General features: G+C 35.4%; 4 protein-coding genes across 4 annotated transcripts; 3 read left to right on the top strand and 1 right to left on the bottom strand.

Annotated features, from left to right (window-relative positions):
* Nucleotides 1-31,737: 31,737 nt before the first annotated feature.
* Nucleotides 31,738-32,145, bottom strand: LOC135150619 (uncharacterized). Its single transcript, XM_064087223.1, has one exon. The coding sequence runs from the start codon at nt 32,143-32,145 to the stop codon at nt 31,738-31,740; it is 408 nt and encodes a 135-aa protein (XP_063943293.1).
* A 2,359-nt stretch (nt 32,146-34,504) lies between these two features.
* Nucleotides 34,505-36,996, top strand: LOC108192792 (glycerophosphodiester phosphodiesterase GDPD1, chloroplastic). The gene is made up of 6 exons (XM_017359311.2): nt 34,505-34,808; nt 35,408-35,467; nt 35,576-35,857; nt 36,044-36,139; nt 36,219-36,415; nt 36,514-36,996. Exons 1-6 carry the CDS (start codon nt 34,602-34,604, stop codon nt 36,731-36,733), a joined length of 1,062 nt encoding a protein of 353 aa, XP_017214800.1. The 5' UTR covers nt 34,505-34,601; the 3' UTR covers nt 36,734-36,996.
* A 7,477-nt stretch (nt 36,997-44,473) lies between these two features.
* Nucleotides 44,474-48,004, top strand: LOC108198712 (uncharacterized). The gene is made up of 11 exons (XM_017366493.2): nt 44,474-44,967; nt 45,078-45,152; nt 45,256-45,314; nt 45,399-45,525; nt 45,620-45,716; nt 45,796-45,862; nt 45,991-46,089; nt 46,649-46,735; nt 46,835-46,989; nt 47,341-47,442; nt 47,554-48,004. The coding sequence occupies exons 1-11, from the start codon at nt 44,763-44,765 to the stop codon at nt 47,720-47,722; spliced, it is 1,242 nt and encodes a 413-aa protein (XP_017221982.1). The 5' UTR covers nt 44,474-44,762; the 3' UTR covers nt 47,723-48,004.
* Nucleotides 48,005-50,862: 2,858 nt separating this feature from the next.
* On the top strand, nt 50,863-53,509 carry LOC108210544 (pentatricopeptide repeat-containing protein At3g51320). Its single transcript, XM_064091628.1, has 3 exons — nt 50,863-52,913; nt 53,098-53,171; nt 53,256-53,509. The coding sequence occupies exon 1, from the start codon at nt 50,985-50,987 to the stop codon at nt 52,713-52,715; it is 1,731 nt and encodes a 576-aa protein (XP_063947698.1). The 5' UTR covers nt 50,863-50,984; the 3' UTR covers nt 52,716-52,913; nt 53,098-53,171; nt 53,256-53,509.
* The last annotated feature ends 18,580 nt before the right edge of the window (nt 53,510-72,089 follow it).

Here is a 72,089-nt window from a genome sequence, read left to right as displayed (position 1 = left end):
CAGTCCCTGCAGACTCATCAGATAAATCTGAATCGTTGTCCACAAGTTGCCAACCACTAAGTGGATTATCCAATTAAGGATCCAGAGTTGTTTGCTCTGGGAGGTTAGACAAAGGCTTAATTATGGCAAAGGCCTAAGTCCTCCTCAATGTCTGTGAAGACACTTGATTCAAGAGAATCATCAACCATAAGTTCACACCATGAAATGGAATGAACCGTAGTTGCTTCCGTCAATTCTTTCAACATGTGAGTTTTCGATACTAAATATTATAATATGTACCTCACAAGTGTTTCACTCTTCTCAATTTCCTATGTGTTTGCACTCACTCATTCTCACATATTTCTCATTCTGATATCTCACTGGTTCTTCTCAGATTCTCACCAACTGTTTAACTCTCAGTGTTTGGCTCACAGTGTTTCTCTCAGCACTCAAAGTATGGTCTTCTGTACCTGCATGAGAAAATCACCATAGCCCCTTCAAGAGAGGTCACTGGCGGTGCAATGGGGTTTCGTAAATCCCCGATCCTCAACTGACTCATCAATAAATTGACTCATAGTCAGAGAGCTGCCGATCTCCTATAAATAGGAAATCCATTCCAATTGGATCCAGATCTGTTCTTATCTGGGGAGGGAGACGAGAATCCTGAAGATTTGGCAATTGAGATCCTCGTTTCCTCCTTACACCTGTAAAGGCATCAACCATCTTATCTACCGTAAAATGATAAATGAAGAAGTTGCTTCTGGAACAAAACCTTTAACCTCACTGTGCACTCTCTTGTATTGTGTCCGTAAGATTTTTTTGTTTAGGCTCTTCATCAGAGTGATTACTGATGATGTGCTTGACTCAATACAAGATGCTCTGGCTGACGAGCGAATTTCAATGGACTCATCCTGTTGAGAGAATGATTTCAGAGACTGTTTTATTGCCTTTTCAGCTCTATATTCTTTTGAGAGAATATAGATGAGCAACAGTTACCTCAATTTTGAAAACACCTTTTCTCCTTGAGAGGTAGAGCTGTGGGTACACTATCCCTCACATCCTTATTTGCTGCAACCACTACAGTTTCTCCCTCATTGACCTCTAGTCTAATAAGTTCCTTATCACTCCGGGGGGAAAGTTGAGATGTGTTCTGAATTTGGTTTTATAGTCTGGGATAAAGATTGTTGGTTTTCAACCTTATGACTATTTAGGAAAGCCGAAAGGCTGATTAAGTTCCGAAGAACAGAAAGAGATATAAATGCATTTTTGAAAATCTATGATTTTGAATGAAAGCAATTGCATTTAATCTTTTGAGAAAAATGAATCAGCTGTGACTGTAAAATGATTTACATAAAGAATGACAAATCACAATCGATGAAAGAATTAAAGTTTTCCTTTAAAAACTAGTTTGAGTACGAGAGTCTCAATCTATGCATAAAAGGTTTAAATGAACTTGTCTTTGAAAAAGACACAGACTACTGTTTCTCACTACAATTTAAAAAGGAAACAAGAAAATTTATGCGCTACAGTGTATAAAGCACTCGCCACACTAATTAATGAAAAGGCCTCATACTAGCACATCGTCAAAACAGACGCTGCAAGTGACAAAGATCACCAAGTACACAAATACAAGATAATCAATGTCTCATCCTATGACGCTTCATGTATTGATGTAAAATATTCTAAGAAATATTTATGAAATAGAGTAGTGGATACCAATTGTTGAAATCAATTGATAAGAAAATTTCTTGACAGAAACTCACCACTCCAGAACATAAATACGAGACAGAGTAAAGATTTTGTTGTCTCCCTTGTACTCAGAATATTAAACACCTAAAATATATTAGCACTAGTGGTTTTAGGAAATATGCAACAATATTTCACCAGTGCCAATACATCACAATCAATTCACAAATAAAACATCAATAAAGCATCAAAGAAAGATACCAATTAACTATTTCAAAAATGAACTAATCATGCTTCTTTTATTCTATCAAAGTCAATCATGAAACAAATAAGCATATAATTGTCATGGATCACAATTTAACTAAGATAAAATAAAAATTACTTACGCAATATCATATAATTATCAGATCAGCATATAACAACTAAAATCATGACAATCATACAAAAATATTCGCAAGCGCGAGGGAAAGTTGAAGAAAAGTTCACGAGTCTTATATAGATAATCATTAAACACAAGTGAACTCACACAACTCCTCGCAGAAAAATATTAACAATTAATATTAGTGATCTACATATAAGCATGCAAAAAATCACTAACACTAAAAGTATCACAACTATATGCAGTTAGACATGAAATAAAATACCAAATAATAAATCATCAAATATCTAACACAAATAGTTATGATTCAAACATATACACTAATATAAATGGATTCAGCCTAGAGAGAATCTAAGTAACTCCACAAATACTAGTATATCATGACTAAATTCTAACCACATACCAATTACTGATACAAGTCACAAGTCTAGAAACAAATAAGTCATGCTTCAGATTTTATACCTATAAAAATGAATTCAACCTAGAAGATAATCCTAAGTATTTTCACAAATACAGATATATCACAACTAGATTATGATAAATTTCTCTACTAGATACCAATTGTTAAAAAGGTATAGATCAAGAAAAATAACATAATTAAGTCATGCTTCATGTCATCTCTAATCATTTAAATCATGAACAAATAAGTCACTTAATTGTCATGCACCATAATTTAAATAATTGAAATAACAAATACTCATGCTAAAAAATATAATCACCATCTAAGCATGCAAAGTAATAAACATGGCAATCACATAGAATAGCAAAAAGCACGAGGTACTGGATTTTAAATAAATTCACAAGTCCTATGTATAGACAATTTAATCTCATGAATTCATTCAAGAAATACGATAGACATGCTCATATAAGAAGTAATACCTTATATAAAATATAGTATGTGATCTACTTGCAGTTAAGTAAAGTGATAAGTTGAATACCTCTGAGACTTGACATTTCAGTTGATGTACCTTTCTTGTTCTGATCAAGTCCAGTGGTTGTTGGCATAAGTCTTGACATGTCTAGAATCTTCCAAAATGCGCATATTCAAAAGATCCTTGACTTCCTTTTATTGCCATCATTCTCTAGACTAGCTAGTAGACCATAAAGAATTGCAACTTTCCAACAAACTCATCATATCACTAATCTGCATTTACTTAGCAATTATCTTGCACAAGTGACATTAGTCCACATATAATATAATCATGGTATCACAGCACATATAATTATATTGTGTGTGCCTTGTATCATGAGAGGTAATAATTTGGATACCAAATATGACTCTAGCAAACAGATATTAAAATAATATGCTAGTCAGAAATCATACCATGTCTGTGACGATCATCAGGTGTTGGATAGCAACTCATAGAGAGCTGGTGAAGAAAGAGCATAAAAATTCCGTTGGATCTGCAACTGCAAAGTCCTTGAAATGTTGTATGAAGCTTCATCTTCTAGCTCACTGTGATATCCTGAACCCGAGTCTCGTCAATGGTGCTTTAGTTCAATCATTAAGGTCGTTGAGTTCCCTAAGATGTAGAGTTCTGAACTTGAAGATTCTATTTCTATCATCTTCATAACCTTCTCCTTTGAAGTAACTCTAAGCAACCAAATTTGGCTTGTCCCTCGTAACAGAGCCAAAATTATCCAGTTGGAATCTGAATACCCGACAAGTACTAGGTACTGAATTGTCTTTAGGTCAGGGTATCAGAATCCACACAATCTGCTTTCCAACTTGATTGAGATCATATTTCTGTGCAATCACTCAATCTGGATCCATTTAAGAGCTTCTGAATCTTCCTCAAGTTTCACTTCAGATTGAAACTCAAAGAAATAACATCCTTTCACAATAGCTCTCCCAGTCTTCACTTCACCGTTAGGAACATTTAAGAACTAGAACCCGGGAATGATATTGACTCCAAACCCTTTGTCTAAGCAGATACGTTCTTGATATGTCCTGTTTGTTAGGTCCAGATACGATTGTAGAAGGGGGGGTTGAATACAATCGTCACAAAATAATCGCGGCGGAATAATCTGATTGGAGTTTAACTTGTTAATCAGATTTAAATTAATTACTATAACAATTTTTTAAGTCGTTATATAATTAATATGGTTCGTTTTAAAGTCCACTAGTTCGTAGAATAAATTCGACAGGAAGTATTCTAACTTAGCGGATTAAAACAACCGAGTGATCAAAGCACAGAAAACTGTGGATTAAACAATAGCAAGTTTAGCACAACTTGAAAGCTTTACAATGCAATGAACATTGAACAAATGAAGTGGTGAAGCCATATTTATAGGCAAACCATTGAACTAATATGACAAAGCTAGGCATGACAACCCTTAGGAAGCTCTATGACAATTACACAAGTGCTATGACAAAAGGTATGACAATTACAAGCATTGTCATGGCACAAATGAGAAGGTATGACAATCTAAGGGAAGGTATGACAATCAGAATGACAATCAGTGGGAAGGTATGACAATTACAAGCATTGTCATGCTGATTTTGAATAGGTATGACATCCGTATGACAAACGGTATGACAATCAGTGGGAAGGTATGACAATCGAAACTTGGAGGCTAAGGCTTGAAGTGGTATGACAAACGGTATGACAAATCAAGGCATTGTCATACCTTGTGACTTCGGTATGACAATGATCAATTGTCATGCCTAAGTCATTCGGTATGACAAACCTTTGGTTTGTCATGCCTCCTGACTAAGGCAGAATGCAAGGTGCGGTATGACAATCAATTAGATTGTCATACCGTGCTCAAAAACCATATTACAATTGATTTTTCCTATATAATTAATTCAATAATTATCCACTTAATTATATTAATTATATAAATTCATAAATTAAATTAATTCGAGTGTGAATTAATTTAATAAATAAATTACATAACTTATATAATTATTTTGAGATGTGGATTAATTAAAAGAATAATTATATTGAGCACAGCTCCAGTAGCAGGTCTTCTGTCTTCCTTTAAAAGATCTGATTCTTTGTCTTGATTGAACGACCACCTATTGTTGATGCAGAATATTTAATCTGAGTAGCTGACACACAAATGTACTGTCTGGTTCATCTGTATCTAGCTGAATCAAATATTCTTTATCAATTAAACATTTGTGAAGTGGCTTGTTCATCGAGTCTTTGTCTTCGTAGTTCTTCTTCATAAGTAGAAATAGTTTGGAATCTTCTGAATAAATAAAGTATTAAAACTTTATACCTTCTGAACTTCTGGACGTGCTACAAAATATTATTTGTACACTGAGGCTTGAACATATTAATGAACTTCTTTCAGTGGTGTGCAGCAGCATCCTGAAATTCTTCAGACATATGATTTTAATAAATCACTTGACGTTCTTCGTACGGATTCCTTCAATAGTGCTTGCTAATTTACTTTCTTTCTTATCAGAGTTGAGTTGATACTCTTAAATACAAATAGGCTTAACATATGCCTTTCACTGTTCATCTTGTGTGGTATTGAGTTTGACTAGTGGATCTACCAAATGCTCCCCCTAAGCTGTTGCTGAGATTTTTTTAATAATCCTTATCCTTGCAAAGAGATTCTGCTTGGATCTGAATCATCATTATACCAATAATATCACCTTTAACAGCTTGGAGCAAAGTGTCGTTCAACGTCCCATCCAGACTTACAATCACCTTCTGTTGATCAATCATAATCACCCTGTAGACTGTAGACTCCATTGAGTAGCCGAGGAAAATATTCTTTAATTTTCAAATGCAAGACTTTCAAAGAGGCATTTTCCTCCAAACACATACCAAGAGTTAGTGTTTGCTTCTGATTGGCCACTGGAAAGAATGGTGTCTTTCTGGATCTATCAATGATCAGGGTTCATCTTGATCAACCTTCATTTGTGACATCTTGTCCTTCGAACACATATGAACAACACAAAAGAATCTAGAGCAGTCAATGATCATCGCAAAAAGATATCTAGCTTTGTTTGCAGACATGACATTAGCTGATCCGTAGAAATCCATACGTATCATCTGAAGCGGCTCAGTAATGTTAGTCATATCTTTGCTTCTGTGCGATGCTCCTTCGACTTCCCTATTGACATACCTCATGAGCTTCATCCATATTGAATTCCAGATGAGGTAGTCCTCTCACCAATTCTCTTCTTACGAATAGAAAGAGCTCCTTGTTTTGACATACAAGTGCGAGAGCTTCAAGTGCCTTAGCTAATACTCATCTGATGAGGCTTCACTATCAAAACAGCTCACTCCATCTTCAGTTGAAGTTCCATATTAGCTACGAGCAAAATTCACATCCTTCCTGATTTGAGATAAAACACTATTCCATGAACTGACATACTGTCATTTGTTAGAGAACAGTCTGATACTAGGAATTTGTGTGCTTTGACTCTTCCAAGAAAAATATGCTTCCATGATGACATTCCAGGAAAACAGGCATGTCCCGCAAGAGAATCTTTGTTGTCATCTTTCAAAGATTATTGACGGAACTGCTCACATGATCACATTTGCTAACAGGATACTTTTGGTGAATATATGATTTCAGCTACTCAGCAAACAGAGTGCACCAAAAATCATATGGAACATATGTAACCTGCAATCACAAATGGAAAGAGTTCTATGGTCCCCAATCATAACTGGGTCCGGATGGATTAGAGATTTTTCTTTAACAATGGTAACAACAGAATCAACCTTAACATGCTAATTCTTATTTAGACATTGCCCTAATGTGATTCTCAAACATGTTTTTCTAAAATCAATGCAAGTACACGGACATGCGTTCATGACAAGAAAATAAGCAGACATGATGTTGAATACACATGGCAAATAATCAAAGATAAGACAAGAGCAGGGTAGGCAGTTATGCAATTCAGAAGATTCAGTACTCTCTACTTAAACCAATTAACACAAGTGTAACAGGTAGCAAGTAGAATTACAGATATTCAATAATCTTCTAAGAGCATAAGGATTAATCCCAATCTGTTGTTATACGGCATTATCATATCTCTATTACCTAAGTTAGTTTTAGATCTAACATGAAGTTCTAAAAGTTCTACTAACACAAGGTAGACATTCCATCATAGAACAAATAAATTCCTTAACAAACAATTCAGATAAATAAGCAAATCTAATTGTACTAGGGAATCTGAAAGTAAATGTTTTAACAAAGTTATATATGCTAGGATCATAACCCCTAAAACTAAGAGTCGTGTTCCAAAGGAAAGCTTCTAATCTCACCATTGCAAATAATCAAATCCTAAATATTCATACACATGTTAAGAATCTGCTAAAGACACATGCACAAGATTATCATCAAGCCTAGTAACTAGAACAGTCATCTAGCATACCAGTTTAACATTTTCTACTGTGATGCTATCATGCTTGTGCTTGTGTGTTAAACAATTCTACTCAGAGATTTATAACATGCTTTGAATATAAAGAAATATGTACGTATTGCATAGTTAGAAAGAATTCGTACCTGAGATGTGCGAGTTGAGTCATCTTCAGAGAATGCTAGGATAGCCAGATAACCATAATCATCCTTCTCATCAGCAACTGATCCAGCTCACACCTTTCCTAAAATAGCATAAGAACTTGTTGTGATGTTTCTTTCAAAACATCCACTTGAATTTCAGACAAGCCCTATTATCCTTGTTTGTCGAGGCTTCAATATATATAGGAACCCTTCTTTGCTAAAGATACCAATCAATATTGTGTGTACTGACCAACTCAGTTTTCAAACAACCTGTCGAACTGAACCCTGAAGAGTCTCCACTTGAAACCAATGGATTCCATCTGAATCTGACATGACTAAACCTCTCAGACAGTGTTATGTTAATCCTTGAAGTTCTGTCCTCACATTCTTCAAAAGTGTTAACTTTCGTCGACTTGAGCTTCCTCAAATTCAGCAGTTACAAACTCTTCTGTTAAATCGTAAGGTTCTGACATAAATGCACGAAACTGATTTGGTGCGGTAGTAACTCGATAATTATATCCTTAAACCTCCACAGTTCATCCACTTGAATTTCAGACAAGCCCTATTATCCTTGTTTGTCGAGGCTTCAATATATATAGGAACCCTTCTTTGCTAAAGATACCAATCAATATTGTGTGTACTGACCAACTCAGTTTTCAAACAACCTGTCGAACTGAACCCTGAAGAGTCTCCACTTGAAACCAATGGATTCCATCTGAATCTGACATGACTAAACCTCTCAGACAGTGTTATGTTAATCCTTGAAGTTCTGTCCTCACATTCTTCAAAAGTGTTAACTTTCGTCGACTTGAGCTTCCTCAAATTCAACAGTTACAAACTCTTCTGTTAAATCGTAAGGTTCTGACATAAATGCACGAAACTGATTTGGTGCGGTAGTAACTCGATAATTATATCCTTAAACCTCCACAGTTACATTATATTAATTCATAAATTCACTAATTATATCAATAATTATCCACTTAATTATATTAATTATATAAATTCATAAATTAAATTAATTCGAGTGTGAATTAATTTAATAAATAAATTACATAACTTATATAATTATTTTGAGATGTGGATTAATTAAAAGAATAATTATATTGAGCACAGCTCCAGTAGCAGGTCTTCTGTCTTCCTTTAAAAGATCTGATTCTTTGTCTTGATTGAACGACCACCTATTGTTGATGCAGAATATTTAATCTGAGTAGCTGACACACAAATGTACTGTCTGGTTCATCTGTATCTAGCTGAATCAAATATTCTTTATCAATTAAACATTTGTGAAGTGGCTTGTTCATCGAGTCTTTGTCTTCGTAGTTCTTCTTCATAAGTAGAAATAGTTTGGAATCTTCTGAATAAATAAAGTATTAAAACTTTATACCTTCTGAACTTCTGGACGTGCTACAAAATATTATTTGTACACTGAGGCTTGAACATATTAATGAACTTCTTTCAGTGGTGTGCAGCAGCATCCTGAAATTCTTCAGACATATGATTTTAATAAATCACTTGACGTTCTTCGTACGGATTCCTTCAATAGTGCTTGCTAATTTACTTTCTTTCTTATCAGAGTTGAGTTGATACTCTTAAATACAAATAGGCTTAACATATGCCTTTCAATCTCCCCCTATTTGTTTGTTAACATAACATGCAAATTATCGAGAGGATAACTCAACTAACTGATAAGACAAAGGATTAAACATGAATTGTAAATAGCAAAAAGTTTCTGGTATTTCATTAAACATTCACCAGAATTCAAACAAGTACATTAGATTACATAAGGATGTTCTTACTGAACATATATTACAAATTCCTTATCAAATCTAAAGATCAACTTCTCCTTCTTCGATATCTGAACTGTGAAGGACAGGAGTTGACGGTTCTTCTCTGGATGGCACTTCTGATGTAGTGGACTCACCACGCTTCTTACGTTCTCGTGCCAGAGCCAGTTGATGTAACACTTCCATCTCTACAGGGTCTTCCTGGAAGTCCGATGGCTGAGCCTTTGTAACATTCTTCATCCTCCGGAAATATTGAGAAATATTCCTTCGGGTGCAGTAAGCTAGAATCACATCATCAGCATCAGACTTGGCTTTAGAAGCGAAGCCCTTGGTTCGAAGTAGAGTGGATGCTAGAGCCAGTTGCTTAGCAGGATACTTAGGTAAAGCCTCTTCATTCAGATATACAGTGCTTAAGAGCTCCTTGTGAACGAACTTTACACAATATGGATTCTTGACAACCTGTGGACTGTTGAAGACAGCACAATCCAACAGCTTATCACGAAGGAGTTCGTTCAGGTTGGAGCATCGCTTTACCTTATTGCGAAGTACCCAGAGCTCAGACACAGAGAATGATTTAAGAAATTCAACAGATAATCTGAATGAACCATTTCTCCGTGTATATACAATCAGCTCCCATTGTTCTAGCAAGTTATTGACTCCAACAGTCAAGTAATCAATTTCTAAAGCGAAGGCATGCATAAAGATATCCTCGTCAGGGTTTACCTCTCGAAGATCGTAGATCAGAGATAAGAACTTTCTGTCATTGAAAGACTCCCTTTGAGGTCCATTGAAAATCCTCTTTGCGATGTCCCAGCTTTTTCCAACTTTCCTTTTTATATCAAGATTCTTCTGCTTGCACGCAGCATCATAGATTTTCTGTTTCTCTATCTTGATTTGCTCTTCAGTTATCAACTTGTCCTCTAGAAGTTTCTGGTAATCTCGAAGCTTACGCTTCCTAGCTTCATTCTCAGCTTTAAACTTCCGGACATTTTCTTCGTGTTCAGGATCAACAGGTTCTTCATCTTGGAATAAATAGCTCTCCTCAAATTTACCTTCTTCCTCTGCTTGACGGTAAGTAGCATCGAAGACGTCATCATCATCCATGTCTTGTGGAAAATCATCATAATTATCAGAATTGAAGACATCCTCAGATTGATGTAACGGCTCCTTGCCTTTTGACTTTCCAGAAGTGTCAGGGGCAGATTCAGAAGTATTCCCTTTATTGCTTTGATTTGAACTATTTCCCTTGTCACCTTTGTCTCCATCTCCTCTTCTATTCTCCCCCTTAGTTGAGGGATCCTCTCTGGAGGTATCAGCATCTGACTTTGAGTTCCTTAGGAGTTGATCCAGCTTTCTGTCGATATCATCAAACTTTGACATATACAGTGCATGATTAGATCTCATCTCGACAGTCAACTCTTGAATTTCTCCTTTAAGCTCATCCCTGGAAGAACTGGATGGCCTTTCATCAGCTTTCTTCTCTAGGGTCACCAACTGTGCACCCTTTAGCCTCTCATTTTCAGCTATCATCCGGGCTAATTCAGCTCTAAGATTAGACATTTGTTCCTCAAACAGAGCCGGGTTAGTGTGTGCACTCACCTCACGTACACTCATAGCTGTTTCACTAGCCTCACGTGCATGTGTATCGCTCGGTGTTTGCCTTTCATCACTCATTGTTTGCACTCTTCCAGCTGTACCTGTATAAACTACCAATGCCCCCTGAGATGGGTTCAAAGGTAGTGGAGGAACAAACTGTCCTCCGGAAGCCTGTGAGGGCAAGTTTACTTACACATTGCCAAGTACCGCCTGATCAGAAAAGAAAGTTTGATCAGAATAGTTTTCATACATGATAAACTGGTTTTGAAAATCTGTGCAATCAGTAAACATAGTAACCTGTGTATTTGTTTGGTCTTGCACTAGCGTGAGTGCTAGCGCAGTGCTTGACTCTGTACAGGGTACCGTGGCAGAGCGGTCAACTTCAATGGCTTCATTCTGTTGAGAGAATGAGTCCAGAGACAGTTTCATTGCCTGTTCTAAGTCCAAGCCTTTTTGGGAAGGCAAGGATGAGGCTGCAGATGTCTCCAGGGCTTCCAACCTAGGCTTCTTAATGGAAGACAGAGCTGCGGGTTGACTCGTCAAACTGCTTGAGCTTCTCTTTCTGGCAACCTTACGAAGGGGTTGAGTAGTAGTGTTGATTGCAGTGTTTGCAGAAGAAAGAGTTGGTTGAATGAATTCGTCAGCTTGGATATGAACCTGTGTGTTGTCAGGTTCATTGCTGGTAGTCTGGAAAACAAAAAATCAAGGTCACCAACAAAATCTGATACATCAACATTAAAATTAGATGAGAAGTCAGAAAGTACCTGAGCTACCTGTAGGTCCCGTCGAAAGGATTGCAACTCTGGATTTGATGTTGAGTCAGCAGGTAAAGGTTGGGAGGTTGATTGTGTTTGTGGTATATAGTGGGTGTGTTGTTGTTGTGGTAGAGGTTCAGATGAAGACGGTTGAGCTTCGAAGAAGTTGTATTCCTGAGGTTCGTCTTCAAATGATTGTGATTGATGTGTTTGATGTAGAGGGGAATGGTGTGGTGATTGGTATGGAGATTGATGTGGTGATTGATATGGTGATTGGTGTGGTGATTGGTGTGGTGATTGGTGTGGTGATTGGTGTTGTTGTGGTTGTTGCATTTGAAGTGGTTCTGGTTCTTGTGGTTGCTGTTGTTGTGGTTGAGCTTGTTGAGGCTGTTGCTGTTGAGGTTGAGCCACTTGGAATTGATGAAGTTGTTGTGGCTGAGCATTGATCTGCTCCATCAGGTATGGAGTCACTATGAGTGAAAGATTCTCATATTTTCTTTTGTTTGTCAGAGCTTTCATCAACTTCGTACAGACACGCTGAGTTGGTGCAATTGGAGAGTTGAAGTATGAATTCTTCTCAGCGTCCGTCATCTTATCATTCAAAAACAGCATTAAGAACCGAGGGTAAAAACAGACAACCCTGGGATTCTGTGCAACTGATCGACTACTGAGTGGTCCCAACTTCTTTAGAATCGACTGAAGAATCAACTTGCCAAAGTTGATTCGTCGATTGTGAACAATGCAGAATCCAATGATTTGAAGAAGGGAGGATATGATATTGAAGTTACTTCGAGTGGTTGGGGAAAAGACCTTTGCCAGTGTATCGAAGAATAAATCCCACTCAGGTTTCAAGTTCCCTTTCAGCATTCTTGGTAGATGTATCTCTCCCTGATAAAGAATGGTCTGAAAGAATTGAGTAATTTCAGCATCTGTCGGAATCTCAGCAAAGTTGTTTCGGGGAAACCCAAGAATTCTGTTGACATCATCTACTGAAATGGTAATGCTCCGACCTCCAGTAATATTTCCCGAAACCCTGTAGCTGTCCAAGAGAGTGGTATTGAGTGCAGAGGAGTAGAAGTCTTGGAGTGGACGAATCTGTAAATCAGCATGAGCAGTGATGTCTGTGCTGACTAAACTTTGACTATTCAGAAACCTCACCCAAGGTCGGAATCTCTCTAAGCTGGAATCAGGGTCCAAATATCCGTTGTAGTTGGTCTCACCGATAACAAATTGGCCAGCCATTTTATAATTAAAAATTGAATTAGACGGGAATTTTTCAAATAAAATGTTAATTCTCAAATTTCTCGTAAATTTCAATTAATAATTAATTAACAATTAACCAATTAATTAATAATTCGAATTAATTGATTAAACTCGAATTAAAAATTAATTAAATTGTAAATGGCCAATTTAATTCCACAAAATCCAACAAAGTCCCAAAGTTCACCAATAATCCAAACAAGTCCTAAAATACTCGAAAAACCCTTCAAAATTCGAACCATAATTCGAAATAATTTGCAAACCCCAAACTTCCAAATCCTTCGAAATCTTCGAAATGCAGTTGAATACACCCAGAGAAGAACTCAGTAACATAAAAACTCCAAAAACCGAGGTCAAAACGCGTGAACCAGTTCTTGAAATCGCGAAAAGGGGGTTTGAAAAACTCGAAAAACGGGCGGAGTAACGGCTTAGAACTTGATTAAATAGTAACCAGCAAGCGATTAGAGCTTGAAAATCACAAAACCAGCAAGTTTTTACACAAAAAACTTGAAAAAAAAAACTCGAAGTAGAACAATGGAGTTTTGTGTGTGTATACGGCAGTGTATATATATGATTTAAACAGCGGGTATGACAATATAACCAAAGGTCATACAAGGTTAACAGTCGGTATGACAAAGAAGAGAATTGTCATAGGGGATTTAAATTTCGGTATGACAATCACTTGTATTGTCATACCGAGTTTTAAAAGAGGCGGAGGTTAGGTGAATTACCTCGGTATGACAATGTTTTACATTGTCATGCCGAGTTCTTTTTAAAGCGAATAAGGCACACACAGACACTGATATGACAATATAATACATTGTCATACCGAACTAAGTAAGAGGCAAAAACACACTCGGTATGACATTTTACAGAATGTCATGCCGAGTTATTTTTTTAATAAAAGAAAAACAGAAATATGTGAATATATAATATGATTTTTGATTTTCTTTTGAAATAAAACCTTTTAACAAATAAAATCAAAAACCTAATACAAATAATATTTAAAAATATTACACAAATATTTTGTAAAATTCAAATTTAATTAAATATAAATATTTATGAATTTAACTTTAATTCATTAAAATGAATTAACTTAAAAACTAATATTTATGCTTAATTAATTTTGAAAAATGCAAAATAGACACAAATAATTTTCTAAATGCTTGAAAAATAATACAGGGGAGTATGCAGCACTTAGAAAATTAACAGAAACATATATGAACATGCATAATTACTCAGAAAATTATCAGATAATGTACAAATAATTATATAAAATCTAATAAAATACATTTAATTACACAGAAAATTCACAAAAATATATAATAATATATAAAACAAATATATAAAATATACAAAGAGAATCATGGCATATTTAACATCCCTAGCTCACAAACCAACTTAGAGAAAGTGGATTCATCAAGTGGTTTAGTGAAGATGTCAGCAATTTGATCAGCCGTGGGTACAAAATGTAACACCACAGTTCCATTCATGACATGTTCTCGAATAAAATGATACCTGATATCTATGTGCTTGGTCCTGGAGTGTTGCACTGGATTGTTTGAAATGGCTATGGCACTGGTGTTGTCACAAAATATAGGAATTTTGTCGACAGAAATACCATAATCATTTAATTGATTCCTGATCCAGAGAATCTGAGCACAGCAACTGCCAGCAGCAATGTACTCAGCTTCAGCAGTAGAAGTGGACACAGAGTGTTGCTTCTTGCTGTACCAGGAAACCAACCGACGTCCTAGAAATTGACAGCTTCCAGACGTACTCTTTCTATCAATCCTGCAACCTGCATAATCAGAATCTGTATAGCCGGTTAAGTCAAAACCAGTATTCTTAGGGTACCAAATACCTAAACCAGGTGTACCCTTAAGATATCTAAAGATTCTTTTGACGGCTATAAGATGTGATTCCTTAGGATCAGCCTGAAACCTAGCACATAAACATGTTGCAAACATGATATCTGGTCTACTTGCAGTAAGATAAAGTAATGAGCCAATCATACCTCGATAGCTTGTAATATCAACTTTCTTACCAGATTTATCCTGGTCAAGCTTTGTGGCAGTGGCCATGGGTGTCTTTGCCGGAGAAGAGTCTTCTAGATTGTACTTTCTTAGAAGATCTCTGACATACTTTGATTGGCAAATGAATATTCCATCTTCCTTTTGGCTTACTTGAAGACCAAGGAAGTAGGACAGTTCACCCATCATACTCATCTCATAATTACTCTGCATTAACTTAGCAAACTTCTTGCACAAGTTATCGTTAGTAGAACCAAATATAATATCATCAACATATATTTGGACAAATATCATATCATTATCATGCAATTTGTAAAAGAGAGTTTTGTCTATGACACCTCTAGTAAATTTATTTTCAATTAAAAATTCAGAGAGGGTGTCATACCATGTTCTTGGTGACTGCTTAAGCCCATAGACAGCTTTGAATAGGAAGTACACAAAATCAGCAAATTCTGGATTTTCAAAGCCAGGGGGCTGTTCCAGATATACTTCTTCTTCCAGCTTTCCATTCAGAAATGCACTTTTCACATCCATCTGATAAACTCTGAAATTGGAGTGTGCAGCAAATGCAAGAAATATTCTGATGGCTTCAAGACGAGCAACTGGAGCATAGGTTTCATCATAATCAATTCCTTCTTCCTGAGAATAACCTTTTGCAACCAGTCTGGCTTTATTTCTCACAACAATGCCATCACCATCTAACTTGTTACGGAAGACCCATCTAGATCCAATTGTAGACTTTCCTTTTGGTCTTGGAACCAGGGCCCAGACTTCTTGTCTCTCAAATTGATTGAGTTCTTCTTGCATGGCAAGAACCCAATCAGGATCAGCAAGTGCTTCATCAACTTTCTTTGGTTCTAATTGTGAAAGAAAACCAGAGAATAGACATTCATTTGTCGTAGCACTTCTAGTCCTTACACCAACATCAGGATCACCAATAATCAGATCAAAGGGATGATCTCTGCTCCAAATCCTTTCCCTTGGAAGTTGTGTCCTTGATGATTCAGCTGTATTATCATTAGGCTGATGTGTATGACTAGTTGATCCATCAGCTCCCCCTGAGTTGTTGCCAGGTTGACTTGATGATCCACCACTAGCATCAGTGGAATCTCCAGCATTATTGCCATTTCCTCCACCATTGCCTGGATCATTATCATTGTTGTCATCACCTGTTGCAAACTCAGGTGGCACATCATCATCTGAATCAGAATCTGGATAGTTATCAAACTTCAGAGATTCAGATGGATCAGCAGATTGTATACTTGGAAGTTTAGTGTCATCAAATGTAACATTGACACTAACTTTCACTGACAGAGTATCAATTACAAAAACTCTATAAGCATTATTAGTATAACCAACAAAAATTGCTTCAGATGCCTTTGGTTCAAACTTGTTCAAGTTCTCTTCTCCATCCTTGAGAACATAACACTTGGCTCCAAAGACATGAAGATGTTTGACATAAGGTTTCTTGTTGTTATACAGATGAAATGGAGTTTTCATATGATCCTTATTGATCAAAATTCTATTCTGGGTATAGCAGGCAGTAGACACAGCTTCAGCCCAAAAGTACAGTGGAAGCTTCGCTTCAGCAATCATAGTCCTTGCAGCTTCAATCAATGTACGATTCTTTCTTTCGACGACTCCATTCTGTTGTGGAGTCCTTGGTGCTGAATACTGCCTTCTAATTCCCTTTTCAGAGTAAAAGTTGATTAGAGTTTGATTCTTGAATTCTGTGCCATTGTCTGATCTTACAGCTTTGACTGGCACACCTTTATCCAATTCAACTAACTTTATATGATCAATCACTGTCAACGGGGTTTCATCCTTAGAAGCCAGGAAGTAAACCCAAGTGAATTTCGAGAAGTCATCCACAATGACTAAGGCATATCTTCCTCCATCAATAGATGCAACATTCACAGGGCCAAACAAATCCATATGCAACAAATGAAGTGGATCTGTAATGGTATTGATGGTTTTGCCTTTGTGAGATGCTCTCTTCGCTTTTCCTTTCTGACAAGCTTCACAAAGATCATCAGTTGAGAATTCCAGGGAAGGCAAACCTCTCACTAGATCTCTCTTGACTAGAGAGTTCATGGTTTTGAAGTTGAGGTGTGAGAGTTTCTTATGCCATAACCAACTATCTTCAGCAGACGCTTTGGCGTAGAAACAGTGAACTTCGTTTCCAGGTCCTGAAGACAAATCAGCTAAGAATATATTGCCTTTCCTTATGCCACATAGTGAAGGACGTTTATCCTTGATATGTTTAATGATACATATCTCCTTTTCAAAATGAACATAATATCCTTTGTCACAAAACTGACTGACACTCAGGAGATTATGTTGAAGTCCTTCAACTATAGCAATATCTTCTATGATGATACTTCCAATTTTGTACTTGCCATATCCCACAGTACGACCTTTGCTATTATCAGCAAAACTCACTGTTGGGCCAGCTCCTTCTCTTATGTCTTCCAGCAGGGATCTATTGCCAGTCATGTGCATTGACGCTCCACTGTCAAGCACCCAGGTAACACGAACAATTCCACTGGCACCCTGCAAAAGACAACTTGATTAAACATCCTTTGGGACCCACACTTGATTGGGTCCAGCAAACTTAAAGAACTGATTTCTATCAGGTGTAACTACAGAGCCCCTTGGACTGATACTTGGTTCAGATTTGACTGAACTTACTTCCTTAACAACAGCCTTATAAACCTTGGTTTTAGGCTTCGGAACATAAGTCTCCTTTCTCTTGTGAGAAGGACTAGCAGTCTTTGATCTAGCATGCTTGTTGTTTGTGTGTTGTCTAGGTGATGTGTTTTTATTTTTAGCATGCAAATTTTTAAAATAAGCAGACATCAAATTGAAAGCACAAGTCATACACTTATCAACACCACAGTATTTATGACATGAATCAAAAGTAGGAGCAATAGGAATATCAGTCATCACAGTAGGAACGTCAACAGATTCTACTCTAACTTTGTTAACAGTTTTAAAGTTCTCAGTAGAATGACATCTGTTATCTCTGTTCTTACTGTTCACGAAACTATTAGGCTTGTTGAATTTAGTTCTCTCAGAGTTGACACCTAAACCAGCTTTAGGCAACCTAACATTGCCTTTCACTTTGATTGGTTTCAGTGATGTCGGGATCTCATCTTTCTTCTCATTACTCTCTTTCATTTTAAGGTCTTCCTGTTTGAGTTCATATTTAATGACAACAGGAGTTTCTAACAGAGGTTCAGCTTCTGAGGCCTTAAACAAAGGTTGAGGGGAATCTTTCAAAACAAAAGGAATTCCTCTCTCCTTTGCACTCTTCTTAAAGGGAGTAATGTTACTAGCCTTACCTACAGATTTGTTATAGTCAAAGCCTATTCCAACAGTTCTCTTGATCTCTTGTTTATCATTAAGTTCTTTGACTATCATGGAGGCATCCTTAAAGGCTTTACATTTCACTTTCTCTTCGTCTAGCTGAAGTCTTAAAGCAATCTCACCTTTCTCTAGAACTTTGACTTTAGCATATTGAAATCCTAAATCCATAGTCAATTGTTCTATTTTAGGTTTTAATACTTTCATCTCATTCATTTTATAAGCATGAATATCTAAGACTAAAGTATCAATTTTAAGATTGGCAGCTTTCAACTTTTTAATAGCATCATCTCTTTCGAGTCCTAATTGCATAAAAAGTTTAGGGCATGTAGGATCTACCTGAAAGCTTCCAGCAGGAGGAGGTGAAGATGATCCAGCATTAGCCATGAGAGCAACATTCCCAATCTGCTCTTCTTCATCACTATCTGTATCATCCCAGCTTTTCCCTTCTGCTAGATATGATTTGCTCTTGAAGCTTTGACTTCCAGAAGTACCATGATGCTTTCTAACCAGTGCATCATACTTCTGCTTCAGCTCATCATACGAATCTTTTCTTTTTCCTTGAACCTTGGGCTGTTTGCATTCAGTTGCAAAGTGTCCAGGTTCACCACAATTGAAGCATTTGAACTTGCTTCTGTCCACCATCCCAGTCTTGTATCCTCCTTTGCTTGTAGAAGATGAATAGCCTCCCTTCTGAAACTTACTAACAGTAGGTTTGTATTTATAGGAAGGGTTCTTCCGGAATCTCATGTTTCCAAACTTCTTGGCAAACAGGGATAGAGATTGATCTTCTAACAGTTCCAGCTCTTCCATTGTATAGAACTCATCATCACCACTGGAAGAAGCAGTCTGACCCATCTCAGGTACAACAAACTCCTGAGTGGTTTTAGAAGGAACAACAACATCCTTCTTCTTTTCTTCCAGTACAGGTGACTCAACAACTAGAGCTCTCGAATGGTTCTGTGTTTTACCCCAGCCATATCTCTGTTTACTCTGAACTTGCTCTAGTTCATAAGTCTTCAAAACTCCGTAGAGTCTTTCCAGAGAAATCTCATTCAGATCTCTGCTTTCCCTGATGGCAGTGATTCTGTGTTCCAGATGTTCGGGAAGGGTCAAGAGAAACTTCATGTTGACTTCTTTCTTGTCGTAGAATTTCCCATTCAGATTTAAATTATTTATCAAATTATTAAGTCTGATAAATACTTCTGAAATCCCTTCACCGGGATGAGAACCAAATTATTCATACTGAGCCATCAGTATCTCTTTCTTGTTTTCCCTAACTTCCTCTGAGCCTTCATTGATAATCTCTAACGTATCCCAGATTTGCTTGGCGTTCGTACAATTAACAACAGCATTGTACATTACTGGATCTAGAGATTCCACCAATATTAGTTGAAGAGCATCATCTAAGTTCATCTGTTCACGAGGTACTGGATTTTAAATAAATTCACAAGTCCTATGTATAGACAATTTAATCTCATGAATTCATTCAAGAAATACGATAGACATGCTCATATAAGAAGTAATACCTTATAGAAAATATAGTATGTGATCTACTTGCAGTTAAGTAAAGTGATAAGTTGAATACCTCCGAGACTTGACATTTCAGTTGATGTACCTTTCTTGTTCTGATCAAGTCCAGTGGTTGTTGGCATAAGTCTTGACATGTCTAGAATCTTCCAAAATGCGCATATTCAAAAGATCCTTGACTTCCTTTTATTGCCATCATTCTCTAGACTAGCTAGTAGACCATAAAGAATTGCAACTTTCCAACAAACTCATCATATCACTAATCTGCATTCACTTAGCAATTATCTTGCACAAGTGACATTAGTCCACATATAATATAATCATGGTATCACAACACATATAATTATATTGTGTGTGCCTTGTATCATGAGAGGTAATAATTTGGATACCAAATATGACTCTAGCAAACAGATATTAAAATAATATGCTAGTCAGAAATCATACCATGTCTGTGACGATCATCAGGTGTTGGATAGCAACTCATAGAGAGCTGGTGAAGAAAGAGCATAAAAATTCCGTTGGATCTGCAACTGCAAAGTCCTTGAAATGTTGTATGAAGCTTCATCTTCTAGCTCACTGTGATATCCTGAACCCGAGTCTCGTCAATGGTGCTTTAGTTCAATCATTAAGGTCGTTGAGTTCCCTAAGATGTAGAGTTCTGAACTTGAAGATTCTATTTCTATCATCTTCATAACCTTCTCCTTTGAAGTAACTCTAAGCAACCAAATTTGGCTTGTCCCTCGTAACAGAGCCAAAATTATCCAGTTGGAATCTGAATACCCGACAAGTACTAGGTACTGAATTGTCTTTAGGTCAGGGTATCAGAATCCACACAATCTGCTTTCCAACTTGATTGAGATCATATTTCTGTGCAATCACTCAATCTGGATCCATTTAAGAGCTTCTGAATCTTCCTCAAGTTTCACTTCAGATTGAAACTCAAAGAAATAACATCCTTTCACAATAGCTCTCCCAGTCTTCACTTCACCGTTAGGAACATTTAAGAACTAGAACCCGGGAATGATATTGACTCCAAACCCTTTGTCTAAGCAGATACGTTCTTGATATGTCCTGTTTGTTAGGTCCAGATACGATTGTAGAAGGGGGGGTTGAATACAATCGTCACAAAATAATCGCGGCGGAATAATCTGATTGGAGTTTAACTTGTTAATCAGATTTAAATTAATTACTATAACAATTTTTTAAGTCGTTATATAATTAATATGGTTCGTTTTAAAGTCCACTAGTTCGTAGAATAAATTCGACAGGAAGTATTCTAACTTAGCGGATTAAAACAACCGAGTGATCAAAGCACAGAAAACTGTGGATTAAACAATAGCAAGTTTAGCACAACTTGAAAGCTTTACAATGCAATGAACATTGAACAAATGAAGTGGTGAAGCCATATTTATAGGCAAACCATTGAACTAATATGACAAAGCTAGGCATGACAACCCTTAGGAAGCTCTATGACAATTACACAAGTGCTATGACAAAAGGTATGACAATTACAAGCATTGTCATGGCACAAATGAGAAGGTATGACAATCTAAGGGAAGGTATGACAATCAGAATGACAATCAGTGGGAAGGTATGACAATTACAAGCATTGTCATGCTGATTTTGAATAGGTATGACATCCGTATGACAAACGGTATGACAATCAGTGGGAAGGTATGACAATCGAAACTTGGAGGCTAAGGCTTGAAGTGGTATGACAAATGGTATGACAAATCAAGGCATTGTCATACCTTGTGACTTCGGTATGACAATGATCAATTGTCATGCCTAAGTCATTCGGTATGACAAACCTTTGGTTTGTCATGCCTCCTGACTAAGGCAGAATGCAAAGTGCGGTATGACAATCAATTAGATTGTCATACCGTGCTCAAAAACCATATTACAATTGATTTTTCCTATATAATTAATTCAATAATTATCCACTTAATTATATTAATTATATAAATTCATAAATTAAATTAATTCGAGTGTGAATTAATTTAATAAATAAATTACATAACTTATATAATTATTTTGAGATGTGGATTAATTAAAAGAATAATTATATTGAGCACAGCTCCAGTAGCAGGTCTTCTGTCTTCCTTTAAAAGATCTGATTCTTTGTCTTGATTGAACGACCACCTATTGTTGATGCAGAATATTTAATCTGAGTAGCTGACACACAAATGTACTGTCTGGTTCATCTGTATCTAGCTGAATCAAATATTCTTTATCAATTAAACATTTGTGAAGTGGCTTGTTCATCGAGTCTTTGTCTTCGTAGTTCTTCTTCATAAGTAGAAATAGTTTGAAATCTTCTGAATAAATAAAGTATTAAAACTTTATACCTTCTGAACTTCTGGACGTGCTACAAAATATTATTTGTACACTGAGGCTTGAACATATTAATGAACTTCTTTCAGTGGTGTGCAGCAGCATCCTGAAATTCTTCAGACATATGATTTTAATAAATCACTTGACGTTCTTCGTACGGATTCCTTCAATAGTGCTTGCTAATTTACTTTCTTTCTTATCAGAGTTGAGTTGATACTCTTAAATACAAATAGGCTTAACATATGCCTTTCACTGTTCATCTTGTGTGGTATTGAGTTTGACTAGTGGATCTACCAAATGCTCCCCCTAAGCTGTTGCTGAGATTTTTTTAATAATCCTTATCCTTGCAAAGAGATTCTGCTTGGATCTGAATCATCATTATACCAATAATATCACCTTTAACAGCTTGGAGCAAAGTGTCGTTCAACGTCCCATCCAGACTTACAATCACCTTCTGTTGATCAATCATAATCACCCTGTAGACTGTAGACTCCATTGAGTAGCCGAGGAAAATATTCTTTAATTTTCAAATGCAAGACTTTCAAAGAGGCATTTTCCTCCAAACACATACCAAGAGTTAGTGTTTGCTTCTGATTGGCCACTGGAAAGAATGGTGTCTTTCTGGATCTATCAATGATCAGGGTTCATCTTGATCAACCTTCATTTGTGACATCTTGTCCTTCGAACACATATGAACAACACAAAAGAATCTAGAGCAGTCAATGATCATCGCAAAAAGATATCTAGCTTTGTTTGCAGACATGACATTAGCTGATCCGTAGAAATCCATACGTATCATCTGAAGCGGCTCAGTAATGTTAGTCATATCTTTGCTTCTGTGCGATGCTCCTTCGACTTCCCTATTGACATACCTCATGAGCTTCATCCATATTGAATTCCAGATGAGGTAGTCCTCTCACCAATTCTCTTCTTACGAATAGAAAGAGCTCCTTGTTTTGACATACAAGTGCGAGAGCTTCAAGTGCCTTAGCTAATACTCATCTGATGAGGCTTCACTATCAAAACAGCTCACTCCATCTTCAGTTGAAGTTCCATATTAGCTACGAGCAAAATTCACATCCTTCCTGATTTGAGATAAAACACTATTCCATGAACTGACATACTGTCATTTGTTAGAGAACAGTCTGATACTAGGAATTTGTGTGCTTTGACTCTTCCAAGAAAAATATGCTTCCATGATGACATTCCAGGAAAACAGGCATGTCCCGCAAGAGAATCTTTGTTGTCATCTTTCAAAGATTATTGACGGAACTGCTCACATGATCACATTTGCTAACAGGATACTTTTGGTGAATATATGATTTCAGCTACTCAGCAAACAGAGTGCACCAAAAATCATATGGAACATATGTAACCTGCAATCACAAATGGAAAGAGTTCTATGGTCCCCAATCATAACTGGGTCCGGATGGATTAGAGATTTTTCTTTAACAATGGTAACAACAGAATCAACCTTAACATGCTAATTCTTATTTAGACATTGCCCTAATGTGATTCTCAAACATGCTTTTCTAAAATCAATGCAAGTACACGGACATGCTTTCATGACAAGAAAATAAGCAGACATGATGTTGAATACACATGGCAAATAATCAAAGATAAGACAAGAGCAGGGTAGGCAGTTATGCAATTCAGAAGATTCAGTACTCTCTACTTAAACCAATTAACACAAGTGTAACAGGTAGCAAGTAGAATTACAGATATTCAATAATCTTCTAAGAGCATAAGGATTAATCCCAATCTGTTGTTATACGGCATTATCATATCTCTATTACCTAAGTTAGTTTTAGATCTAACATGAAGTTCTAAAAGTTCTACTAACACAAGGTAGACATTCCATCATAGAACAAATAAATTCCTTAACAAACAATTCAGATAAATAAGCAAATCTAATTGTACTAGGGAATCTGAAAGTAAATGTTTTAACAAAGTTATATATGCTAGGATCATAACCCCTAAAACTAAGAGTCGTGTTCCAAAGGAAAGCTTCTAATCTCACCATTGCAAATAATCAAATCCTAAATATTCATACACATGTTAAGAATCTGCTAAAGACACATGCACAAGATTATCATCAAGCCTAGTAACTAGAACAGTCATCTAGCATACCAGTTTAACATTTTCTACTGTGATGCTATCATGCTTGTGCTTGTGTGTTAAACAATTCTACTCAGAGATTTATAACATGCTTTGAATATAAAGAAATATGTACGTATTGCATAGTTAGAAAGAATTCGTACCTGAGATGTGCGAGTTGAGTCATCTTCAGAGAATGCTAGGATAGCCAGATAACCATAATCATCCTTCTCATCAGCAACTGATCCAGCTCACACCTTTCCTAAAATAGCATAAGAACTTGTTGTGATGTTTCTTTCAAAACATCCACTTGAATTTCAGACAAGCCCTATTATCCTTGTTTGTCGAGGCTTCAATATATATAGGAACCCTTCTTTGCTAAAGATACCAATCAATATTGTGTGTACTGACCAACTCAGTTTTCAAACAACCTGTCGAACTGAACCCTGAAGAGTCTCCACTTGAAACCAATGGATTCCATCTGAATCTGACATGACTAAACCTCTCAGACAGTGTTATGTTAATCCTTGAAGTTCTGTCCTCACATTCTTCAAAAGTGTTAACTTTCGTCGACTTGAGCTTCCTCAAATTCAGCAGTTACAAACTCTTCTGTTAAATCGTAAGGTTCTGACATAAATGCACGAAACTGATTTGGTGCGGTAGTAACTCGATAATTATATCCTTAAACCTCCACAGTTCTCTGTCTTTGATCTCAACTGATTCCAGATAAATTTAGCATTGGTACAATTCAATGTGTAATTGTATATCCCTGAATCATTGAGTTAGATTGAAATCCTTTGAAGATTCGTCCGTAAAAACTTCTCTTTTCCTACTACTAGTGGTGCCATTCAAAGTTGACATTCCGAGCCCTGGAAAGATGCTTCATTGTAGATGTAGCAAATTCCCATCCTGATCTGGTGATCTGATAATCAAGTCGGAGTAATTACTCAGATCAAGGCCTGAAGTACCTTCTTCAAAATCCACTTTTAGTAGTACCAAATTAGTCTTCAATAGAATCTTCTTCGAATCACAATCAGCTTTGTCGAACATAGAAAACTGCTTCTAATAATCCTTTGAGTAATCAATTGGATTGGGTCATCAATGTAATTCCATTACCGGTTCTGAGAATCTGGTATTTGAAAGACCGGTGTTTGTCTTGTAATCTGTCAGCCTGATCTGTCTCAACTAAATGTCAATCTGATTTGTCTTGGAGTAGAATAATTAAAAAAGTTACGGGACACTTGATTATTTAAACTAAGTTTAAATTATAAAGAAAATAAATTTAAAAATAAGTTTTAAAAGATGAAAGAAAATAAAGTATAAAATAAACTTAGTCAAATCTATAAAATAAATTTAATTATATTTAAAAAATAAATTCAAATAAATTCATAATAAACTGAATAAGTTTAGAACAAATTTATTTCAAATTCATTTAGTAAATATATTAAAATTTATTAGATAAATTTAATTTTTGAAAATATTCAAGTGTCTCGTCTCCAATTAAATCATAGCTTCCTGAACAAACTAAATTGAACCCTTGAACTTGAACTTATATCCATAATCAGTTAAAACCTCTTAAATTTATATTCTAGATTTTAACTTAAATTTAAATCATAAACTATACAAATTTAAATAATAAATTTATAAAAATTTATGATAAACTTGATAAAGTCTAAGAGTAAACTTTACAAGTCTAAAATAAATTTAAACAAATTTTATAATTGAATTTAGTAAAGTTTATAAAGTAAATTTAATTAAGTTTATAAGATAAATTTAATTAATTCATAATAAACTCAATTAATAAGTTTAAAATAAATTAAGTCAAATTTATAAAATAAACTTATTAAAATTTAAAGTATAAATTTATAAGTCCCGGTCCAAAGTTCAGTATCCGACAGATAATCCTTGCTTAGGCCTACAGACAAATTCAGCAACACAAACCGGAAGAACATTTCCCCTAATCAAATATAGAAAGCTAGGTTCTTGATTTTCCGTACGATTAGGATCCTGATTTGTATATCAATCATAGTGGCTCTGATACCAATTGTTAGGTCCAAAGTATCGTAGAAGGGGGGTTGAATACGATACTCACTACAATTTAAAATTCTTTCGAATCTTGCGGATAAATAAATTGTAGTCCTGTAATGGGTTTCGTGTTCCGGATATTTATTGGGTCGGTTTCTAAGGATATTAAACTAACACACAATATTTTCCAAGGTATATCTGTATATTGATAAATACCTCGAAGGGTGCTACAAATCCAAACCCGAAGGTTGGCTACAATGACCACTCCTCTAAATATTACAAGCCCTATCCACTACAAATATTTACGGTACAAAACTAGGCTAGGGTGTGTGTATATTTGAGAGAGTTTGTGCATAGCACTTGGCCATCCATCCCGAAGGATGATGTGAATTGTGAGAACCACAATCACATATTTATAGGCTTTCATAAACTAACCATGGTTAACGAGTTCGTCCTGGACGACTTGAGTTCGTCCGGGACGGATTCGATTTAACAAAATAAATCTAACTCCCAAGTACTTGAATTGGCGCCAGGAGATGTTGGTTTGGGGCGCAACATTTGACCAAGTCAAATGTTGCGCTTGCAGTGTAGAAGTATTCCACTTAGAAATTCTCCCAAGTAAGAAGTCAAACGTTGCGCCTTTGGTGGTCAAACCTCGCGCCTTCCTCTACTTCTCCACTGTGTAATCACTTGGAATATAATCAAGTGAAGTTGCGCCAAGGGATGATAGATAGGAGGCGCAACATTTGACCAAAGTCAAATGTTGCGCTCCACGCCTTGTACAGTGTATGTTGCCTTAGTAGAATTTCCAGAGATGAGCCAAAGTGTACCACTGAAGGAATGGCTTGGAGGCGCAAACTTTGACTTGGTCAAAGTTTGCTCTCCAAGTAAAGTTGCTCCCATGTTGTATGTATGTGACTTAGAAAATATTCTAAGTCCAATTCAAGCTCCATAGTGAAGATGCTCCCTTCTTCTCTCTCATCTCTTGGGGACGAACTTTGACTTGGTCAAAGTTTGCTCCTCAAGAGTGTGGATACTCCATTGTGATGTACTTAGAAAATTTTCTAAGTGAGGAAGAGCCTTTGACTTTTGGTCAAATGTTGCTCCTCATATAGCTTCCTTGTTCTCTCTCATCACTTGGGGACGAACTTTGACTTTGGTCAAAGTTTGCTCCTCAAGAGTGCATGTCTTCACTTGAGATGGTACTTAGAGTATTTTCTAAGTGAGGAAGAGCCTTTGACTTCGGTCAAATGTTGGACCTCACATAGTAAGAGCTTTCCTTGTTATCACTCCTTTGACTGAGATTGACTTGAGTTTGCTCCTCTCCCTACTTAGCCAAATTAGCTCAAATCTTGAGTTGGCACAAATCATATATTATATATATTATATTATATTCATAATATTATATAAATATATGTATAAATAAAGATATACATATAAATATATATAAATAATATTTATATAAACATATAGTAATATATATATATACATATATTTAAATATATTTTCATATATTCAAATATATATAATATACATATAATTATATGTAAATATAAATATAAATATATATATAGAGATATATATAATTACCTATAGATATAAATATACATATATTTATGCACATAATATAATATATATATATATACACACTTAAATATATAAATGTTTATGTAAAATATAAATACATATACTATATACATATATATTTATTTAAATATATATACATATAAATATACATATACATATGTTTAAAAACATATATACATATATATTATATATATTATATTTAATTAAATATACATATATACATATATAATTATATTTGTACATATACAAATATATAAGTGCACGCATATATAAAATGTCACTTCCTGATATGGCTTTATGTGGAAGCTTTGACATATGGCATTTGAGCAGTAAGCTTTGGCATAGCTGGCATTTGGCTTGGCTTGGCTTTGGAACAAATGACTTGATATGACTGGATCAATTCTTCGATCGATAAATATTTTGCAAAGCTCCGTACGTGCTGATGCTTAGTGCACTAGTCTGGTTCACAAGCGACTAACACTGAAGTTAAACATTGTACCGTCTTTGTCAGCAAACATTGATCAGTCGGTTCCGGGTTAGTTTATGCTTCAGTTTGTTGATTATAAATAACCAACCAAGATATATAGAAATATCTTGCTTCAGGGGTTGCACTGAAATCTTTAGAGTACTTGGACAACATCTTCATTGCTTCCACAATCTTGAATACTTCAATCTTTATTCTTCATCGAGGCATGAACATATTAATGAACTTCTTCCAGTGAGCTTATTCCTTCAAGACTGTAGATGGCTTCTTCAACCTTTGTCTTCGTATTGTTGAGTTATCATCCCTATGTAACAGATAGGGTTGTCTTTACATTTAGACTTACAATCTCCAATGGGGTTGGCTATAATGGTTGGCTAAATTGGACCTGTAAGAAATTATGTAAAATAGCCAACTAATATAGTAAATACGATCGCAACACAGTCTCACAAATTCAATTTTTTTTACATAATGTCCTACTCCAATATAGTCAACCAAGTTTAGCCAATCCTGTTGAAAATACTTTAATAAAAATGATTAATAAACCGGAAAAGGGGTAAGATTTAATTATTTAAAGGATTAACATTTTCATAAACATAAGTACAAGGGATTTTTTGTGTCATTCAGGTAATTTAAAACACTCTAGATAAAATCCTTATAAGTAAGAAGACTCTGGATAATATGATTACAAAATCATATTCATATCTACGACATGTCTAGTTAATTTATCTAATCACGTATTTAGGAAGAAAAAAAAATCTCATATTTAAATGAGGATTATGTATTTGACTGCCACTTAAATACCCTTCACTTATTAAAAAAAAGACCTCTCTTGTAAAAATTAGGGTTTGAAGAGCCGCCTCTCATTCTTTGTCTTTGTCATTTGTCAAGCTAGTCGAGGAGCTTCCATTGATTTTTCTCTGCTGGAAAGCCTTAACCCCTTCTTTTTCATTTTCCTTGTTTTTTTCTGAATAAACCCCAATTTTTTGGATGTTCGCGTATCTCTTCTTTTGAAGTGTTTATTTTGTCTCTCTTTTTGGAGTGTTTTTATATTTTTGTTTAGTTGTATTTGGAGTGTTCGATGTTGGATCTTTTGAAAATGATGCTATTGATATTTTTTTACAACCAAGTATAATTCATCCGTTAGGGGTTTACACTTTCGGCATGTCTATAGCTGGTATTCGACATGTAGATAGCTATAATGCCGCTTTTTCAATCTCAGTTTATGCGATTAGGGTTTCTAAACATCGGTCGAGTATTGATTTTTAATAAGATCATTTGTGATTTTGCTACTTTCTGAGATGGTACAATTTGAATCGCTTGAAATATTTTTTTTTTTTTTAGTAGTCGACTCTTTTTGCCAAGTTTAAAGCAACTGCTTGGTTAGCTTTCAGGTTGGTTTACGCTTCTGGTTGGTGTGGTTCAGTCGGTATGGGTTTGAAAGATTCCAAAGTACTGTTTGATGTTAAAGGCAGCAACAACAATTTTTTGCTGAAAAATGAGTGAAAAATTGTTTAGTAAATATAAAAACAACTTTTCCGAATAGCAGTTTTTTTTTTGCTGAATATTTTTCGAAAAAGTTGCTTTTCATCTTTTTCAAGATCTGTTACAAGTTTCACTATTAAACCTTATCAAAAACATTATTTTTTATATTACAACTCACAATAAGCAAATATTAAAAAAATCCAAACAATTATCTGATTTCTACAACAATATTTTTTTACCGACACTTTTTCCGAAAACACATCAATTTTTAATAACACTTCGCAAGAGACCCCAACTTTCTTTTGCTTTGTAAGTGCGGCTATGGCTTTCTATTTTAGCTGGCCTGTCCAAAACAAAAATATCAATTCTCTTACCATATGATTTAGACTAGAGAATTAAAATTCACTTTCAAACATAATCCTAAATACACATATGATGATTTAGGATATATTTTATTAAATATAATAGCCTATAAAAATTGTCCCAATTAAAACACAACGAATTAACATACAGACAGGAGTTCTCTGACATTTTAACCCAAATATGCTCCTTACTTAAACGGGCATAGGCCGATGCATATTGAGGCCCTTGGGGTGGCATGGCTCCACAATTGAAAAAATTACTAACATATTTTTTATATTTATATATTTTACTTAAATACCTTAAAAGAATTAAGTAACTCTTAAATAATACAACTAAAAATTCTAACTTCCATTTAAATGTCATACACAGTACATCAAATTTAGTGACATAAGCGGATAACAAATTTTGTAATTCAAGAATTGATGATATTTATATTTTTGACCCCAAAATTTTGATTTTATATATTAAGTTTTAGTTTTCGGCATAAATTTTTAGTGTTTTTTCATAAATACCTAAGTGTAAAATTGTTTTTGCAAAAATACTATATTTTTTAAATATTATGCAAAAATACTGTACTTATGAAAATATTTGCAAAAATACTGCATGCAACTCGTTGCAACCACATGCAACTATACTTGCAACCAGATACAACCATATTTGCAACTCCTGCGGGGCCAATTAACAAAAGTTGCATCTAGCTGCAGACCGTATTTTCGCAAATATTCTTTAAAAGTTAGTATTTTTGCAATGTTTTTCAAAAGATAGTAAAATCGCAAAAAAAAAAAGAAAAGAAAAAGTGGTATTTTTGATGAATTCTCATAATTTTTTATTAGTCCATCCTTTTTTTTTTGAAACTGAGAATAAATCTCACAGATATGAACCGTCAATTAACCGTGATAATTCTTTCATTCAAGAAAGCTTATTATCTAATCGTCGGACATGCAAGATAACCGGAGAAATTTAGACAATAAGACTTTAATGTCCGAAAAGAAAAACCCGTCTTCTTCCAAGATTCCTGAAAATAAAATACAGGAAACAAGAAAAACATAAGTCGATACATATAACAAATTATATGTATTATAAAAATAAAAAATTTATCAATACTTAATTAATAATAATATCACGTGTATATGCATGTGCTGATCAAAATATTCACACAATTATGAGTTATCATAATTGAGACAATTAAACTCTTAATTAAGGCACAATTAATAAAATATTAACATCAGTAATTAAGACACAATTAAAGCCCACAAATAAGGCACAATCTACGCCCTCAGTTAGGAGGCACAATTTACGCCCATAAATAAGGCACAATTTACGCCCTCGTTAGGAGGCACACTTTACGCCCTCAATTATGAGGCACAATTTACACCCTCAATTAAGGCGTAATTAACTCCTTGCTTTCTGAAACCGGATCTCATACTGATACTAATCATGAAACTGTCACCGCAACCCTCGGCCACCTCAGCCACAACTGCTACGTTATCTTCTGCACACGATCGCGAAGAGGATGATGACCACCCTACTCAACTTGTTTAACGGGAGCAGGAGCATCAACCGCAACAGCGACATAACCCAGTTTCGTCTCGGCAGCTGTAACATCACCGTCATCCTCCTCATTAGATTCATTAGCACCGAAATTATAAGTCTTGGGCGAGCAAATATACCAAACCAAATATATGAAGGCGGCAGTGAGAGCACTACAACCAACGCCGAAAAACAGAGTACTAACAATACTCAAAATATCGAGCGTGCGATCGCGAATGGAATTGCCGACAGAGGAGTCAAAATTGACCGGGTTGCGAGTTGACTTTTGGGGAGTGGAGATCAGAAAGGGGCGGTTGAGGGAGGCGTCGTCGGCGGAGAAGGTGATGGGTTGACTGAGGGAAGTAATGTATGAGAAAGTGGTGAAAACTTCTGCACTGCACATACATATATATATTTTGGGTGCTGACAAATATGTATATATTTAAGCATACGCAGTGAACGTGTAGGAGGGACGATGGTGATCAAGCTGTGGACGGCTGTTTAAGTTTTGTTGTTTCAAAGTTGTGAATTTGACTCCAAATCTGCTCCATTTTGACTTAAGAAATCCCCCTTCTTCAACGGTAATTAATGGACGACCTGAAAGTAATGATCGAATTATTAGTCCATCCTTTGATAATATTATTATGTATATTATGGGCCTATTTGTTTTATGGAATCAGAAGCTGCTTCTCACTTCTGCTTTTCTTGACCCATTTGTGTAAAGAAGCAGAAGCACTTTTAAGAAGCTGAGAATGCTAGTTACTGTCTCACAGTTTTTGTTTATTTTCCAAACACTTTATCAACTTATTTACTTTTCACTTCTGCTTCACTTCTTTACTATAAGCAAGAATTCACTTCTTTTAAGCTAACCCAAACGGCCTCTTATGTCCGTAAATTAAGATGGATCCGCCACTGTAAACGGGGAATAGAAAAGGAAAGAAACACGATAAAGACAGTTCATTCCGTGAGCTCTGGGGTTTGTCATGGAGGGGGACAATGCTTGTCTGGCTCGTACAAATTAATATTATCCTGTGTGTTTTGATTTGTCAAAACTCTGTACGTAGACTGTAGTGCTATCCGCATCTTCCATCATTCACCATTTATCCATCTTTCTGACTAGGATCCACGCTTACATCTCCTTTTCTAACGCATAATATTTGTTTGATTAAAGAGAACGAAACACACATGTAGGCGGAGCTCAGCATACATGGTGTGGTTTGTTACACATGCAGGCATTTCTAATTTTAGGCGTTTCGAGTTTCGGGGATGTGTTCAATTTGAACTTCTTGGAATTCTTTTCACTTATAATTAATAATAATGTATTAATATTTGAGCTTTTTAATTTTTTTTTTAAATTATAATAAAAATTTGACTATATTGAGTTAAAATTATTAAAATATTATTCGGAATAAAAAGCTATTATTCTTTTTAGATTTTATAGGACAATAGATTTTGAGGAATTTAATTATTGTATTCGAATTCTATACAAAATTCTGTTAGATTATGCATAAAATCAATACCTATTTATGAATTAATATTGATTCATTAAAGTTGAATATGTCTCTCAAATGGTACGAAATACTATTACTGATCACCAACTTGTAACTTAAATTATTTAAAAGGTTAGTAAAAACCGGCACTATCTGACAAGCCCTTATTTGGTAAGGACTTATATATTTTCGGTATAATATTACATCCATCAAATTTTTAGAAAAATAATTATTAAAAATGAAGTTCATTTAATTATTCATCAAATTAGATATTTATTGTGTTTGAGATGGCAACGATATGATAAAGGTGGGGTTGAGATGACATAAGCAAGGATTGAGATGGCACGTGGAGACTGAGATGACGTTGGCTGAGGTCGAACGTCGAGGTGTAGGTGGTGGTGATTAAGGTGGAGGGAGAGATGGAAAAATTAGTATCATTTGTTTAAGAAATTAGGGATATTTCAGCGGGATTTTTAATTTGTAGAAAAAGATAATTTGTAGTATAATAAAACAATATATATTAAATATTTTTATTAAAATTGGCATTCATAAAATATAATTTGTAAAATAATATATCTTATAATATTATTCCTGAATAGTACTAAATACTGATTTTCTAATGTGTGAGACCTTTTTAGTAGGTGATAAATTTTTATTAATTATAATCTTATTAATATTAATGATTCCTATATGGACAATAATCTCTCCACATTAATAAAGTAAAGGAAAAATTAATTCTAACGACTTTCCGTTATATTTTTATAGACGTCCATTACGTTTTGCTGATGTGAAAAGTAAAAAAAAAATGTTTATGCCGTGTAAGCAGTCTATATGGACATCTTAACTTAATTAAAACATGGTGTTTTATCATATTCAGTGGACACAATAATGAGGTCATTTCGATAATTTTTTTTAAAAAAAGTAAAAATGTAGACCAAAAGTTAGAAGTAAACTAAAAATTATAAAAATTATAAGTGATTAAAGTGTCTTGAAAAAAAGTTGAAGCAAAGTTAACATTCTGAATCTTTTATAAATATTTCTGATTTTTATACAAACGAGTGAAAAAAGTAGATTCCGACTTCTTACGGACAACAGGCGTAAGTACTCGTTGTCAAACCGGCACGTGCGTTCATATGCAGCGGACTTGCATCGTATGCTTCCGAGTCTAATTTGAAAATGAATAAAGAAGCGGTGAGACTGGAAAGGGAATAAGAGCATAAGCGCACGGAATATTCGTGGCGGTGATTTAACTCCGTTCCTTGTTGTGATTACTTATAAATAGCACCACCTAATTCCCCCCTAACCCTCTCATCATCCTATTTTACTACTAGTACAGTTCCTCCTCAATCTTTTTAGTCGGTAATCAGCCATGGCTGCTCTCAAAACAGTTCACGTGTCTTCTCCTTCCCCCCATTCCATCAAGATTCCCAAGTTCGCAGTGATCGGACACAGAGGAAACGGGATGAATGTGTTGAATTCTTCGGATACGAGAATGAAACATGTCAAAGAGAACTCGATTCTCTCCTTTAATACTGCGGCTTCTTTTCCTCTTGATTTCGTCGAGTTTGACGTTCAGGTCTTCTTTTCTCTTGATTATAATGCTACATCTTCAATTTGTTGGAAAATACAATCCCGCACACATTATATTTATATGCACAGCAATTTGATTTATTAGTTGTTGAATTTGACTGTGAAAATCACCAGATTAGTTGTTGATTTATGAGTATTCAATTTCAGTTTATCAGAACCCAGCTATATTTCTTCTTCTTTACAAAACTTTTTCTTTTCCTTGTTTTTTCTTATGAGATCTTTAGATTTTCGCATTTTCCAGAGCTTCGGTATGATGATTTTTCCGCGCAATTTTCGAGGGAGAAAAAACAGATTAAATATAGTAATAGGGTGGTTTTGGCTGGCAAAACACTAATTACGAATACCGAATCATACAATTTTGTGGAAATTTCTTTTAGTCAATTCAATTATCATTAAATTTGATGATTTACGCAACATTACTGATCATTCCATTTTTTTTCTTTTGGCGACTTTTTCTCTGGTCTGGGGTATACTACTATTTTTAGAAGACGGGTCACATTTCAAATTAAAAAAAAAAATTATTAGTTGGATTGAAGCAGGAGAGTTAGGAAGCAAAAAGTAAAACAAAGAGTGTGATTTTTGTAGGTGACCAGGGATGGTTGCCCAGTCATATTTCATGATGATTTCATCCTTTCTCAAGAAAATGTAAGAACTCCTTCATATCCTGTTATTGGTCTATTTTTTCGAATTTGTTCTTTTTCTTTCGGCTTTTTTCTTTTGTGTTACTGATCATGATGCATATGGAATTTCCAGGGTACTATAATTGAAAAGAGGGTTACAGATTTATATTTGAGTGAATTCCTTGCCTATGGTCCCCAAAGAGATCACACAAAGACCGGTAAAACTTTGGTGAGAAAAACAAAAGAAGGCAAGGTTTGGAATTGGAATGTTGAGAACGATGCTCCGGCATGTACTTTGCAAGAAGTGTTTCAACAAGTGAAACCCTGTTTGGGGTTCAACATTGAGGTGAAGTTCGATGATAATATAATCTATCAAAAGGAGTATCTTGCACAAGTTCTACAAACTATCTTTCAGGTAAATTAATACTGTTATTGGCGCACATTATGATCACACTTTGGCCAAGAATTCAAGGAGCAAAAGGCTCCTCTTGCATGTGATGTGTTTTTAACACTTATTTAGTGAGGAGTTATGAGTAGCTTTTTACGAAAATCTTTTGCTTCTGGAAATGTGCTATAATTTATTAGAAATCTCGATTTGTAGGTGGTGTTTGAAAATGCCAACGATAGACCTGTAATCTTTTCGAGCTTTCACCCAGATGCAGCTTTGCTACTCAAAAAAATGCAGAGCACTTACCCTGTATGTTTTCAATTTTCAATCTCAATCTGAATTTGATACAATCTAGGCATATGTCTTTGCTAAAAGAATTTTCCACCAGGTTTTCTTCCTTACAAACGGGGGAACAGAAAGTTACAATGACGTGAGAAGGAATTCACTAGAGGAAGCACTGAAATTGTGCTTAGAAGGTGGACTGGATGGAATTGTCTCGGAAGTTAAAGGTGTATTTAGAAATCCTGCAGCAGCAAGCAAGATAAAGGAATCAAATCTTTCCCTCCTTACGTATGGGAAACTGAAGTAAGTTGCTCCATTTCGGTTTTCATTATCTCCTTTTCTGCAAACATTAGGTTCAGTTGATGTCATTAATTTTTTGACTTGAATTATTTATTTTACAGTAATGTGCCAGAAGCTGTATATATCCAATATCTAATGGGAATCGAAGGAGTTATTGTTGATCTGGTTCAAGTAATTACACAAGCCGTCTCTGAAACGATCGACCGAAAAGCAGAAAAAGAAGAAGAGACTGAATCGCCTCAAGTAACGGAGAAGCCAGAATTCAGTAAAAGGGAGCTCTCATTTTTGCTGAAGCTCATCCCGGAATTGATACAAGTATAGAATGAAACAGGGGATTAGGTGGGATAACCATGATTCCTAGCTCTACTATAGAGAAGATGACAAGCAATTGATAAAATTTAACCTAGTTCCATATATATTAATACTGAAAGAAATATCTGAATTCATGGGGTTAACCTTTGATGTAGAAATTTCTGCTGAAACGCGTAGAATCACATCTCCATCACCTAATATTTGTGACTCCTACTTGATTGTATAACCATGATTTCTGAAGGAATCTATAATCCAGTATATTTTTCGTTCAAGACATCAGTGTTGTGTTAAAGATTTAATGCAGATATTTACATTTTAAGTATGCAGTATGTAAAAACAAGAAAGAGGAATCCAGGGATTACTTTACCAGCAGCTGAAGTTGGGCTAGAAGTGTTGTGAAGCAATTTGACTAACACTCCAAGAATATGTTATGAATGATGATTATTATCAACTGCTCAGGAAGACTCTCACAGTCGAACTCAGTCGAATTTTTGTAGATTATTATTGAAGTTTTGAGTTCGTTTGGGGGTTTATTGAGAAAATACGTCTTGAACAGAGGTGATAAGAAATGCTCGCAGTCTAGTTTTCATAGATCATGGATTAAAATTTTAAGTTCATTTGTACTGAGTTTATCTGGTTTTCAATGAATAAGGTGGTGGAAAGCTATGCGAGATTATAATTGAAGACCGGAAGAATATTTGTCAAAGTATTTAGTACATCTAATACCGAATTCAAACTTCGTATATTCTTGATCAGTTCATTTCGGATTAGAAATACTTCAAATACTATGAAAAATCAGTGTGATAATACTAAATCCATTAGCACTTGATACTGAATCAGTAGACAACTTCAGATATAGATATCTGAAACAACTTGAACTTTATTTTTCGCTGAGGCATGAGCATATTAATAAATTTCTTTCATTGATCTCGTGATTGCTTTAGTTTGCTAGATCATCTAATTCGGTATGTACCGGCCGTTCAAAATGTCGATTTTAGTATCATACTTATATATTATTTCTTGTATTGGTTATAGCGTTGAGTTATCGCTATTACAAGTTACGTTATATTATGCCTTATATACTATATTATTCAAAAAAAAATATACCTTGGAACAAACCCGATCTCATTCGAAACTCAATGGACTTGGATTTAATTTAGACGGAGAGCTAACCCATACAGCTGAGTCTGGGGAGGTCCACGTGGGCTAGTGCTGGTCAGCCCACCTAGTTCCATGCTCCTCGGAGGAGGCTAGGCTCCGGAGGCCCATATCCGTCTGATCTAAGGCGGTGGCCCATCGCTGGAACCAAGGAATGAGAAACCTATTCTGATTAGGTTACTTGTTCCCCAAGAACTACGTCTGGCTTGATCCCTATAAATAGGGTACGTAGGCACATCGTTTGGGGATAATACACAACCCTTGCAAGAGCGAATACTCCTTCGATCTTGTGAGAAAACCCTGATTCCCTGAACGATCTCAGCCAAACCCAAAATCACCACCCACACTCCGTCGTCCGCCGTCATCGTCCACCACAAGTTCCAGCAACCCTCCCCGAATCTTGTTATCACCAGATTCCTCCGTTAACAACTTCTAATTGCATTCCAAGCCAAACTCAATATCAATAAATGTTGATTCTTCTCTAAACAATTAATCTTCATGAATCCTTTTATTGATATAAACGAACGACTAAAAGATAGAATATCTCCTTACAAAAAAAAGAGATAGAATATCTAAAAATTACGTGAATATATAAAGGATACATATGCTGATAGGCATCCCTGGAATTTTAATCTATACCCGAATTAAGCCTCTCAAGCTACGTTCCAGATCACATAAATCCCTCATAATTATCATATATTTGATCCCTAATATTATATCTATATACAAATAAAAAACTACAAATATAATCTTAAAGTTTAGACCATGAGGCAAATTAGTTTAGATGGTGAGGCAAATTCGATTCGAAACTAATAAAAAATAATATTATACTAAATTAAAAGTTATGTTCGAAAATTAATATATTTGCTCAGGAGTTGGGTTTGGAAATCAATATATTTTTTTCAAAGATTAGGTCGGACGGAGTACGATTTGGCTTAGATTGCACAAGGATTAGGCCGGCTCACTTAGATTAGAAGTACTCTCAGTTAGTGGCGGAGATACGATTTTAAGTCAGGGTGATCCAAAAAAATATGGACTTATAAAATTATAATCAACAAACAAGGATTCAAACATGCAGGCTTCAGATAGAAACCGGATGAGGGAAAGAAGTTGTTGGTGCTATTTTGTAGTTCTACCTATTCTATACAGCCTTGTGCTAATCAGATTTGTAAGAATATAAAGTCAGGCAATGCACAAAATAATACCTGGAGTATAAAACTAAAAATCCTAATCATAAACATCATTGGCATTCATGTATAGGACATGAAATTGCAAAGAAAATGTAAAAATATTTAGATACATGTGAATTTGTTGGTCAGGAAAAGGAGAAGTAGATTTTTTGCTCTCTGAGTCTCTAGCTCTCTATCTGTATGCTTTTTACTATATATATGCAATTAAAGTAGTTATATTAATAGATATAGGACATGAAATTTGAGATTTAATTAGGCTTAAATTTAAAAAAACCATTCAAGTTTGCTTGTTTGTACATGTCAACCTCTGAACAAATAAACTCGATAGGATTACCATCCAAGTACTGAAATTGTACAATACGGCCATTGGCAAAGCTAATTTCTTCGGTTTGTGAGAGAGTGGTTCACACTCTCTGGCTTTTGGAGGTGAATGGTGCACATGCAAGCTCGAAACAGTGCTGAACAACACAACCATCAAGGTTTGTAGCCATTTCATTTCATTTTCAACGGTTATAATTAACACAAAGCACACACAATCTCTCTTACCTAATCCATAATCAAGACAACCCCAACTCCAATAGAGCTATATGCACAAGCCCATGCATCTGATTGAGTATATTCAGGACTTCCAGAACCAGAGTTTTGGACGACGAGGTGCGTATGAATAGTCAAAATGCTTTAAGCCGTGTTATGATTAACAACCAAAAATCATAAGCTGTCATCATAAATGTGGAAAATAAAAGGTTGTTGTTGCTACCTTAACAAATGGCAAAATTATACTGTTGTTATCCTGGATGCAAGATAAGAACATATATACTAGCTTCCAATTCTTGCTTTGCAAAGTCGAAAGCTGCAACGAAATCACTTGAGTATAGTCAAGTACATACACTCTACTTTCTGTTTGATTGAAATATTTTCAAATACTGTGCCTTTGTCTTCCTGCTATATTTTGTATTCGAGGCCATGGTTATCCGCTTGTATTTAGAGGTTTGTGTGAGCTGGTTACCTGGCATACATTTTCCTGACATTCATAATTATGATGATAATAAATTACTACATATATAAGTCATTTTGTGATTATTTGTGAAACATCATGTATATACTGATCTGTGCATCCATATTCATTGAATTGCTTGGAATGATCAAAGCACGAGACTTTTGTATAGTATCTGGACTGCAAGATAGAACTGTAACGAGGCAAGTTTTTTTGACATGCATGTTTGTCACCATATTCATAGTCCTGGAAATGACCAAAGATGCAATACAGATGTAACCTTGTTAATAATTTTCCCATTTTCTATTTTGTCTGTGCGTTAAAGCTTTCTAACTTGTAATCAAAATTCTGCCGCACCATAAGGATGTGCAGATGTTTATTGCATGTCTATGCGTTTATAAATAAACCATGATTTGTCATCTATACCCTTGCTAACGTTAGTTTTAAATAGCGTTCGATTAATCTCTTGTAATGTTGCTGACTGATTAGATTTTTTGAAATTTGATTAATTCTTATAAATTTTTTTATTCGAAATATATATAATAAATTGTTAAAATTAAATTACTATATCACTTTAAATATGAACATTTATAATATTTATGACATACTAGCTAGTAAATATCTATTTGTTAATAAAATAATTAATATAATAATAACTAAATATTAAATAATATTTTAATATTAAAATATATCTAATTTTCATAATCCTTCTGATTAATCCATCATTTTCGATTAACCCTAAATCTGTAACTCAACCGATTAGATCCGATTACCGACTTCTCAAACACTGGTTTCAGATCGTTAATTTAACACTAGGTAAATATTGTGCAAAGTTTAAAAAATAAAAATGACAATCATTTTGACTACTTAAATATTTTAACCACTAATATGTAAAAAAATATATATATATAAAGTCAACAAATAGTAATTTGATTTATTTGTAATATATTACTGTAGTCGGGATGTCTCTGAGGTTGAATGGGATGGAGATTGTGGAACAGGTTCAGAAATTGGAATGATATGGAAGTGAGCGGGGCGTGAAGTGATTACACTGAACCGCAACTCCGCAAGTGTACAACAAACACCACTGTCTTGGACAGTGGCGGATCTGACTATGAAAGTTAAGGGGGTCAATTTTTTTGTAAAAAAAATTAAGAGGGGTCACAAAAAAATGAAGGGGGTCAATTTTAATTTTACAACCTAAAAATATGTATAATATTTATATAAAAAAATTTAAGGGGGGTCAGTTGCCCCCCTTCCTCCTTCTAAGATCCGCCTCTGGTCTTGGGTTATTTTTCCGGTTTGTGGTCACGGTGTATGATTGGTTAAACTAGCATGGTTGAACCGGATTATATTGAACATGCATGGTTGGCATGTATATTTAGTCAAACTTAAATGGTAAGAAAGAATTTAAGCCATTTAATTATTAAGTTATTGGGCTGGGTTGGATATAAAAAAATTTGTCAAATTTTGAATTTCAGGGTGGTCGATGGCTGCTTCCCGACCCTTAATGCCTCCACCCTGCTCCGTTGCGGTACAATTTGAAAAGTGTCTTGATATATTAGATGCGTCAATTTCTTTTTCACGATACATGCACATCCTGTTTATACAGAACTCAAGTCAATTCAATTATGTCAAAATCAAATATTTTTCCTCCATAATTACTTAAAAATATATTTAGAACATTAGTTTATCTTTTTTTTTTTTGACAAACAAAGGACTTTATTAATACGAAGCGCAAAACCAGCCGAGACAAATCCTCGAACTGTCAACTACAATCTGATTGTGAAACCAAGAACAAAGTAAACAAATAGTCGTTTTGTTTTTGGATCGCTTAACAAATAGAATATTCATATTCTTTGATCTAAAAAGTATTACAATGATATCTCAAGCAATCCAACCTACATCAGTTATGAAACTAGTAGTAGCGCAATTGACCTTCACATAAGCATCACCTGTAGCCCAATGTTCAGAACTATCAGTCAAATCAACTGATCCTGGAGCACCAAACGTCCCCAAAACTTGAACAATTATTTGTTGTGAAAGGTGAGCTCTTGTGGCATCCACCATCGTTCCAAAATCAATGTGAGTCTCACCGATCTCCCAAAATACCGTATAAATCCTTTTCAGATTGATAATCGAATGACGCTTCAAGACACATAAAAATACGAAAACATAACACACTGACATCCAAAAAAATGGGCATACAACCTTGATAACAAAGTACTCAAACAAGATTAGATCTTGGTTTTATTGAAAAACTAGTATAATAATAGAGGGGATGAAAGAACGAAGGGGTTAATGGGTGAGAAGAGGAAAATCTAGAAAGCGGAGAAGTAACGGCTGAAACCCTGATACGGGAGTCGACTCTCAAAACGAGAGAATGAGAGAGAGAGAGAGGAGAATTAGTTTATCTTTTAATTATATTACATTATGGTCCATTGCAGATTTCAGTGATCTCGTCAAAAGATTTGAAGTTAATTTGAATAAACAGTAACAAAAGCTAAAGAATCATAAAAAATAAAAAAGAATTAGAATGATGTTGAGTTCAGTACAGGTTTGAAGTCAAAGACTTACGGGGGTGTATTCGATTGGGATTTTAATGGATTGTTTTTAGTGTATGGATTTTAATGGATTGTATGGGATTTTGATTTTTTGCGGATTGTTGATAAAATGTCGCAGAGTTGATAGGATTTAGGTACAATGCTTCAAAATCCCATTGATTTTGGTGGGATTTCAAAAAACTTAAAATACACTGAAGAATGCCACAAAATCCATCATTTTATGAAATGAAAAAAAATCCATCAACATTTGAATACCATCAGATTTTAAACAATCCCAATTGAATACCATCGGATTTTAAAGCATAATTTAAAATCCCAATTGAATACCACCAGATTTTGTAGCATAATTTGAAATCCCAATTGAATACCTCAAGATTTTAATGGATTTCAAACAATCCCAATCGAATACCCTCGGATTTCATGAATGCAAAAAAATCTTTAAAATCTCAATCCAATACACCCCTCTTAACCCACACTTTACATAAAATTAAGAGAATCCTTTACCCTCCTGATCTGAAGATCCATAATATTGGTGCCGACCTGAGCGAGAAATGCAAATCTCCTCCAAACATCGTAAAGATTGACGATAGTATAAAAACAGGGGTGTATCAGTGATCAGCTGCCGTGTATTACCTCATATATATTTCTTAATAATCTGATTTTGTTTAATTATATTTGTATAGATAAGTTTAATAACGTTATTGTCGTGTAAATTCGAGCATAATATTTCACTCAATAAAAGAGGAGGATTGTATATATACAGATCTATGATCTATCCCCTCTGTCCTCTTCCTTGTGATTAGAATAAAAGTAGAAATTCACTTGTCAACCTCTTGGCATGTGCGATATTAATTGGGTAGTCGAGACTCGAGCCATGCCCACTTCTGATCCAGGATTTAAGATATTCAATGCAGCCTCAGCTTCGAAGCTTCATCCCCATCCTCGCTGGTCCGAGAACACCTTTTATATAGTGTGTTATATACTCTGTCCGTCTCATCGATTTCTATATGTTTGGGACCAGGTCCCTGGCAGCCGTATGCCAGGGACTGGTTAACCAACACCCACATCCAACGGTCTAGAAACTGATTGTTATTTAACAAGTCCACAGCACCCGGCTGCTGTGGACCGCTTCCCATGTTTTCCCCCCACATGTTTTTAAGATTTTTTTAAATATAGTTTCATGGTCTATTTTAATTTTTTTTTTCTAAATAAAAGTTTGATGTTTAAATTTTTATGAAAAAAATTAAAAAATATTACTACGAACTATATTTTATAAAAGTCTGGTGAATGTAAATAGTAAACGTATAAAACCTGTTGAGATGGGGATTATATATAATTAAACACTACTCTCTTTGTTTCGGTCAATTGTATACGTTTTTTTCTCACTCGTCGACACGCTTTTTAAGGTTTTTATAAAACATAGTTCTACAACTTATTTTTGAAATTTTCCTTTTTTGTATAAAAATATAAATATTATACTTTTATAAAAAAAGAAAATCCTAAAAATAATTTACAAATCTATACTTAGATTGAAGCATTAAAATTTGTGTCGCGCCCCCGTCTTCCGACCGGGACGGAGGGAGCAACACAACAACCTAGTCTTTAGTAATGATCCAATCCTTGCGGTATTGGTTTGTCAAACAACCTTTGAGTGTTTGTTTAGCGTTCTCACATTATAAACTCATCATTACATGTCACCGAAGGTACACACATGCACAACATATGTAAAGTACAACTAAATTATTAGATCTTAGATTATATCACCTTGAAATATAGCATAACATTGACTTAAGGAACTGTTTTTTAATATGGCAGACGATATCATGTTAAGTGATACAATTCTCCCAAGCGTGAAGAAGCTCCTTAACGGATCTTATGCTATATTAACATATATAAAAGTTGCTGACTTTGATTTAAGTATATCATGCATCCCACCGATTTATATACTAAGTGAGGGCACTTGACACTTTATACAGGAGTACTAGATTGGATTTATGTCATTCTTGAACGTAAATAACAAAAAACATTTAAGTAAGAAGGTCAGAAGGAGACTGGAAGTAGCTAGCTTTAGATGTACACAAAGTGGGTGTTTATATTGAATGCAGAATGTAGAAAAATTGAGGTGAAGAGCAATGGGATGCACAGCTTCATCTATGTACAAGATTGCAAGGAAGAAAAAGAAGAACATTCCTCTAGTTACCATCTTTGTCCCGCCATTGCGCGTTCCGGTCCAGTCTGATGATGTTCCCAAGATGCTTAGAGGCTTAATCCCAAAACATCTTGTGGATAAGATCACTTCGCTTCGCAATCAAATTGTTTTTGTTGCACAAGATACTGGTATATGTTCATACTTTCCAGCATCAGTTATATATGAGTAATGCTACGTACCCCAAATTTTGTTCGGCCACATATATAAATCTGGAGAAATTTGTTCGGAAATCTTGCAGGTGGAAATGCTGTACAAGAATTACAGGGAGCGCTAGAGGAGTACTTACCACTCATTGTTGGTCTCACTAAGAGAGGTTTCTAACTATAATTAGTAGTCTCTACTTTATGATGACTCTGTTTTGATCTCAATACACATTTTCGTGATGCTCATGTGAGTTATAACTTATTAAAAAACAGAAAATGGTGTCCGAGAACTTGTGGAGTTCAAGTGGAAGAATATAGAAGATGGGAAACATGTAAACATTTTGGAAACTGCTTTACTTGATTTTTTGTTTTTGTTTTTATCCGTGGCATAATGATTTGAACGTAATGAGGTGCAGGTATGTGTCAAGGACTCGTGGTTCGAATTACTTTCTGTTGTCCATATGATGGCTACCTTGACATTGAGAGAGGCCAACTCGAAACTGATTTCAAAGGATCCAACTTCTGACAGGGTTGTTACGTCAGGTCTATTTCATATATCCTATTCATATGACTTAAAGATTCATGGTATTAAAACTTCTTTTCTGATATGTTTGATTATAATTTTGATCACCAACAGATAGCATGAGTAATGCTGTTGATTTACTGCTCAAGGCTGCAGGCTACTTGGAATTCTGTATGAGGGATGTTCTCGTGCACATACCAGCGGATATTAAGTTTGTAAATTTTGTTTTAGTTTCTGTTTGTCCAGCATTTAAGTGGTTAATTGCCTAAAAATCCTAACTATATCATCAGGAGCAAGATGCCAGGAGATCTGCAGGAGGATGTAATAGGGGCTATGTCAATTCAAGCACTAGCGCAGGTAAACACATCATTACCCTTTTCGACCTCATCAATTTAATTTACGTAATATATTTTTTTTGAAAATACAATTATCAGCATATGTTCAGTATCCCATTATTAAAATTATTATTATTGTGACATCATCAGGGAACTGAAATGCAGCTTGGTTTAGCTGTTGAAAATAGAAATGCCACTTTACCTGTTAAGAGGAGGCTAGCTTGTGAACAACTAAGCTACTTAGGACAGGTAAACACCTGCATACAACAATTGAAAGCTGTATTTCAGGGTTCTTCCAGTTATATCAGTATATAAGTTCAGTGATATGAGCATTACTAGTCAATGCGTTAGGGACTCCCTAATGAATTCTAAGGGCAGCTAAGAACTTGAATTGTGTATAGGTTAAAATAGATTCTTTTTTTTTATTATGGCACCTGAAAAAGGACGGTTAAAGCATTAGCGATCAGTGATAAACAACCTACAGCATCCTCACTTGCACACGGGAAATTTCTGTTATCTAGAAGTTTGTCACTGTTTATACATGTTTACAACTTCTTAGAGCATCAAGTTTTGTAAAGCATTTTAGTTAGTGGCTTCCCCCCCCCCCCCCCCCCCCCCCCCCATCTCTTGCCAAGTGATCGAGAACTATCAAGTCACCCATATGGCAGTGCCAGTTGAAAACTCAACCATATTGTTCCTAAGAAATAGGAGACTCTTCTGAGTTAACCTTAATGTTTTGGTTTAATTTTGCGAATTGCAATGTTTAAACATTTTAAACTTAAAGTACCTTCTACAATTAATGTGCCAGGCTCATTTTCCCCTGTCAAAATGTATTGACAATGGCAATAGAAAGAAGCATCTGCTGTTCATCAAGTGGAAATACCTTGAAGCCAAGGTGTGTGTGCAAACATCCCTCTTAATCTCCAACATCAGTTTCACGAGTAACTCCTTTCCATTTGTTTAACTGCTAATAGATATGCTTAAACTTTTCAAGGCTGCGGCTTACTATTACAATGGCCTGATCATGGACAAGGGCACCAATCCTTCTTGCCACACTACTGCTGTGTGCTGCTTTCTTGCTGCAGAAGAACTTTTAACTGAGAGCAAGAAGGCGTGCTTAAACTTTTGCTTAGCCGTGCCAATAACCAGGTTAGATTAGATTACCCTATGATTCACTCTTCTTTTATTTTATTTTTTTCACTTGAGACATTCTTTAATTAATACTCCCTCCGTCCCAACCAATTTCTTTGCACTTTCCTTTTTTGAGATGTCCCATCCAATTACTCCCGTTACTTTTCTCCACTATACTTATTTTATACATTAAATATCAGCCGGTTCCACCACTATCCTCACTTTTCTTACTTTTTCACTCTTTCTTTACTTATTTTCTTAAACTCTGTGCCCAAATCAAATGTAAATATTTGAGTGGGACGGAAGGAGTAACATTTTTAATATGTTTTCCTCTGATATTTATAAAATTCTTACCCATTTTCTGCACAGGACTCCTCCGCTTTGGGGTGCAATGAAGCATCTAAGCAAGAAAATTCCAGAAACTGCATTTAAGAAGTCACAGATGTATGGTTACCTTTTAGATCAGGAGAAGTAAGAGCAAAGAAGTTTTTCATGTCAACTCAGTTTACAACTACAACATTTTGTCTCTAACAAAATGAAAGCAAGTCCATGACATGATATTTTTTCCCTGGTATAATGCAGGGGACTACAAGGTGTTCCTGATCTTCCAGAATTTGAGTTGTCACTAAAACCCGAAGAGTATGAACTGCCAGAGATGAATGAAGCATGGGATAGAGAAAAGTGGGAAATTCCAGATCAAACACTAAAGGAGCACCTTATAGATAGTGGAGATGAGACGGAAAGTGATTAATGCTGGCTCTCTTCTCATTCCCTTGTCAGACCCTTTAACATCGAAGGTAAACTACAGATTCTATTTTCCTTGTTATTCCAACTCATCTGGATTTGTCTCGAGGAGAGTCTGCATTCTCATAAACAAAATGAGAATTACTTTGCAAATTTCTGTGTATTAATTGGAAAGCCCATAAACAGTTGTTTGTATATAATTTTTGCAAATAGAGTACAAGATACTAGCAAAGATTTACTTACTAAAGACATGTACATATGTGTTTTATACTATGACCTGAAATTCAAACTTCACGGCAAAATGATACTTTTATGCTAATTGTACGAAAAAACTGTTGCTATGACGCGTCATTTTAATTCAAAACTCTGTGACAGACTGACAATATTCGAAACCAATAGGATCCTTTTATCCTTCACGAAGAGTGGTTAATCAACACTCAGAATTGCTACAGGAAATTTGAACTTTTTTTTATTTCCCTTTCTCTGCCAGGACGAGTGTAGAAAAGTTTCTTAACCGATCATGCTGGTATAGGTAGAAATAGGACAGGAAAAAAAAATTTAAATTACTTGGATGATGATCATGTTCATCTTTATCGATAGAGATAATTAAATTAAGCATTATATGTTAGTATCAGTTACGTCTGGGCACACAGAACATGTAAAATTGTCTGCCCAAGTGACAATGCAGAACTGACATATGTATTATCTCATAGAAAAGTGTCTGCATAGCTGACACTGCTTGACTGACATTTGTAAAATCAATACAAAGGCTGTAGCAGCTTGACGTCTCGACGTTAAGCCGTCTCTCAAAGATTTGGGCTACCAATTTTACACTAATTACAATTATCGATCTTGCATACGGAGGATCAGAATGTCTCTGGATAAAGTCTCAACCTTGAGGTCTCTAGACTCTGAATTCAATCACTAATCCGTGAAAATTTGGATTGAATATATCCGATAGAGATTGAACCTCAACTTATCTTATTATTGTTTAATATAAGACCTGACTGAAAGCATAAGATCATGAACATTCTCCTTATGAGATCAATCTGCAGCTTTGTTACTATCTTCCAATCGGTGTTGGCCTCATACGTTACTTTCTAAGGAGTAAAGGATCTGAATATCACGATTATCAAACATGACCCTAAATGTCAATTAAAAACACGACCTCGTTTGACGTTTATGAAAACGCAATTTCGTCTTGTGTTTATATTTTTTTTCTAAAAGAAAATCAATCAAAACGCAATTTCAAGTTATGTTTTAAGATGCCAAAAGCAACTTCAAGGTTGTGTTTGTGTATTAAGATTTCAAAACGCAACTTCGTTCTATGTGCAAAATGTATTATTTTATTTTTTTCAAATTTCTTGTACATGTAATTTGAAACTATGTTTTGGAGGAAAACGTAACTTCGTGTTACGTTTTGATTAAAAATCAAAAGACTTTAAGTTGTATGTGACAGTGAGGTCTTATTTTTTATATAACGACATTTGAATATTATGTATTAAAATAATGACATTGAGAGCCTATTCTCTATAATTTAAGACGTGTTTTCAACCCGAGCTTGAGTTGTTCATAATCAAGTTTGTACTCTATTTTATTCAGTCAAGTCAAATCTCGAAAAATGGGTATGAAATTATGTTCTAGTCCAACTCATATATTAAACAATTTCGTGAGTTTTTGAGTTATCAGATTCTTATGAAAACAATTGACATGATTTTCATAAAAATTATTTGATAATTATAATTTTTCCAAATTTAATTTGAAAACATTTTTTCACTATTAAAAATGATAACTAAACTTTCAAAATAACACATATTTGTTAGGTGGAATAATTTCAAGAGATTTCATATAATTAGATTGTAATTGTCGCATGATATCAATATTTTCGTTATTTAAATTTTGAAATCATTTAGATCATTTTTGATCCCTTTTGTCTAGGGGTATATGAGGGTGAAGCTTTCTCAATTTTAGATCCTTCAGTTTGAAGCGCCTAAAATACTCGCACAATGTTTCTTCTCTCCTTGTTTAATATTAGCAAGAATGTTTACCAGTAGGTCATTGTGGACCTAAAGTTGGTGATAAAAACGATCACCATTTGCTTCCAAGACTTTGTGGAATTGGCCGACAATCCCTTGAATCACTAGTGTGCTACGTCTTTAAGTGTAGCACAGAATAAACGGCACTTTTTAAGATCCTCAATTTGGTACACCTCCATCTCGGTATTGAAGCGGATAATGAACTCCACAGCGTTTCCTCGTCCATCGAATTTGAGATCCCCAATGCCTCGATAGGTCTTGAGAAGAAGTTATATTCAGCCCGACTTGAGCTATCTTTCGTTCCTTGAACTTCTCCAAATCTTTCCATAAGTCATCCATCCGTTAGTTCTTATCTTCCTCATCGGATATAACCTCAACACTCGTGACTGTTGTGTGGCTAGCCGTCCTTTCATTTTTTTGACCGTACTTCGAGGGAGCTACTATCTTATTCGTTTCTTGGTCTGTTTGATCAAACTTGTGACGAAGATCTTCATCAGTGAGCCTCCTTTCTGTTCTGTCAAAAACACTGAGGCTCTTTGGTGCTCTTTGATGGTGAAGTTTCACATTACGAATAACCGCCGTTATGACTTTTCCTGGACAGATTGATCATTATTTTTTTTCGAAATTCAAATTCGTGGAGGCACCTCACATCAAAAACGCCATATCATTTAGCGTTTGTTAGTGTTAAAAGAACAAAATATCATTTCATGTACTATTTTGTCAGTGTTAAAAAAATCCTGCATGATATAGCGTTCTGGTGGGGTTAAAAGAGAACACTATTTCATGCGGTGTTTTGCTCTGAGTTAAAAGTTAAAACAACAAAATGTTACTCCCTCTGTCCCATTTAATTGTATACGTTTCTTTTCAACTGCTCGACACGCATTTCAATGCTCTTATAAAACATAGTTCCGTAACTTATTTTTGAGATTTTCTTTTTCTGAATAAAAATATAACATTCAAACTTTAATTCAGAAAAAGAAATTTTTAAAAATAAATTACACAACTACATTTTACAGGAGCATTAAAGTCCGTGCCGCGTCCCCGTCCCCCAATGTATACTACTCAGGGGGACGGAGGGAGTATGAGATTTATCGTTTTATTCTATTAATGTAGTTATCTGGTCATTTCTCGAAAACTCATCTCACATAACGAGACAATACGCCATGGCAATTGGCAAGTGAATAACACTGACAGATATACACACACAAAGAGACGGCGGTGGGTTTTTGATGAATGGCAAGAGCCTCCTCCATGACTCTGAAGGATCTTGGGCGACTAAGAAGCCACCCTCTTCTCTCTCATTCATCATCTCTCCTCAACCCCACTCTCTCTTTCTCTTCAATCTCTTCTCCCTGTCCTTCTTCCAATTTTTACAACACAACCCCAACTCCCTTTAATTCAATCAATCGTATACTAAACCTCCTGGAGACATGTCAGAGCATCAATCATTTCTACCAAATCCAAGCCCACTTACTCACTTCCTCTCTCTTTCAAAACCCATCTTTTTCTGGCAGAATCTTGAAGCTCTCTGCAGATTATAATGACATTCATTACACGCTCTTGTTATTTAAATTCATTTCTTTACCAGATACTTTTTGTTATAATATTCTTATTAAGGCTTGTGCTCTCAGTTGTGTGCCTCATCAAGCCGTGATTTTGTACTTTCATATGCTTAAATATCAGTTCTTGCCTAACAGTTATACGTTTGTTTCGCTTTTTAAGGCTTGTGTGCAAATGGGGTCTGTCAATGTGGGGCTTAAATGTCATGGCCAAGCTATTAAGAATGGGGTTCAGTGTGTTTTGCAAGTTGAGAATTCTTTGATTCATATGTATGGTTGTTATGGGCTTATTGATGTTGCTAAGAGGTTGTTTGGTGAAATGTTTGTGAGAGACGTGGTATCATGGAACACTCTGGTTGATGCTTTTGTTAGAGTTGGTGATTTGAGTGCTGCACATGAACTGTTTGATTTAATGCCTCATAAGAATGTGATTTCCTGGAATGTTTTGATTTCTGGTTATTTGAGTGGTGGGAATCCAGGGTGTGGGTTAAAGTTGTTTCGTGAAATGGCGGGGTTCAAAATTAAAGGTAATGACACGACGATGGTCAGTGTTGTTACTGCTTGTGGTAGATCGGCTAGACTCAAAGAAGGAAAATCTGTTCACGGATATCTTATTAGGACATTTGTGAGGTTGAGTCTAATTATTAATACGGCCTTGATAGATATGTATAGCAAGTGTCAAAGAACAGACATTGCTCGCAAAGTGTTTGAAAGGTTACTCACTAGAAATATAGTCTGCTGGAATGCAATGATTTTGGGACATTGTCTTAACGGGAATCCAAAGGACGGGCTTCAGTTATTTGCTCAAATGCACACTAAAACTAGACTAATAGAGAGTAGAATAGGTGATGATAATATTATAGAACTAGGTGAACAGGTGCTTCCTGATGAAGTTACGTACGTAGGAATTCTATGTGCTTGCCTGCGGGAAGGACTTTTAACAGAAGGCATAAATTACTTCAACCAAATGACAGATGTTTTTGGTGTAAAGCCAAATTTTGCACATTATTGGTGCATGGCAAATATTCTCGCTAGTTTTGGTCTAATGGAAGAGGCGATGGAAATCCTCAGAAATTTGTCATCGTTTGCAGAATTACCTAAAGAGTCGTCATTGTGGGCCTCTTTACTTGGCTTATGCCGTTTCAAGGGGAACGTGGTATTAGGAGAACAGATTGCAAAAGCTTTGATTGACAAAGATCCGTTGAATCAATCATATTATGCACTGCTAATGACTGTATATGCCGTGGCAGGGCAATGGGAGAATGTTGCTCTGACAAAGGAAACAATGAAAGAGAGAGGGTTTAAGAGTATGCCAGGTTTTACTCTTGCAGATTTGAAGTTTATTGTCCACAACCTTGGGGTGGGAAATGAACTGCACAATAGATATATAATGTTGTGTAGTTGAGACCACAAGGAATTATCATCTAATCCTGTAAGTAATATGACGACTACATTGCAACAACACCTGGAGATGGGGATGGCAATGGGCTTGTAGAAAAGTGGTGGTGAAAGGAAAAGAATGGCAATTTCCTTTGAAAATGATGATCAAAGTAATAACACCTGGAGATGGGGAGTCTCTGCTTGCTCAAGTGATAGAAAAGAGGTATTAGTAACTCGTATGTTTTACTATTTGCCAACCAAACAAGCATAGTACTACTATGCATGTGTACTCAGTCCTTTCCTTTTGGTTGGCTCAATTACTGAATCAATCAATATTATGGCTTTCTGTTTATTTCTTCCTGCTTTAAGTATCGTACTTTTTTATCATTTTTGTGAAATGTAAACAGGCACATAAAGCGCTGCTGGTATATCAACTTATAACCTCAAAAGCCAAAAAATCGAGGCAAAAAAGGAGGAACAGGCACACTTCTTAACCCTATTTTTTCTTATGCTTTTCTCATTACTCGGCACCTTCCTGTTCTTGACTATGTATCTTCTAATTTAGATGATATGAGCAGTTGCATTTGGCAGCTCAGGCTTTAAAGAAGCACTCTCTTAATCGGACATCAACTTCTCCATTTTGACAAGTTTATTTGTTGTGGACTTGTGGTAGAATTTGTTAATGTGGAGAATTGTACATCAACTGCTGGATGCTTATAATGTTTTATGAGACTATTAGGAAGGTATTAATGTAATTTGCTAACTCTTCTTATTCACGATATATATTTTTCAATCAAGCTGTTTTAGTAGCTAATGTTATATATAAATGTACCAATGTTAGATTAACTTGATATGAAGTTCATCATCAACTAGGTGATATTATTATTAGGAAACTTTGATAATTGATAGAAGCCAATTGTAAAAGTCGAAGGCAACATGTGATACACTTGGGAAGCAATTAGGAGACAAATAATATAGCTGTAAGATGCATGGTTTCTTATAACTAATCAAAGTTCAGAGGTCCTGTTGGTTCTTTAGTCACTATTCACTTTTCCTCATTTTTTCAGATTTTTTTTTAATTTATTAAGAATTTTTTGTCTTTTTTCCAGATTTTTCTGAATTTTTTAAGATTTTTTAAATATTTTTTTTAAAAAAAAATCGAATTTTCCGTTTAGTAATTAGCGAAACTGACGGAGAGTGACGCGTTTGAAAATTTTTAATTACTTGATGATGCGTTTGAAAGATTTTTTAACAACATGACTGGTTTCCAACCAGATTAGTGATGAATTAACTATTTAACCCTATCATTTAATAATGGCGGATCCTCTACATATAGAATAACCACATCAGTCAAAACGAGCTAAGAGGAGTGTATTCAATTGAGATTTTAATAGATTACATGTGATCTTAATTTAAGCACAAATACTTCAAAATCTCATGAATTTTGGTTGGATTTCAAAAAATTTAAAATACACCAAACAATTCCACAAAATCCATCATTTTTTGAAATCCAAAAAAATCCATTACCATGCGAATACCATTAGATTTTAATGGATTTTAAACAATCTCAATTAAATATCATCATATTTTTAAGTATAATTCAAAAATCCTGATTGAATACACTAGATTTTGTAATATAATTTATCTCAATTGAACATCTCAAGATTTTAATGAATTTTAAACAATCTAACCCGACCCCCGACCTCGTATAGAATCTAATTCTAAGATGGAAACCGCAAAAAAAAAAAATAAGGTTAATTACCTAGTTAGTCACTGAAGTGGACTTAATGTATTAAGTTGGTCACTAAACTGAAAACGGTATCAAAATGGTCACTGAAGTCACCATAAATATCAAACAAGTATCTCGAAATATGAGTTCAAGCAGTAAAAATATTATTTATAGAGTTTTATCTTTTATTTTTAAATGTTACCACAACCAAGTAAAAGGTTATGACTTATGGTAATTATAATAATATATTTATATTTTATCAAGTTTATTTATTATTTATTTTTAATTAAAAAAAAGAAAATAACTATATAATAAAAGATAAATATAAATAAACTTGATAAAATCTAAATATATTATCATAAATACCAGAATTCATAACATTTTAGCTGCTTGTGGTAACATTAAAAATAATGTGTAAAATTATATAAATAATATTTTAATTGCTTGAACTAATATTTCAAGGTATTTGTTTGATATTTATGGTGATTTTTGTGACCATCTTGATACCGTTTTTAGTTCAGTGACTAACTTGATACATTAAGCCCATTTCAGTGACCAACTAGATAATTAACCCCAAAAAAATAAGCAGCACTTTTCATGCCTCCGAACAGGCATACGTAATTGAATACAGTATATACAGTACCCAGTACCCACAACACATCCTATGTGAATCGATGGTTGATTAACTTTGTCGACGCAGAAGAGATGATAAATAAGGTGGAGAAAAGCTACGTGAATGTGGCGGGACTATACTGTAGTTCAGAGACGTCTTTAATAGAGAAAATACTGAAGCCACTCCCAGGAGCAGTTATCTCTCTAAACTTATCCCCCCTCTCTCTCCTCGAAATCGCTCTGCCTATCTCGTTATCTCCGCTCAAACTCAGCATCAATTACGTTGCTTTCGTCATGATTATTTAAGATTTGCTGAAGATAAGTTCAAATCAAGGTAGTTTCTTCATAGTTTGGATATATTACTGTAGTTTATGTTTAGATTTTGTTCAAAGATCTGTAATTCAGTTATTGAGCATGTGTTGGAGCATATTCTAGGTAATTTAAAGACGGTGTTGTTTTCGTTTAGCTTTGATTTGGTGTAAAGGTCATTCATCACTGTAGATGTAGTTTTGTAACCGAGTTTTATACTTGCTCGATGAGGTGATTTTTTGCTGTAAAGTGTAGTGATTTTGTTTATAGTTCAAGTATTCTGAGCTGCATATTAACATGATTATATAGGATTTTTTTTTTTTTTTGATAATATGATGAGGTGATTTGTTGTTGGAAACTGTAGTGATGTTATGTAGAATACTGATTATCAGTTGCTTAAGTATTTGATTTATAATTATTATTTTTTATTTTGCTCAATAACTTGATTCAGTGATTTTCTGTTGTGATTTGTAGTGATTTTGTGTATAATTCACTTACTCTGAGTTGTATAATAATTTGATTTATAGGATTTTTGATTTTGTTCAATATTTTGATGTGGTGATTTTCAGTTTAGATTCGCAGTGATTTTTTATGTATTAGCTTTTCTGAATTCAGTTAGTTTTAACTTTGACTTTCTTTTGTTATAGGTATTGGATTTGCTGATGATTTACGTGATATGGAGACGGACAGTTACTCTTCAAATGACATCGAAGAAGTTGATTTTGGTTGTACGGTTAGTCCTGGAGGACATAAGTATTATGTTCCTTATACTGATGATGATGAGAATCTAAAGCCGTGTTTGAACAAGTCATTTGCAAATCTTGAATTTGGTATTGCTTTTTATAAGGAGTATGCACGATTGTGTGGATTTGATATTCGGCGTAGTGCTGAGAAGAAACACGATGATGGTACCATAATAAGCAAGTATTTGGTTTGTAGTGAAAATAACAGTAGTTCTGAGGGAAGTACAACTCAGTTGGGTAAGAGGAGGAGGACTATGTCTGGTAGGTGTGGATATGACGCGAAACTTGTTTTAAAATATGCACCTAGTCAGATATATTTTATTTTTCGCTTTGTTGAAGCACACAATCACCCTTTGGTTTCTGAAGATTGTAGGCAGTTCTTAAGAGGGAATCGTCAAATGTCTACGTGTTCTATGAATTTTGTGTGTTATTCTAGTAAAGTTAATATTGGTGCAAGCAAGGCATTTAGATTGATGAAAGAGATGGTTGGGGAATATGAGAATGTTGGAGCCACGTCAAGAGATTATAGAAATTTTGATAGAGATCTAAAAGGATCTATTGGCGAATATGATGGTCAAATGGTTATTGAGAAATTTAAAGTTAATCAAGAAACAAATCCCTCTATTTTCGTCTTGACCTCGTCAGTATAGCAGAAATACTGATCTGGTGCAAATTGCATATACGTCAAATATCAAATATGTGCACTTTGATTATACTCTACAGGCGCAAGTTCAGCAAACACTTTATCAAAATTAGATTAAAAAAAAGATGTTTTGAACATATAAAACATGAATCTTACAGTAATAGTTGTAAAATACTTTTTAAACTTGGGAAAGCTGCATTTATCCTTCGACTACAATCAGGCATACCAAGACAGAACTGGCATGAGAGGAGAACCAGGTCACACTCACACAAGACTATGACTCCAAGCTGCTAAATCAGCTTGTATCCGATGCACCGAATGCAAAAACATGAAAACATGAATAACTCCCGCAAATGCATAAACATGAAATCACTAATCTGCGCGAGGCACTCATAACATGATATGTATATGAACAATTCGAGAAAAGAGCTAAATATTATTTATCATCTTCTCTCCCTTTGGAGAATTATAATACAATCATATTCTTTAGACCTCACACTCTATGATCATACAATTGAACAAAATCAGACAGTAATAATCTATACAATGCGGTATTTTAGTAGTATTTTAGACAGAATGACGTGAGAGGAAAACCAGGTCACACAAGACGATGACTCGAAGCTGCTAAATCTGCTTGTATTAGTGCCCAAATGCAAAAACATGAATAACTCTGAAATCACTAATATGTGTGAGGCGCTCATAACATGATACGCCACTAACAGATTGTATATGAACAATTTGAGAAAAGAGCTTAATATTTGATAGAATATATTTTTATATATATTCTATATGATTTTATTCTCATATTTAATTATATTTTGCACTGATTTGGATATTTATTTAATATATTTTCATGTTTTATTGTAGGAAATAAAGAATTCCAAGTTGAGAAGGATTTGAAGATAAATTAGCTATTTTATAGCTAAATTCTATTAAAATTCGGATTTATTGGGTTCTACCCAATTTCTACACTGTTTGGCCCATATCTTGAGTTCCGGATGTCGGATTTGGACGATCTTACAGCCCACGCGAAGCCCTTGATATTTCCTTTAATTCAGAAGTGGTCCAAGATGCAAAGTCCAACTGGAAAAGCCCAAAAACAGGACAGAACAGAAAGCTACGAATTTTGAGACTAAATCCTACTTGGTTTTGGGAGTTTTATTTGTATATTAGTTTTAAATATTAAAAGACTTTTATTATTAGATATAGGATGAGTTTTTATCATGGTAATATATTAGATTAGAATTAGGGTTAGAGAGAAGAGGGAGAAACGATAGCTTTTCATGGGTGTGACAACATTGAAAGTAAAAGGTTTTCTTCTCTAGTTTTCTTCTTTATTCTTATTAGTTTTATTATGTCTTTTGATTCTCTTGGTTATTTTGTTGGTTTAGTTATTATTGAGTAGTGTGTTCTAGGGCTTAAGGGGAAGTCATGTTTGCACTATGATCTTGGCATGATTTAACAGTGATTTGATTGATTGGTTAATTCTAGTTGATTATGTTTTAATATTGATTTGTGTAATCGGCCGATATCATGAATTGATTTTATGCGAATAGGAGTATGATCGAGATATATACTACTAGAGGCACACATACAATTAGCAGAACTGAATTTGAATGCGAGAGCATCATAGGATTTCTGAGAGCGTTAATACTCGAGAGAGATTAGCCTTGCTTTAGTTACCTGATTAATTACATTACTAAAAGTGGTTATTTGTGTAAGCATGTTTCGAGAGTGTTGATACTTGAGAGAGATTAACAAACTCTAGTTGCATGACCACTTTAATTGCTTTAGCTTAGAGTCAGTCATCGTGTGGGCATGGTGGACCTGATTGCCCTAGACATTTTATATATTAATTTAGTGTCTTTTTAGTTATTGTTATTTAGTTAGTTAAAATATCTTTATAATCGTTTTGATCTGGAAACAATTGAGTATAACTGAATAGAATTGATAGCATCTGTCTCCTTGAGGATACGACCCGCATTTGCCAGTCTACACTACAACAGACACCGTGCGCTTGCGGTTAGTTATAATTTAACACATCAAGTTTTTGGCGCCGCTGCCGGGGAGACGGCTAGTTCTATTAGTTTTGTTTGGTTATTGAAAGGCATATGTTAAGCCTATTTGTATTTAAGAGTATCAACTCAACTCTGATAAGAAAGAAAGTAAATTAGCAAGCACTATTGAAGGAATCCGTACGAAGAACGTCAAGTGATTTATTAAAATCATATGTCTGAAGAATTTCAGGATGCTGCTGCACACCACTGAAAGAAGTTCATTAATATGTTCAAGCCTCAGTGTACAAATAATATTTTGTAGCACGTCCAGAAGTCCAGAAGGTATAAAGTTTTAATACTTTATTTATTCAGAAGATTCCAAACTATTTCTACTTATGAAGAAGAACTACAAAGACAAAGACTCGATGAACAAGCCACTTCACAAATGTTTAATTGATAAAGAATATTTGATTCAGCTAGATACAGATGAACCAGACAGTACATTTGTGTGTCAGCTACTCAGATTAAATATTCTGCATCAACAATAGGTGGTCGTTCAATCAAGACAAAGGATCAGATCTTTTAAAAGGAAGAAAGAAGACCTGCTGCTGAAGGCTGTGCTCAATATAATTATTCTTTTAATTTATTCACATCTCAAATAATTATATAAGTTATGTAATTTATTTATTAAATTGATTCACACTTGAATTAATTTAATTTATGAATTTATATGATTAATATAATTAAGTGAATAATTATTGAATTAATTATATTAAAGAAAATCAATTTATATTGATTTTGGGCACGGTATGACAATCATATAGATTGTCATACCGCCCCTGGAAGGTTCTGTTTTCAGGTGGCATGACAATGTCTTGTTATGTCATACCGAAATTGGATTGGCATGACAATGTCTTGTTATGTCATACCGAAATTGGATTGGCATGACAATGTCTTGTTATGTCATACCGAAATTGGATTGGCATGACAATGTCTTGTTATGTCATACCGAAATTGTATTGGCATGACAATGTGATGGTATGTCATACCGAAGTAAAGTGGTATGACATTACCTTGCATTGTCATACTGAATCAAACTTAACCTCCAGGTCATATGTCATGCTATGGATTGTCATACCGAAAATTGCAGCATGACAATGTCCTGTTATGTCATACCGATTTCTATTTCAGCATGACATAAGCTCACATTGTCATACTGATCTCTAGTATAGCATGACATTAGTTCACATTGTCATACTGATCTTTGTAGCATGGTCATACCAACTTTGTCATACAAGTTCAAGTGATTTGCCTATAAATAGGCCTTCATCTCTTCATTTGTAAATGTTCATCACTTTGTAAATCAAAGCATTTGTAAAGCTTTCAAGTTGTTCGTAACTTGCTTGATCGTTATATCCACAGTTTTCTGTGCTTTGATAACCCGGTTGTTTTAATCACTAAATCTAGAATATACCCTGTCGAATTTATTCTACGAACTTTTAGTGGACTTTAAAACTGAACCATTTTAATTATATAACGACTTCAAACATTGTTATATTAATTAATTATAATCTGATTAACAAATCATATTCAATCAGATTCACTTCCGCGACGATTTGGTATTGATTGTATTCAACCCCCCCCTTCTACAATCATATCTGGACCTAACAATTGGTATCAGAGCGGTTGACACCATTTTCCGTATCAGATCCTATACACACTCTGTAACGTCCAAATATTTTTTATTCGAATTAATTTTATTCCAAAAATTAATTTTGATTTAAAATATTTTTCTTTCAAAAATCCAAATCTCATCCAAACACTATTCACTTCAAATCCTTAAACATGAGTACACAAAAGATCAGTAGCATTAAAATCCCACCGTTCAGCAAGGAACACTTTGGCCTATGGAAGAGGCACATGTTCCTATTCCTCCGCACTGCGAACAGAAAATACATCGGGATTTTGGACAAAGGTGTTACTACTCCGATGAATGTCATATTAGCACACGAAGAGGATGGTGTGTTAATACCTCATCAGATCATTCCGAAAGAACTTTCTGAGTACACAGATGAAGAGAGTGAACAGATGAATTTAGATGATGCTCTTCAACTAATTTTGGTTGAATCTCTAGATCCAGTAATGTACAATGCTGTTGTAAATTGTACGAACGCCAAGCAAATCTGGGATACGTTAGAGATTATCAATGAAGGCTCAGAGGAAGTTAGGGAAAACAAGAAAGAGATACTGATGGCTCAGTATGAACAGTTTGGTTCCCATCCCGGTGAAGGAATTTCAAAAGTATTTATCAGACTTAATAATTTGATAAATAATTTAAATCTGAATGGGAAATTCTATGACAAGAAAGAGGTCAACATGAAGTTTCTCTTAACCCTTCCCGAACATCTGGAACACAGAATCACTGCCATCAGGGAAAGCAGAGATCTGAATGAGATTTCTCTGGAAAGACTCTACGGAGTTTTGAAAACTTATGAACTGGAGCAAGTTCAGAGTAAACAGAGATACGGCTGGGGTAAAACACAGAACCATTCGAGAGCTCTAGTTGTTGAGTCACCTGTTCTGGAAGAAAAGAAGAAGGATGTTGTTGTTCCTTCTAAGACTACTCAGGAATTTGTTGTACCTGAGATGGGTCAGACTGCTTCTTCCAGTGGTGACGAAGAGTTCTATACAATGGAAGAGCTTGAACAGTTAGAAGATCAATCTCTATCCCTGTTTGCCAAGAAGTTTGGAAACATGAGATTCCGGAAGAACCCTTCCTATAAATACAAACCTACTGTTAGTAAGTTTCAGAAGGGAGGCTATTCATCTTCAACAAGCAAAGGAGGATACAAGACTGGGATGGTGGACAGAAGTAAATTTAAATGTTTCAACTGTGGTGAACCTGGACACTTTGCAACTGAGTGCAAGCAGCCCAAGGTTCAAGGAAAGAGAAAGGATTCGTATGATGAGCTGAAGCAGAAGTATGATGCCTTAGTAAGAAAGCATCATGGTACTTCTGGAAGTCAAAGCTTCAAGAGCAAATCATATCTAGCAGAAGGGAAAAGCTGGGATGATACAGATAGTGATGAAGAAGAGCAGATTGGGAATGTTGCTCTCATGGCTAATGCTGGATCATCTTCACCTCCTCCTGCTGGAAGCTTTCAGGTAGATCCTACATGCCCTAAACTGTTTATGCAATTAGGACTTGAAAGAGATGATGCTATTAAAAGGATGAAAGCTGCTAATCTTAAAATTGATACTTTAGTCTTAGAAATTCATGCTTATAAGATGAATGAGATGAAAGTATTAAAACCTAAAATAGAACAATTGACTATGGATTTAGGATTACAATGTGCTAAAGTCAAAGTTCTAGAGAAAGGTGAGATTGCTTTAAGACTTCAGCTAGACGAAGAGAAAGTGAAATGTAAAGCCTTTAAGGATGCCTCCTTGATAGTCAAAGAACTTAATGATAAACAAGAGATCAAGAGAACTGTTGGAATAGGCTTTGACTATAACAAATCTGTAGGTAAGGCTAGTAACATTACTCCTTTTAAGAAGAGTGCTGAGGAGAGAGGGATTCCTTTTGTTTTAAAAGATTCCCCTAAACCATTGTTTAAAACCTCAGAGGCTGAACCTCTTTTAGAGACTCCTGTTGTCATTAGATATGAACTAAAACAGGAAGACCTTAAAATGAAAGAGAGTAATGAGATGAGAGATGAGATTCTGACAAACCTGAAACCAATCAAAGTGAAAGGCAATGTTAGGTTGCCTAAAGCTGGTTTAGGTGTCAACTCTGAAAGAACTAAGTTCAACAAGCCTAATAACTTTGTGAATAGTAAGAACAGAAACAATAGATGCCATTCTACTGAGAATTTTAAAACTGTTAACAAAAGTAGAGTAGAATCTGTTGATGTTCCTATTATTATGACTGATACTCCTGTTGTTCCTGCGTTTGATGCATGTCATAAATATTGTAGTGTTGATAATTGTATGACTTGTGCTTTCAATTTGATGTCTGCTTATTTTAAAAATTTGCATGCTAAAAATGAAAACACATCACCTAGACAACACACAAACAACAAGCATGCTAGATCAAAGACTGCTAGTCCTACTCATGTTAGGAAGGAGACTTATGTTCCAAAGCCTAAAACTAAGGTTTATAAGGCTGTTGTTAAGGAAGTAAGTTCAGTCAAGTCTGAACCAAGTATCAGTCCAAGAGGCTCTGTTGTTACACCTGATAGAAATCAGTTCTTTAAGTTTGCTGGACCCAATCAAGTGTGGGTCCCAAAGAATGTTTAATCATGTTGTCTTTTGCAGGGTGCCAGTGGAATTGTTCGTGTTACATGGGTGCTTGACAGTGGAGCGTCAATGCACATGACTGGCAATAGATCCCTGCTGGAAGACATAAGAGAAGGAGCTGCCCCAACAGTGAGCTTTGCTGATAATAGCAAAGGTCGTACTGTGGGATATGGCAAGTACAAAATTGGAAAGATCATCATAGAAGAAATTGCTATAGTGGCAGGACTTCAACATAATCTCCTGAGTGTTAGTCAGTTTTGTGACAAGGGATATTATGTTCATTTTGAAAAGGAGATATGTATCATTAAACATATCAAGGATAAACGTCCTTCACTATGTGGCATAAGGAAAGGCAATATATTCGTAGCTGATTTGTCTTCAGGACCAGGAAACGAAGTTCACTGTTTCTACGCCAAAGCGTCTACTGAAGATAGTTGGTTATGGCATAAGAAGCTCTCACACCTCAACTTCAAAACCATGAACTCTCTAGTCAAGAGAGATCTAGTGAGAGGTTTGCCTTCCCTGGAATTCTCAACTGATGATCTTTGTGAAGCTTGTCAGAAAGGAAAAGCGAAGAGAGCATCTCACAAAGGCAAGACCATCAATACCATTACAGATCCACTTCATTTGTTGCATATGGATCTGTTTGGCCCTGTGAATGTTGCATCCATTGATGGAGGAAGATATGCCTTGGTTATTGTGGATGACTTCTCAAAATTTACTTGGGTTTACTTCCTGGCTTCTAAGGATGAAACCCCGTTGACAGTGATTGATCATATAAAGTTAGTTGAATTGGATAAAGGTGTGCCAGTCAAAGCTGTAAGGTCAGACAATGGCACAGAATTCAAGAATCAAACTCTAATCAACTTTTACTCTGAAAAGGGAATTAGAAGGCAGTATTCAGCACCAAGGACTCCACAACAGAATGGAGTCGTTGAAAGAAAGAATCGTACATTGATTGAAGCTGCAAGGACTATGATTGCTGAAGCGAAGCTTCCACTGTACTTTTGGGCTGAAGCTGTGTCTACTGCCTGCTATACCCAGAATAGAACTTTGATCAATAAGGATCATATGAAAACTCCATTTCATCTGTATAACAACAAGAAACCTTATGTCAAACATCTTCATGTCTTTGGAGCCAAGTGTTATGTTCTCAAGGATGGAGAAGAGAACTTGAACAAGTTTGAACCAAAGGCATCTGAAGCAATTTTTGTTGGTTATACAATAAGTGCTTATAGAGTTTTTGTAATTGATACTCTGTCAATGAAAGTTAGTGTCAATGTTACATTTGATGACACTAAACTCCCAAGTTTACAATCTGCTGATCCATCTGAATCTCTGAAGTTTGACAACTATCCAGATTCTGATTCAGATGATGAATTACCACCTGAGGTTGCAACAGGAGATGACAACAATGATGGTAATGATCCAGGCAATGGTGGAGGAAATGGTGGAAACACTGGAGATTCCACTAGTGCCAGTGGTGGATCATCAAGTCAACCTGGCAACAACTCAGGGGGAGCTGATGGATCAACTAGTCACACATTTCAGCTCAATGATAATACTGCTGAATCATCAAGGACACATCTTCCAAGGGAAAGGATTTGGAGCAGAGATCATCCCTTTGATTTAATTATTGGTGATCCTGATGCTGGCGTAAGGACTAGAAGTGCTACGACAAATGAATGTCTATTCTCTGGTTTTCTATCACAATTAGAACCAAAGAAAGTTGATGAAGCACTTGCTGATCCTGATTGGGTTCTTGCCATGCAAGAAGAACTCAATCAATTTGAGAGACAAGAAGTCTGGGCCCTGGTTCCAAGACCAAAAGGAAAGTCTACAATTGGATCTAGATGGGTCTTCCGTAACAAGTTAGATGGTGATGGCATTGTTGTAAGAAACAAAGCCAGACTGGTTGCAAAAGGTTATTCTCAGGAAGAAGGAATTGATTACGATGAAACCTATGCTCCAGTTGCTCGTCTTGAAGCCATCAGAATATTTCTTGCATTTGCTGCACACTCCAACTTCAAAGTTTATCAGATGGATGTGAAAAGTGCATTTCTGAATGGAAAGCTAGAAGAAGAAGTATATCTGGAACAGCCCCCTGGCTTTGAAAATCCAGAGTTTGCTGATTTTGTGTACTTCTTATTCAAAGCTGTCTATGGGCTCAAGCAGTCACCAAGGACATGGTATGACACTCTCTCTGAGTTTTTAATTGAAAACAAATTTACTAGAGGCGTCATAGACAAAACTCTCTTTTACAAATTGCATGATAATGATATGATATTTGTTCAAATATATGTTGATGATATTATATTTGGCTCTACTAACGATAACTTGTGCAAGAGGTTTGCTAAGTTAATGCAGAGTAACTATGAGATGAGTATGATGGGTGAGCTATCCTACTTCCTTGGTCTTCAAGTAAGCCAAAAGGAAGATGGAATATTCATTTGCCAATCCAAATATGTCAGAGATCTTCTGCGAAAGTACAATCTAGAAGACTCTTCTCCGGCAAAGACACCCATGGCCACTGCCACAAAGCTTGACCAGGATAAATCTGGTAAGAAAGTTGATATTACAAGCTATCGAGGTATGATTGGCTCATTACTTTATCTTACTGCGAGTAGACCAGATATCATGTTTGCAACATGTTTATGTGCTAGGTTTCAGGCTGATCCTAAGGAATCACATCTTATAGCCGTCAAAAGAATCTTTAGATATCTTAAGGGTACACCTGGTTTAGGTATTTGGTACCCTAAGAATACTGGTTTTGACTTAACCGGCTATACAGATTCTGATTATGCAGGTTGCAGGATTGATAGAAAGAGTACGTCTGGAAGCTGTCAATTTCTAGGACGTCGGTTGGTTTCCTGGTACAGCAAGAAGCAACACTCTGTGTCCACTTCTACTGCTGAAGCTGAGTACATTGCGGCTGGCAGTTGCTGTGCTCAGATTCTCTGGATCAGAAATCAATTAAATGATTATGGTATTTCTGTCGACAAAATTCCTATATTTTGTGACAACACCAGTGCCATAGCCATTTCAAACAATCCAGTGCAACACTCCAGGACCAAGCACATAGATATCAGGTATCATTTTATTCGAGAACATGTCATGAATGGAACTGTGGTGTTACATTTTGTACCCACGGCTGATCAAATTGCTGACATCTTCACTAAACCACTTGATGAATCCACTTTCTCTAAGTTGGTTTGTGAGCTAGGGATGTTAAATATGCCATGATTCTCTGTGTATATATTATATATTTGTTTTATGAATTATTATATATTTTTGTGAATTTTCTGTGTAATTATATATATTTTATTTGATTTTATATAATTGTTTGTAAATTATCTGATAATTTTCTGTGTAATTATGCATGTTCATATATGTCTCTGTTAATTTTCTAAGTGCTGAATACTCCCCTGTATTATTTTTCAAGCATTTAGATAATTCTTTGTGTCTATTTTGTATTTTTCAAAATTAATTAAGCATAAATATTAATTTTTAAGTTAATTCATTTTAATGAATTAAAGTTAAATTCATAAATATTTATATTTAATTAAAGTTGAATTTTACAAAATATTTGTGTAATTTTTTAAATATTATTTGTATTAGGTTTTTGATTTTATGTGTAAAGAGGTTTTATTTCAAAAGATAATCAAAAATCATAATATTTATATATATTTCTGTGTTGTTAATTTTATTTAACTCGGCATGACAATCTGATAGATTGTCATACCGAGTTTATGTACCGGTTTTTGACTCCCGTATGACAATGTGAAGTTTGTCATACAAGATTCTTTTAAACCTCGGTATGACAATTCTTTACATTGTCATACCGAAGTTTGAACTCGTATGACATATTCAACCATTGTCATACTAAACTTTTTCACCTACCGCCTGTTTAAACCTCGGTATGACAATTGAATCGATTGTCATACCGAAGTTCAAAACCCGTATGACATATCTATACAATGTCATACTCACTTCTTCACTTCATCTTCTTCACCTATACACACTGTTGCATACACACACTCATACTCCACTCGGTTTTCAAGTTTCTTCCATAAAAACTTGCTGGTTACTCATAATCAAGCACGATTTTGCTTGCTGGTTACTATTTAATCACGATTTAAGCTGTTACTCTGCCCGATTTTGCTTTGTTTTCACCGAGTTCAACCGAGTCGACCGGGTCAGGACGAGTTTGACCGAGTTTAAGCGTTTTGTTACCGGTTCTGTGATTATTTGGCTGTGGAATACCAGTACAGATCGATTTCCACTTGTTTGAATTCAACTGATTTTGAAACCCTTACCTTGAGTTCGAATTTTGGGGTTTTTAGTAAAGTTAAGGGCTCGTTTGGCTAATTGGAAGTCTGTTGGGACTTAGTTGGATTTAGTGGAACTTAATTGGACCATTTTCAATTTAATTAATTTTTAATTCGAGTTTAACCTTTTAATTCGAATTATTAATTAATTGATTAATTGATTAATTAATTATTAATTGAAATTTGCGAGATATTTGAGAATTAACTTTTTATTTGAAAAATTCTCGCTTAATTCAATTCTTAATTATAAACAATGGCTGGCCAATTTGTGATCGGGGAGACAAACTACAATGGGTACTTAGACCCTGATATCAGTTTAGTGAGATTCCGACCGTGGGTGAGATTCCTGAATAGTCAAAGTTTAGTCAGCACGGCGATCACCGCTCATGCTGATTTACAGATTCGACCACTCCAAGACTTTTACTCCTCTGCCATCAACACTACATTGCTGGAAAGCTTCAGAGTCTCGGGAAATATTGGTGGTGGACGAAGTATCACTATATCTGTGGATGACGTAAATAGAATTCTTGGATTTCCACGCAACAACTTTGCTGAGATTCCTACAGATGCTGAGATTGTCCAGTTCTTTCAGACCATTCACTATCAAGGAGAGATTCATTTACCGAGGATGCTGAAAGGGAATCTTAAACCTGAGTGGGACTTGTTCTTCGATACGCTGGCGAAAGTCTTCTCACCTACCACTCGAAGCAACTACAACATCATATCTTCCCTTCTTCAGATCATTGGATTCTGTATTGTTTACAATCGACGAATCAACTTTGGCAAGTTGCTTCTTCAGACGATTTTAAAGAAGTTGGGACCACTCAGCAGCCGATCAGTTGCACAGAATGCCAAAGTGATATGCTTTTTCCCTCGGTTCTTAATGCTCTTTCTGAATGACAAGATGACAGACGCGGAGAAGAATTCATATTTCAATTCTCCAATTGCACCAACTCCGCGTGTCTGTACAAAACTGATGAAATCTCTGACCAACAAGAGAAAACATGAAAATGTTCCCCTTGTCGTAACTCCATACTTGTTGGAACAGTTCAATGCTCAACAACAACTGCATCAGTTTCAAGTGGCTCAGGAACAGCAACAGCAACAACCTCAACCACAACCAGAACATCAACAACCTGAACCACACCAATCACCACACCAATCACCACATAAGTCACCACATAAGTCACCACACCAATCACCACATCATTCCCCTCTGCATCCAACACACACAGTTGAAGACGAACGTCAGGAATACAACTTCTTCGAAACCCAACCGTCTTCATCTGAACCACTACCACAACAACAACACACCCACTTTTTCCCACAAACACAATCAACCTCACAACCACTACCTGCTGACTCTACCTCAAATCCAGAGTTGCAGTCCTTTCGAAAGGACCTACAGGTAGCTCAGGTACTTTCTGACTTCTCTTCTAACTTCAATATTGATATGTCAGATTATGTTTGTGACCTTGATTTTGTTTTCCAGATTACCAGCAATGAACCTGACAACACACAGGTTCATATCCCAGCTGATGACATTGCTCAACCTACTCCTTCTTCTGCAAACACAACAATCATCACTACTACTCAACCTATTCGTAAGATTGCCAGAAAGAGGAGTACAAGCAGTTTGTCGAGTCAACCCGCAGCTCTGTCTTCCATAAAGAAACCTCGGTTGGAAGCCCTGGAGACAACTGCAGCCTCATCCTTGCCTTCCCAAAAAGGCTTGGACTTGGAACAGGAAATGAAACAGTCTCTGGACTCATTCTCTCAACAGAATGATGCCATTGAAGTTGACCGTCCTGCCACGGTACCCTGTACAGAGTCAAGCACTGCGCTAGCACTCACGCTAGTGCAAGACCAAACAGATACACAGGTTACTATGTTTACTGATTGCACAGATTTTCAAAATCCAATTAATATGTATGAAAACTTTACTGATCGCACTTTCTTTAATGATCAGGAGGAACTTGGCAGCGTGCAAGTAAATCTGCCCTCGCAGGCATTCGGAGGACAATTTGTTCCTCCACTACCTTCGAACCGATCTCAGGGGACATTGGTAGTTTACACAGGTACAGCTGGAAGAGTGAATACTATGAGTGAAGAAAGGCAAACACCGAGCGATACACATGCACGTGAGGCTAGTGAAACAGCTTTGAGTGTACGTGAGGTGAGTGCACACACTAACACAGCTCTGTTGGAGGAACAAATGGCTAAGCTGAAAGCTGAATTAGCCCGAATGATTGCAGAAAATGAGAAACTAAAGGGTGCACAGTTGGTGACCCTAGAAAAGAAAGCAGATGAAAGGCCATCCAGTTCTTCCAGGGATGAACTTAAAGAAGAAATACATGAGTTGGCTGTCGAGATGAGATCTAACCATGCTCTTTATATGTCAAGATTTGATGATATCGACAGTAAACTTGATCAACTCCTCAGGAACTTAAAGTCAGATGCTGATACCTCCAGAGAGGATCCCTCAACTAAGGGGGAGAATAGAAGAGATAGAGGAGATGGAGACAAAGGTGACAGGGGCAATAGTTCGAATCAAAGTAACAAAGGGAATACTTCTGAATCTGCTCCTGACAATTCTGAAAAGTCTAAAGGCAAGGAGCCGTTACATCAATCTGAGGATGTCTTCAATTTTGATAATTATGATGATTTTCCACAAGACATGGATGATGATGACGTCTTCGATGCTACTTACCGTCAAGCAGAGGAAGAAGGTAAATTTGAGGAGAGCTATTTATTCCAAGATGAAGAACCTGTTGATCCTGAACACGAAGAAAATGTCCGGAAGTTTAAAGCTGAGAATGAAGCTAGGAAGCGTAAGCTTCGAGATTACCAGAAACTTCTAGAGGACAAGTTGATAACTGAAGAGCAAATCAAGATAGAGAAACAGAAAATCTATGATGCTGCGTGCAAGCAGAAGAATCTTGATATAAAAAGGAAAGTTGGAAAAAGCTGGGACATCGCAAAGAGGATTTTCAATGGACCTCAAAGGGAGTCTTTCAATGACAGAAAGTTCTTATCTCTGATCTACGATCTTCGAGAGGTAAACCCTGACGAGGATATCTTTATGCATGCCTTCGCTTTAGAAATTGATTACTTGACTGTTGGAGTCAATAACTTGCTAGAACAGTGGGAGCTGATTGTATATACACGGAGAAATGGTTCATTCAGATTATCTGTTGAATTTCTTAAATCATTCTCTGTGTCTGAGCTCTGGGTACTTCGCAATAAGGTAAAGCGATGCTCCAACCTGAACGAACTCCTTCGTGATAAGCTGTTGGATTGTGCTGTCTTCAACAGTCCACAGGTTGTTAAGAATCCATATTGTGTAAAGTTCGTTCACAAGGAGCTATTAAGCACTGTCTATCTGAATGAAGAGGCTTTATCAAAGTATCCTGCTAAGCAACTGGCTCTAGCATCCACTCTACTTCGAACCAAGGGCTTCGCTTCTAAAGCCAAGTCTGATGCTGATGATGTGATTCTAGCTTACTGCACCCGAAGGAATATTTCTCAATATTTCCGGAGGATGAAGAATGTTACAAAGGCTCAGCCATCGGATTTCCAGGAAGACCCTGTAGAGTTGGAAGTGTTACATCAACTGGCTCTGGCACGGGAACGTAAGAAGCGTGGTGAGTCCACTACATCAGAAGTGCCAACCAGAGAAGAACCGTCAACTCCTGTCCTTCACAGTTCAGATATCGAAGAAGGAGAAGTTGATCTTTAAATTTGTTAAGGAATTTGTAATATATGTTCAGTAAGAACATCCTTATGTAATCTAATGTACTTGTTTGAATTCTGGTGAATGTTTAATGAAATACCAGAAACTTTTTGCTATTTACAATTCATGTTTAATCCTTTGTCTTATCAGTTAGTTGAGTTATCCTCTCGATAATTTGCATGTTATGTTAACAAACAAATAGGGGGAGATTGAAAGGCATATGTTAAGCCTATTTGTATTTAAGAGTATCAACTCAACTCTGATAAGAAAGAAAGTAAATTAGCAAGCACTATTGAAGGAATCCGTACGAAGAACGTCAAGTGATTTATTAAAATCATATGTCTGAAGAATTTCAGGATGCTGCTGCACACCACTGAAAGAAGTTCATTAATATGTTCAAGCCTCAGTGTACAAATAATATTTTGTAGCACGTCCAGAAGTCCAGAAGGTATAAAGTTTTAATACTTTATTTATTCAGAAGATTCCAAACTATTTCTACTTATGAAGAAGAACTACGAAGACAAAGACTCGATGAACAAGCCACTTCACAAATGTTTAATTGATAAAGAATATTTGATTCAGCTAGATACAGATGAACCAGACAGTACATTTGTGTGTCAGCTACTCAGATTAAATATTCTGCATCAACAATAGGTGGTCGTTCAATCAAGACAAAGGATCAGATCTTTTAAAAGGAAGAAAGAAGACCTGCTGCTGAAGGCTGTGCTCAATATAATTATTCTTTTAATTTATTCACATCTCAAATAATTATATAAGTTATGTAATTTATTTATTAAATTGATTCACACTTGAATTAATTTAATTTATGAATTTATATGATTAATATAATTAAGTGAATAATTATTGAATTAATTATATTAAAGAAAATCAATTTATATTGATTTTGGGCACGGTATGACAATCATATAGATTGTCATACCGCCCCTGGAAGGTTCTGTTTTCAGGTGGCATGACAATGTCTTGTTATGTCATACCGAAATTGGAT

The sequence above is a fragment of the Daucus carota genome, chromosome 1 (assembly GCF_001625215.2).
Source record: "Daucus carota subsp. sativus chromosome 1, DH1 v3.0, whole genome shotgun sequence".
Lineage (NCBI taxonomy): Eukaryota > Viridiplantae > Streptophyta > Magnoliopsida > Apiales > Apiaceae > Daucus > Daucus carota.
The sequence above is the reverse complement of the archived record's forward strand: the minus strand, read 5'-3'. Positions and strand labels throughout refer to the sequence as shown.

Excerpts from the sequence above, each read along its gene's own strand:
- LOC108198712 (XM_017366493.2), top strand. The coding sequence starts at position 44,763 with ATGGGATGCACAGCTTCATCTATGTACAAGATTGCAAGGAAGAAAAAG. Across the intron at positions 45,526-45,619 it reads TGACAGGGTTGTTACGTCAG|ATAGCATGAGTAATGCTGTT; the intron begins GTCTATTTCATA and ends GATCACCAACAG. Across the intron at positions 46,736-46,834 it reads GGAAATACCTTGAAGCCAAG|GCTGCGGCTTACTATTACAA; the intron begins GTGTGTGTGCAA and ends AAACTTTTCAAG.
- LOC108192792 (XM_017359311.2), top strand. The coding sequence starts at position 34,602 with ATGGCTGCTCTCAAAACAGTTCACGTGTCTTCTCCTTCCCCCCATTCC. Across the intron at positions 36,140-36,218 it reads AAATGCAGAGCACTTACCCT|GTTTTCTTCCTTACAAACGG; the intron begins GTATGTTTTCAA and ends ATTTTCCACCAG. Across the intron at positions 36,416-36,513 it reads CTTACGTATGGGAAACTGAA|TAATGTGCCAGAAGCTGTAT; the intron begins GTAAGTTGCTCC and ends TTTATTTTACAG.
- LOC135150619 (XM_064087223.1), bottom strand. The coding sequence starts at position 32,145 with ATGTGCAGTGCAGAAGTTTTCACCACTTTCTCATACATTACTTCCCTC.
- LOC108210544 (XM_064091628.1), top strand. The coding sequence starts at position 50,985 with ATGGCAAGAGCCTCCTCCATGACTCTGAAGGATCTTGGGCGACTAAGA.